At 34.2% G+C, this 72,089-nt stretch overlaps 1 protein-coding gene across 1 annotated transcript; it reads right to left on the bottom strand.

Annotated features, from left to right (window-relative positions):
* Positions 1-19,176: 19,176 nt before the first annotated feature.
* On the bottom strand, positions 19,177-58,301 carry LOC126824578 (arylsulfatase B). The gene is made up of 14 exons (XM_050553828.2): positions 58,141-58,301; positions 32,565-32,676; positions 32,177-32,228; positions 31,305-31,408; positions 30,207-30,304; positions 29,442-29,515; positions 28,976-29,077; positions 26,970-27,033; positions 25,952-26,049; positions 25,365-25,504; positions 24,153-24,211; positions 23,626-23,737; positions 22,034-22,236; positions 19,177-20,534 (listed from the first exon to the last, which is right to left on the bottom strand). Exons 1-14 carry the CDS (start codon positions 58,244-58,246, stop codon positions 20,362-20,364), a joined length of 1,497 nt encoding a protein of 498 aa, XP_050409785.1. The 5' UTR covers positions 58,247-58,301; the 3' UTR covers positions 19,177-20,361.
* Positions 58,302-72,089: the final 13,788 nt, after the last annotated feature.

The following is a 72,089-nucleotide window of genomic DNA, read 5'->3' as shown; positions in this document are numbered from 1 at the left end:
TATTAAAACAAAACTCTTTCAAATGCGACAGATTACAAAGTTCCTTTCGGATAAATTTCGTAAAATGTTTAACAATTCTCATTTTCAGTCGTACCATGAACATATCTATCATAAATACCTTAATCACAAGCTTTCTAACATTTTTACATTTAATGCTGCCCTATATACAAACCTTGACACCAGGTTTATTATTTCCAACCATAGACTAAGCCAGATGAAAACAAGTTTTAAATACAAGATTCTATGGAATAAGCTCCTTCCCAATATTAATATGATAATATCATGCAATTTTCAAATACAATGCTAATCCCAATTATCATTTTTATCATCAATGATATTGTGTATTTTGTAAATGAAATGTTTATACGTCGTATTTTCTAAGGGTTTTCATTCCTTGCTTCGTTTTGAATTCTGTTTCTTACAGTTACATCTTCTGTATGTGTTGTATTTTATATCCTTTATTCTCTGAATGTTTATGTAATTTAATTTATTTACTAAACGCAAAATGTAATAAACGCGCGAGTTCAAATTTTCAAGCCTTACAAGATATTATAATATAAGGTGTGCGTTCTTTGGTGGTTGGATGAGTTACATTTCGTGCAGTCGAGTTAACTTCAATGTTATAGACAGATTATATTTCATTTGTGGACTTCTTAGCCGACCTCAAAGTTTAAACTTGTAAATAGTAATTCCAGTGAGTGAATAAAGGGCCATAATTCAGCTAAACTTTATTGACTAAATCGAAACGCGAACTTGACCTGTAACTATTTACGCCCAAACAAAAATACCTAAAATAATTTCGAAAAAATGAAATTACATAGATTTCAAGTCAACATAAGACAGAGAAAATATTTAAAGTAATCTGTAATTATGCTAAATTCCAGTGTGAAAAGCTTTTAAAAAATCGGAAAATAAAGTCCATGAAGAGCCATAATCTAAAAATAAAAGAATTTTCAGAAAGTACGAACTTCATCTGTAACTCTGCTACTTTCAGCAGTATACTGCATTCAAATCAAATGTCTCAAAGATAATTTTTAAAATTTCAGGAAAAATATAACTTTGAAACCTAAATTCATAAACCAATCTGTCATTGTCAAGTCTTTAAATTATCAAGTCGTTAACACGCTTAAATCAAAGTTATTAAAACAATGGGCTCAGATTGTGAAGTGATTAACTAATTAAAACGAGGAATAGATTAAGACGCGATTACCTAATTAACTAAAACAAGATGGATTATGACGTGATTAACTAGCAAGTAAATATTGTCTATTTCAATTAACATCGACTCCCATAACAACAACAAACATATGATAAAAACATGTCACTGTTACCTATATAAATATAGAACAGAATTATCAACATCAGTAACACACAGTATAGCTTGGTAAATAGTTCATTTAAAGACGCAAAATTGGGGTAAGTTTAAATATCCAAATAACCTTTAAAAATATGACCACTTTCTTTCGATAAAAGAACTCGAGGGCATAAAAAGATTGGATAACAATGATCTGAAAACAATGCTGAAAGTATAAGTAAGTTTCATAAACCAAATATGCAGTGTTTACTTATAATTATTTTCTAATAAATATTAAAATGCAGTATTTGCTGGGATCTTATGTGTGCTTATTACAAGTAAATATTAGCACTATAAGATGCTAGGAGAAATTGTTTTGAAGTCAGTTCTAAGGCAGATAATATACTATGAAAATGTAGTATTTGTTGGCATCTTATTTGTGGTTATTACACGATAATAGTAGCACTATAAGATGTTAGGGGAAACTGTGTCATAATACTTCTAAGCTGGCAATAAGGAAAATAATGCTCCGCTATTAACACTAAATTCAGTCACTTTATTTATTGTGAATATTTTAACTATAATATGAAAATTTAAATTGTAAATATCGTCTAGAATAAGATTACTTTATATTTAAAATTTCAATTTTGTTGAGATAAGTCTTACTTTCGTCAACTAAAAAGCAACTTAGAACTATATTTGAACATTAGAGATTACTTGTATTGTATGTGTACTGTAGGATGTTACCTTATAGTTATAAATAAACTATTTGTTTGTTTGAAATAATATAATTATGAAACTGCAGTATCTGCTGGTATCTTATTTGTGCTTGTTACACGAGAAGATTAGCACCATAAGATGCTAGGGGAAACTGCGTTAAAATCTTCTAAAACACATGCAATATACTTATGAAAATGCCGTATTAGCTGGATAAGATTCTAGGGAAAACTGTGTTGAAACACTTCTAAGATAAAGATAATAAAAGGTACGAAAATACGACACATATGATCCATAAAATTATGGACATTTAGTATTTGTTGGAATCTTATTGTTGCTTTGTGCTCAAAACAAACATAATAAAAGTATGAAAATGCAGTGTTCACTATTTTCTAGTATGTGCTTATTACAAAGAATATTAGCACTATAAGATGCCAGGCGAAACTGCGTTGAAGACACTTCTATAACACATATAATATGATTACAAGAAAAGATTAGCGCGTCATAAGATAATAGATGAAACTGTGTTAGATAACACTTCTACGACATATGTGCTATAATTATAAAAATTCAGTATTTGCTGGTATCTTATTTGTGCTTATTACATAACCATATAGCACTATACGATGCTAGGGGAAACTGTGTTGAAAACACTTCTACAACAAATAAAATATAATTATGAAAATTCAGTATTTGCTGGTATCTTATTTGTGCTTATTATATGACCATATTAGCACTATAAGATGCTAGGTGAATGTGTTGAAAACACTTCTAAGATAAAGATAATAAAAGTGTGAAAATGCAGTGTTCACTAGTATCTACTATGTGCTCATTACAAAAAATATTAGCACTATAAGATGCCAGGGGAAACTGCATTGAAAATACTTCTAAAACACATTTACATGTAATATAATTACAAGAAAAGATTAGCGCGCTATAACATAATAGATGAAACTGTGTTAGATAACACTTCTACGACAAATGTGGTGGTTATAAAAATTCAGTATTTGCTGGTATCTTATTTGTGCTTATTACATAACTATATTAGCACTATACGATGCTAGGGGAAACTGTGTTGAAAACACTTCTAAGATAAATATAATAAAAGTATGAAAATGCAGTGTTCACTAGTATCTAATATGTGCTCATTACAAAAAATATTAGCACTATAAGATGCCAGGGGAAACTGCGTTGAAGATACTTCTAAAACACATATAATATAATTACAAGAAAAGATTGCGCGCTATAAGATAATAGATGAAACTGTGTTAGATAACACTTCTACGACATATATGATATAATTATAAAAATTCAGTATTTGCTGGTATCTTATTTGTGCTTATTACATAACCATATAGCACTATACGATGCTAGGGGAAACTGTGTTGAAAACACTTCTAAGATAAAGATAATAAAAGTATGGAAATGCAGTGTTCACTAGTATCTAATATGTGCTTATTATAAGACAAATTATTAGCACTAGAGAGATGCTGGGGGAAATGGCATTGAAAATTCTTCTAAGAAACGTATGTTATAATTACAAAACGAGATAAGCACAGTTCGATTATAGGGGAAACTGTGTTAAAACACTTCTGCGGGGAAATATAATAAATTATGAAAATTCAGTAATTGCGGGTTTCTTATTTGTGCTTATTACATGAAAAGATTAACATAATAAGATGCTTGGGGAAACTATTAAAACACTTCTAAGATACAGATAATTATAATTATGGAAATGTAGTATTTGGTGGTGTCTTATCTGTGCTTCTAACAAAAAAGTATTAGCACTATAAGAAGTTAGGTCAAACTCCTAAAATACTTCTGAGACATATAAGATAAATTACGGAAATTTTGTATTTGTTTGTATCTTATTTTACAAAACATCTATTAGTACTACGATATGATAGGGGAAAGTGAGTCAACCACTTCACGATACATATGATACAATTATGGAAATTTAATATTTGTTGGAATCTTATTTTTGCTTTGTGCTCAATACAAAGATAATAAAAGTATGAAATTGCAGTATTCACTACTATCTAATATGTGCTTATTAAAAGACAAAATTAGCACTATAAGATGCTAGGGGAAACGGCATTGAAGACACTTCTAAGAGACATAATATAATTAAAAGAAGAGACTAGCACAATAAGATGATAGAGGAAATTGTGTTACACAACACTTCTACAACAAATAAAATATAATTATGAAAATTCAGTATTTGCTGGTATCTTATTTGTGCTTATTATATGACCATATTAGCACTATAAGATGCTAGGTGAATGTGTTGAAAACACTTGTAAGATAAAGATAATAAAAGTATGAAAATGCAGTGTTCACTAGTATCTACTATGTGCTCATTACAAAAAATATTAGCACTATAAGATGCCAGGGGAAACTGCATTGAAAATACTTCTAAAACATATTTACATGTAATATAATTACAAGACAAGATTAGCGCGCTATAACATAATAGATGAAACTGTGTTAGATAACACTTCTACGACAAATGTGATAGTTATATAAATTCAGTATTTGCTGGTATCTTATTTGTGCTTATTACATAACTATATTAGCACTATACGATGCTAGGGGAAACTGTGTTGAAAACACTTCTAAGATAAATATAATAAAAGTATGAAAATGCAGTGTTCACTAGTATCTAATATGTGCTCATTACAAAAAATATTAGCACTATAAGATGCCAGGGGAAACTGCGTTGAAGATACTTCTAAAACACATATAATATAATTACAAGAAAAGATTGCGCGCTATAAGACAATAGATGAAACTGTGTTAGATAACACTTCTACGACATATGTGCTATAATTATAAAAATTCAGTATTTGCTGGTATCTTATTTGTGCTTATTACATAACCATATAGCACTATACGATGCTAGGGGAAACTGTGTTGAAAACACTTCTACAACAAATAAAATATAATTATGAAAATTCAGTATTTGCTGGTATCTTATTTGTGCTTATTATATGACCATATTAGCACTATAAGATGCTAGGTGAATGTGTTGAAAACACTTCTAAGATAAAGATAATAAAAGTGTGAAAATGCAGTGTTCACTAGTATCTACTATGTGCTCATTACAAAAAATATTAGCACTATAAGATGCCAGGGGAAACTGCATTGAAAATACTTCTAAAACACATTTACATGTAATATAATTACAAGAAAAGATTAGCGCGCTATAACATAATAGATGAAACTGTGTTAGATAACACTTCTACGACAAATGTGGTGGTTATAAAAATTCAGTATTTGCTGGTATCTTATTTGTGCTTATTACATAACTATATTAGCACTATACGATGCTAGGGGAAACTGTGTTGAAAACACTTCTAAGATAAATATAATAAAAGTATCAAAATGCAGTGTTCACTAGTATCTAATATGTGCTCATTACAAAAAATATTAGCACTATAAGATGCCAGGGGAAACTGCGTTGACGATACTTCTAAAACACATATAATATAATTACAAGAAAAGATTGCGCGCTATAAGATAATAGATGAAACTGTGTTAGATAACACTTCTACGACATATATGATATAATTATAAAAATTCAGTATTTGCTGGTATCTTATTTGTGCTTATTACATAACCATATAGCACTATACGATGCTAGGGGAAACTGTGTTGAAAACACTTCTAAGATAAAGATAATAAAAGTATGGAAATGCAGTGTTCACTAGTATCTAATATGTGCTTATTATAAGACAAATTATTAGCACTATAAGATGCTGGGGGAAATGGCATTGAAGACATTTCTAAGACATATATAATATATTACAAGAAGAGAATAGCACATTAGGGTTATAGGGGAAACTATGTTAAAACAATTCTACGGAGAAATATAATAGAATTATTAAAATTCAGTAATTGCTGGTATCTCATTTGTGCTTATTAAATGACAAAATTAGCACTATAATAAGATGCTTGGGGAAACTATTAGAACACTTCTAAGATACAGATAATTATAATTAGGGAAGTGAAGTATTTGCTGTTGTCTTATGTGTGCTTGTTACAAGAAAGTATTAGTACTATAAGATGCTAGTGGAAACTCCTAAAATACTTCGAAGACATATAAAATAAAATTACGGAAATTTTGTATTTGTTTGTAACTTATTTTACAGAACATCTATTAGTACTACGATATGATAGGGGAAAGTGAGTCAAACACTTCCACGATACATATGATACAATTATGGAAATTTAATATTTGTTGGAATCTTCTTTTTGCTTTGTACCCAAGACAAAGATAATAAAAGTATGAAATTGCAGTGTTCACTACTATCTAATATGTGCTTATTAAAAGACAAATTATTAGCACTATAAGATGCTAGGGGAAACTGCATTGAAGACACTTCTAAGAGACATAATATAATTAAAAGAAGAGAACAGCACAATAAGATGATAGAGGAAATTGTGTTACACAACACTTCTACAACAAATAAAATATAATTATGAAAATTCAGTAGTTGCTGGTATATTATTTGTGCTTATTATATGACCATATTAGCACTATAAGATGCTAGATGAATGTGTTGAAAACACTTGTAAGATAAAGATAATAAAAGTATGAAAATGCAGTGTTCACTATGTGCTCATTACAAAAAAATATTAGCACTATAAGATGCCAGGGGAAACTGCATTGAAAATACTTCTAAAACATATATACATGTAATATAATTACAAGAAAAGATTAGCGCGCTATAACATAATAGATGAAACTGTGTTAGATAACACTTCTACGACAAATGTGATAGTTATAAAAATTTAGTATTTGCTGGTATCTTATTTGTGCTTATTACATAACTATATTAGCACTATACGATGCTAGGGGAAACTGTGTTGAAAACACTTCTAAGGTAAATATAATAAAAGTATCAAAATGCAGTGTTCACTAGTATCTAATATGTGCTCATTACAAAAAATATTAGCACTATAAGATGCCAGGGGAAACTGCGTTGAAGATACTTCTAAAACACATATAATATAATTACAAGAAAAGATTGCGCGCTATAAGATAATAGATGAAACTGTGTTAGATAACACTTCTACGACATATATGATATAATTATAAAAATTCAGTATTTGCTGGTATCTTATTTGTGCTTATTACATAACCATATAGCACTATACGATGCTAGGGGAAACTGTGTTGAAAACACTTCTAAGATAAAGATAATAAAAGTATGGAAATGCAGTGTTCACTAGTATCTAATATGTGCTTATTATAAGACAAATTATTAGCACTATAAGATGCTGGGGGAAATGGCATTGAAGACATTTCTAAGACACATACATTTGTATAATATATTACAAGAAGAGAATAGCACATTAGGGTTATAGGGGAAACTATGTTAAAACAATTCTACGGAGAAATATAATAGAATTATTAAAATTCAGTAATTGCTGGTATCTCATTTGTGCTTATTAAATGACAAAATTAGCACTATAATAAGATGCTTGGGGAAACTATTAGAACACTTCTAAGATAATTATAATTAGGGAAGTGAAGTATTTGCTGTTGTCTTATGTGTGCTTGTTACAAGAAAGTATTAGTACTATAAGATGCTAGTGGAAACTCCTAAAATACTTCTAAGACATATAAAATAAAATTACGGAAATTTTGTATTTGTTTGTAACTTATTTTACAGAACATCTATTAGTACTACGATATGATAGGGGAAAGTGAGTCAAACACTTCCACGATACATATGATACAATTATGGAAATTTAATATTTGTTGGAATCTTATTTTTGCTTTGTGCTCAAGACAAAGATAATAAAAGTATGAAATTGCAGTGTTCACTACTATCTAATATGTGCTTATTAAAAGACAAATTATTAGCACTATAAGATGCTAGGGGAAACTGCATTGAAGACACTTCTAAGAGACATAATATAATTAAAAGAAGAGAACAGCACAATAAGATGATAGAGGAAATTGTGTTACACAACACTTCTACAACAAATAAAATATAATTATGAAAATTCAGTATTTGCTGGTATATTATTTGTGCTTATTATATGACCATATTAGCACTATAAGATGCTAGATGAATGTGTTGAAAACACTTGTAAGATAAAGATAAAAAAGTATGAAAATGCAGTGTTCACTAGTATCTACTATGTGCTCATTACAAAACAATATTAGCACTATAAGATGCCAGGGGAAACTGCATTGAAAATACTTCTAAAACACATATACATGTAATATAATTACAAGAAAAGATTAGCGCGCTATAACATAATAGATGAAACTGTGTTAGATAACACTTCTACGACAAATGTGATAGTTATAAAAATTTAGTATTTGCTGGTATCTTATTTGTGCTTATTACATAACTATATTAGCACTATACGATGCTAGGGGAAACTGTGTTGAAAACACTTCTAAGGTAAATATAATAAAAGTATGAAAATGCAGTGTTCACTAGTATCTAATATGTGCTCATTACAAAAAATATTAGCACTATAAGATGCCAGGGGAAACTGCGTTGAAGATACTTCTAAAACACATATAATATAATTACAAGAAAAGATTGCGCGCTATAAGATAATAGATGAAACTGTGTTAGATAACACTTCTACGACATATATGATATAATTATAAAAATTCAGTATTTGCTGGTATCTTATTTGTGCTTATTACATAACCATATAGCACTATACGATGCTAGGGGAAACTGTGTTGAAAACACTTCTAAGATAAAGATAATAAAAGTATGGAAATGCAGTGTTCACTAGTATCTAATATGTGCTTTATATAAGACAAATTATTAGCACTATAAGATACTGGGGGAAATGGCATTGAAGATATTTCTAAGACATATATAATATATTACAAGAAGAGAATAGCACGTTAGGGTTATAGGGGAAACTATGTTAAAACAATTCTACGGAGAAATATAATAGAATTATTAAAATTCAGTAATTGCTGGTATCTCATTTGTGCTTATTAAATGACAAAATTAGCACTATAATAAGATGCTTGGGGAAACTATTAGAACACTTCTAAGATACAGATAATTAAAATTAGGGAAGTGAAGTATTTGCTGTTGTCTTATGTGTGCTTGTTACAAGAAAGTATTAGTACTATAAGATGCTAGTGGAAACTCCTAAAATACTTCTAAGACATATAAAATAAAATTACGGAAATTTTGTATTTGTTTGTAACTTATTTTACAGAACATCTATTAGTACTACGATATGATAGGGGAAAGTGAGTCAAACACTTCCACGATACATATGATACAATTATGGAAATTTAATATTTGTTGGAATCTTATTTTTGCTTTGTGCTCAAGACAAAGATAATAAAAGTATGAAATTGCAGTGTTCACTACTATCTAATATGTGCTTATTAAAAGACAAATTATTAGCACTATAAGATGCTAGGGGAAACGGCATTGAAGACACTTCTAAGAGACATAATATAATTAAAAGAAGAGACTAGCACAATAAGATGATAGAGGAAATTGTGTTACACAACACTTCTACAACAAATAAAATATAATTATGAAAATTCAGTATTTGCTGGTATCTTATTTGTACTTATTATATGACCACATTAGCACGATAAGATGCTAGGTGAATGTGTTGAAAACACTTGTAAGATAAAGATAATAAAAGTATGAAAATGCAGTGTTCACTAGTATCTACTATGTGCTCATTACAAAAAAATATTAGCACTATAAGATGCCAGGGGAAACTGCATTGAAAATACTTCTAAAACACATTTACATGTAATATAATTACAAGACAAGATTAGCGCGCTATAACATAATAGATGAAACTGTGTTAGATAACACTTCTACGACAAATGTGATAGTTATAAAAGTCAGTATTTGCTGGTATCTTATTTGTGCTTATTACATAACTATATTAGCACTATACGATGCTAGGGGAAACTGTGTTGAAAACACTTCTAAGATAAATATAATAAAAGTATGAAAATGCAGTGTTCACTAGTATCTAATATGTGCTCATTACAAAAAATATTAGCACTATAAGATGCCAGGGGAAACTGCGTTGAAGATACTTCTAAAACACATATAATATAATTACAAGAAAAGATTGCGCGCTATAAGATAATAGATGAAACTGTGTTAGATAACACTTCTACGACATATATGATATAATTATAAACATTCAGTATTTGCTGGTATCTTATTTGTGCTTATTACATAACCATATAGCACTATACGATGCTAGGGGAAACTGTGTTGAAAACACTTCTAAGATAAAGATAATAAAAGTATGGAAATGCAGTGTTCACTAGTATCTAATATGTGCTTATTATAAGACAAATTATTAGCACTATAAGATACTGGGGGAAATGGCATTGAAGACATTTCTAAGACATATATAATATATTACAAGAAGAGAATAGCACATTAGGGTTATAGGGGAAACTATGTTAAAACAATTCTACGGAGAAATATAATAGAATTATTAAAATTCAGTAATTGCTGGTATCTCATTTGTGCTTATTAAATGACAAAATTAGCACTATAATAAGATGCTTGGGGAAACTATTAGAACACTTCTAAGATACAGATAATTATAATTAGGGAAGTGAAGTATTTGCTGTTGTCTTATGTGTGCTTGTTACAAGAAAGTATTAGTACTATAAGATGCTAGTGGAAACTCCTAAAATACTTCTAAGACATATAAAATAAAATTACGGAAATTTTGTATTTGTTTGTAACTTATTTTACAGAACATCTATTAGTACTACGATATGATAGGGGAAAGTGAGTCAAACACTTCCACGATACATATGATACAATTATGGAAATTTAATATTTGTTGGAATCTTATTTTTGCTTTGTGCTCAAGACAAAGATAATAAAAGTATGAAATTGCAGTGTTCACTACTATCTAATATGTGCTTATTAAAAGACAAATTATTAGCACTATAAGATGCTAGGGGAAACGGCATTGAAGACACTTCTAAGAGACATAATATAATTAAAAGAAGAGACTAGCACAATAAGATGATAGAGGAAATTGTGTTACACAACACTTCTACAACAAATAAAATATAATTATGAAAATTCAGTATTTGCTGGTATCTTATTTGTACTTATTATATGACCACATTAGCACGATAAGATGCTAGGTGAATGTGTTGAAAACACTTGTAAGATAAAGATAATAAAAGTATGAAAATGCAGTGTTCACTAGTATCTACTATGTGCTCATTACAAAAAAATATTAGCACTATAAGATGCCAGGGGAAACTGCATTGAAAATACTTCTAAAACACATTTACATGTAATATAATTACAAGACAAGATTAGCGCGCTATAACATAATAGATGAAACTGTGTTAGATAACACTTCTACGACAAATGTGATAGTTATAAAAGTCAGTATTTGCTGGTATCTTATTTGTGCTTATTACATAACTATATTAGCACTATACGATGCTAGGGGAAACTGTGTTGAAAACACTTCTAAGATAAATATAATAAAAGTATGAAAATGCAGTGTTCACTAGTATCTAATATGTGCTCATTACAAAAAATATTAGCACTATAAGATGCCAGGGGAAACTGCGTTGAAGATACTTCTAAAACACATATAATATAATTACAAGAAAAGATTGCGCGCTATAAGATAATAGATGAAACTGTGTTAGATAACACTTCTACGACATATATGATATAATTATAAACATTCAGTATTTGCTGGTATCTTATTTGTGCTTATTACATAACCATATAGCACTATACGATGCTAGGGGAAACTGTGTTGAAAACACTTCTAAGATAAAGATAATAAAAGTATGGAAATGCAGTGTTCACTAGTATCTAATATGTGCTTATTATAAGACAAATTATTAGCACTATAAGATACTGGGGGAAATGGCATTGAAGACATTTCTAAGACATATATAATATATTACAAGAAGAGAATAGCACATTAGGGTTATAGGGGAAACTATGTTAAAACAATTCTACGGAGAAATATAATAGAATTATTAAAATTCAGTAATTGCTGGTATCTCATTTGTGCTTATTAAATGACAAAATTAGCACTATAATAAGATGCTTGGGGAAACTATTAGAACACTTCTAAGATACAGATAATTATAATTAGGGAAGTGAAGTATTTGCTGTTGTCTTATGTGTGCTTGTTACAAGAAAGTATTAGTACTATAAGATGCTAGTGGAAACTCCTAAAATACTTCTAAGACATATAAAATAAAATTACGGAAATTTTGTATTTGTTTGTAACTTATTTTACAGAACATCTATTAGTACTACGATATGATAGGGGAAAGTGAGTCAAACACTTCCACGATACATATGATACAATTATGGAAATTTAATATTTGTTGGAATCTTATTTTTGCTTTGTGCTCAAGACAAAGATAATAAAATTATGAAATTGCAGTGTTCACTACTATCTAATATGTGCTTATTAAAAGACAAATTATTAGCACTATAAGATGCTAGGGGAAACTGCATTGAAGACACTTCTAAGAGACATAATATAATTAAAAGAAGAGACTAGCACAATGAGATGATAGAGGAAATTGTGTTACACAACACTTTTTATCTCCATCCCATTTATAGGACCAGCTAGCCACCAAATAAAAAGAATTTTAACAGAGCAAATCGGTGCAGAGGTAGTGTTCAGTAGCGGAACCACACTTAAAACTATGTTAAAAGCTGATGGTAGAATACTAAAACCAAAAGAGGACCCAAAGGGAGTCATATACAAAATAAATTGTGAGTGTAATGTGGCCTATGTGGGCGAAACATCCCGTCCAATTTCAATCAGAACTAAAGAGCATCAGGCAGCAGTTAAAAAACAAGAACAAAACAAATCAGCGCTAGCAGAACATATCCACCAAAACCCACAACACCAAATCAAATGGGAAAGTACAGAAATACTAGCTAGAAACCTATCAACATGGAAAAGCAGAGTTCTTCGCGAGGCTTTGGAAATTCAAAAACATAAGCCAAAATTAAACAGAGACTCAGGACATTTCCTCCCAAATCTTTGGGTTGATTTATTTAATTCTTAATCAGTGTGTGTTAGTGATAATCAGTGTGTGTTAGTGATGAGAAGTGTCTGTGGTCATAAGTGTATGACCCCCCCCCCCTTTATTTCATCTTGTAGTTAAGGTTTCACTTGTGATGATTGTTTCTATCTCTGACTTTCATCTCATCTTATAGTTATGGTTTCATATAGTTAATTAGCGTCTTGATGTTACGGTTTCATGTAGTCAATTATCCTCTAATCTCTTCCTTTTGTATTATTAGTAGTCAATTATCCTCTAATCTCTTCCTTTTGTATTATTAGTGTTATTCTTTCATCATGTTAATTTATATAACTTCTTTGATCTTGATAATGCGTTGTTGATAGTATTGATTATTCTGTTAAATGGTTTCCACTTGTTACCTATATATTGTACCACATTTATTGTTGATTATCATTATTTGCTTGAAAACGATATCTGTATGTGTATCGAAACGTAGCATGTTAATAAATTCAGAAGTAGTATATCCATATAAGTGTGTTTTATAATTTTAACACTTCTACAACAAATAAAATATAATTATGAAAATTCAGTATTTGCTGGTATCTTATTTGTGCTTATTATATGACCATATTAGCACTATAAGATGCTAGATGAATGTGTTGAAAACACTTCTAAGATAAAGATAATAAAAGTATGAAAATGCAGTGTTCACTAGTATCTACTATGTGCTCATTACAAAAAATATTAGCACTATAAGATGCCAGGGGAAACTGCATTGAAAATACTTCTAAAACACATATACATGTATTATAATTACAAGAAAAGATTAGCGCGCTATAACATAATAGATGAAACTGTGTTAGATAACACTTCTACGACAAATGTGATAGTTATAAAAATTCAGTATTTGCTGGTATCTTATTTGTGCTTATTACATAACCATATTAGCACTATACGATGCTAGGGGAAACTGTGTTGAAAACACTTCTAAGATAAATATAATAAAAGTATGAAAATGCAGTGTTCACTAGTATCTAATATGTGCTCATTACAAAAAATATTAGCACTATAAGATGCCAGGGGAAACTGCGTTGAAGATACTTCTAAAACACATATAATATAATTACAAGAAAAGATTGCGCGCTATAAGATAATAGATGAAACTGTGTTAGATAACACTTCTACGACATATATGATATAATTATAAAGATTCAGTATTTGCTGGTATCTTATTTGTGCTTATTACATAACCATATAGCACTATACGATGCTAGGGGAAACTGTGTTGAAAACACTTCTAAGATAAAGATAATAAAAGTATGGAAATGCAGTGTTCACTAGCATCTAATATGTGCTTATTATTTATAAGACAAATTATTAGCACTATAAGATGCTGGGGGAAATGGCATTGAAGACATTTCTAAGACACATACATTTGTATAATATATTACAAGAAGAGAATAGCACATTAGGGTTATAGGGGAAACTATGTTAAAACAATTCTACGGAGAAATATAATAGAATTATGAAAATTCAGTAATTGCTGGTATCTTATTTGTGCTTATTAAATGACAAAATTAGCACTATAATAAGATGCTTGGGGAAACTATTAGAACACTTCTAAGATACAGATAATTATAATTAGGGAAGTGAAGTATTTGCTGTTGTCTTATGTGTGCTTGTTACAAGAAAGTATTAGCACTATAAGATGCTAGGGGAAACTGTGATGAAAACACTTCTAAGATAAAGATAATAAAAGTATGAACATGCAGTGTTCACTTGTATCTAATATGTGCTTATTAAAAGACAAATTATTAGCACTATAAAATGCTGGGGGAAACTGCATTGAAAATCCCTCTAAGAAACGTATGTTATAATTACAAAAAGAGATAAGCACAGTTCGATTATAGTGGAAACTGTGTTAAAACACTTCTACGGGGAAATATAATAGAATTATGAAAATTCAGTAATTGCGGGTTTCTTATTTCTGCTTATTACATGAAAAGATTAGCATAATAAGATCCATGGGGAAACTATTAAAACACTTCTAAGATACAGATAATTATAATCATGGAAATGTAGTATTTGGTGTTGTCTTATCTGTGCTTGTTACAAAAAAGTATTAGCACTATAAGATGTTAGGTCAAACTCCTAAAATACTTCTGAGACATATAAAATAAAATTACGGAATTTTTGTATTTGTTTGTATCTTATTTTACCAAAAATCTATTAGTACTACTATATGATAGGGGAAAGTGAGTCAAACACTTCCACGATACATATGATACAATTATGGAAATTTAATATTTGTTGGAATCTTATTTTTGCTTTGTGCTCAAGACAAAGATAATAAAAGTATGGGATTGCAGTGTTCACTACTATCTAATATGTGCTTATTAAAAGACAAATTATTAGCACTATAAGATGCTAGGGGAAACTGCATTGAGAACACTTCTAAGAGACATAATATAATTACAATAAAAGTATGAAATTGCAGTGTTCACTACTATCTAATATGTGCGTATTAAAAGACAAATTATTAGCACTATAAGATGCTAGGGGAAACTGCATTGAAGACACTTCTAAGAGACATAATATAATTAAAAGAAGAGACTAGCACAATCAGATGATAGAGGAAATTGTGTTAAACAACACTTCTACAACAAATAAAATATAATTATGAAAATACAGTATTTGCTGGTAGCTTATTTGTGCTTATTACATGACCATATTAGCACTATGGGATGCTAGGCGAAACTGTTGCAAACACATCTAAGATAATAAAAGTATGAAAATGCAATTTTCACTAGAATCTAATATGTGCTCATTACAAAAAATATTAGCACTATAAGATGGCAGGGGAAACTGCGTGGAAGATACTTCTAAAACACCTATAATATAATTACAAGAAAAGATTAGCGCGCCATAAGATAATAGATGAAACTGTGTTAGATAACACTTCTACGACAAATATGATATAATTATAAAATTTGCTTAAACAACACTTCTACAACAAATACAATATGAAAATTCAGTATTTGCTGGTATCTTATTTGTGCTTATTATATGACCATATTAGCACTATAAGATGCTAGGCGAAACTGTTGAAAACACTTCTAAGATAAAGATAATAAAATTATGAAAATGCAGTGTTCACTAGTATCTAATATGTGCTTATTATAAGACAAATTATTAGCACTATAAGATGCTGGTGGAAATGGCATTGAAGACATTTCTAAGACACATATAATATATTACAAGAAGCACATTAAGGTTATAGGGGGAAACTGCGTTAAAACGCTTCTACGGTGAAATATAATAGAATTATGAAAATTCAGTAATTGCTGGTATCTTATTTGTGCTTATTACATGACAAACGTAGCACTATAATATATAATTTTTAGAAGGCCATGAGACCTACAAATGATCATTTTTAAATCAACCTCTAAAATACTCTTTTATTTGGATGTTTGGCTGCTTATTTTATAAAATGAATTTATTTTAATGCATTTTTAAATCTTTGTTAATTTCTTTTAAAACTCTTTTTATTTTATGGTATGTTATATATTGATATGCCTTTAACGTGTAATATTGTATGAATAAACTATAGCGTTGGCAAAGCCAAAGAAGATGACTGATCTGAGTAGCAATCTAAAAATCTATTTATCGGTTGTAAAGGGAGATAACTTTGTAAACATTTCAATTGTCTGCGAATATTCGTTGCAGTAACTATACTGATGTACTGCTAATTGACGATATTAGGTTTGTATTTGATAATATTGAGTAGTATTTGGTAGTATTTGATAAGTATTTGGTAGTATTAGGTTATTATTTACTTGATTTGGGTGTTATAGGGATGCAAATGGAACAGCCAGACATCGTTAATCACATTTGAAGTACAATTCCCACGCGATATATCTCACTATTTTTTTTTAAAAAATCAAGTAATATGGTAAGTTTGCACCATTATGTTGTAGTATTGGGTAGTATGTGGCGACATTGGAGTGGTATTCGGGTGGTATTCGGTAGTATTGGGTAGTATTGGGTAAATCGTCCCGTCGGAAATAATATGATTATGGAAATGCCGCCTTTTGCTGGTGTCTTATAAGATGCTAGGGGAAACTGCGTTAAACACTACTATGACACATACAATACAATTACGAAAATACAGTATTTGCCGGTGTCGTATTTCTGCTTATTACAAGAGAAGATTAGCAGCTTAAGATGCTAGGGAAAACTGTGTTAAAGACAATTCTAAGATATGGAAATGTTAGGACTATAGGATTTCGGGGGAACGGCTTAGAAAACACAAATGATAACCTAATCAAAATGCAGTATTTGCTGTTATCTTATTTGTGCTTATTTCAAGAAAATATTAGCACAAGATGCTAGGAAACACGTTGTTGAAGACACTTCCGCTATACAGTTTGGATAACTTTGAAGATGCAGTATTTGTTGATATCTTATCTGTGCTTATTACAAGAAAGTATTAGCACTATAAGATGCTAGGGGAAACTGCGTTGAAGAAACTTCAACGACACATATGATATAATTATTATGCTGGTATCTAATATGTGCTTAATACAAGAAAATATTATCACTTTTGGATGCTTGGGGAAAACTGTATCAAAACACTTCTAAGATACAAATAGTATAATTCTGAAAATGCAGTATTTGCTAATTGCTAATATCTTATTCGTGCGTATTACAATACAGGATTACCGCCATAATCTGCTAGGAGAACATGTTTTGAAGTCACTCCTAGAGCGCATATAATATAACTACGCAGTGTATGCATCTTCCATCTTAATTGTGCTTTTTGTAAGATAGTATTAGCACTATAAGTAAGATATTAGGGGAAATTGAAAGCAGTTCTAAGACATAGATATTATAATATAGTTAATGAAATGCAGTATTTGCTGGTATCTTATTTGTGCTTATAATGAAAATATTAGCACTAGAAGATGCTAGGAGAATCTATGGTAAAGATACCTTTAAGATTTAAATATTATTAATATGCAGTATCTGCTGATATCTGGTTTGTGCTTTTTGCAAGAAAATATTAACACTATAAGATGCTATGGGGAAACTGTGTTGAAGGCACTTCTAAGACACAAATAATTTAATTATAAAAATACATTTTCTGTATTTGCTTGGGTCTTTTTCGCGCTTATTACAAGAACGTATTAGCACTATAAGATGCTAGGGAAAACTATGTGGAATATACTTCTAAGACAGAGATATATAACTATGAAAGCAGTAAGAGCCTTTGAGAAAAAATGGTATATATGGTTGAGAGAGAGAGAAATGGGGTTTAACGTCCACTCGACACAAACTAGGTCATTTCGGGACAAACATATGGTTTAATTTTATTTACATAATTCGCTTGCGCGTAGGATTAGGGGTCTTTAGCAGTGGGAGGAAACCGGAGGACCCGGAGAAAACCCACGAGGTTGGACAGGCGACCCTACTCCTTGCCACGTACAACCGGGGATTCGAAACCACGCCAGTTGACTCAATGACAGACTTTATGATACAGCGCGCGCACGCTAACCATTCAGCCATTCAACCCCCCCCGGTATATATGCTTGAGAATCTGAGACAATTTTATGAGAAAACTTAATGTGCTATAAGCGCCATCTGCAATCATTGTAATATTATCATCCATCACGTCGTTGTGCTTGGCCCCCCGTCTTTTCAGTTCGTTTCCTTTTCGCTTATTGTTGCAAAGATACAGGTGACGCACCACCAGATCTGGGTCGCCAGATACGAGTTACAGTTAACCCTCGCTTTTGAATCTATTTTGAACGTTTCTTTGAACTGTCAAAGATACTAGGGCGCAGTTTTAAATACGAATCTGTGCCCACATGTGTAACAAGATTTGTGTGCTTTCTAGTTTAATGAATTATTAACATGTGAGTATGAAGCCTATTTTGGTTAGTTCCCCTTTGTGGAAAGCCTTGTGAACACGATAGCGGCTACATTGTTTTTCACATTTGGTGTGAAGCACTGGGTTCAAGAGATGACGAAACCTATCGATATTCAATGTTCCACTACGTTCCTTTCTGGATATGGAAATAAACAATCAACGCTACATCTTCAAACACTGATAACTTTGCCTAGAATAAATTTCAAAACACTATGCTGTAAATAATTTTATTCACATTTTATTGCAAAAATAAAGCTAAACATGATATTCCATTTATCCTACAATACCGTGTATTATTTTGATAACTTTCTTAAAGTAATAAATAAAACTATATACTAAACAGTATTCTCCAATTTGTCATGACAGTAATTCTTAATTGTCTTGATGAATAATGACCATTTGTGTAATTTAAAGTGATAAATACGACGGTCAAGTCGTCTTTAAAAATATTGACAATGAATTTCATATTAGTGATCAGCTAGAGGGGTAATAAACATTTTTCGTATTTCAATTTTACAAAATAACACTTCAAATGTGTTCTTCCGATAGTATAACGTTCATTTTCAGTTGTATGTATGTGTGGTGAATTAATATTTTGGTTCTCAGATACCACCACAAGACCACTTTCTCATTTACCATTACACTTTTATACAAATATCTTGCGCACCGCACTATTGCCACAGAAATACAATCTGCATACCATAAGAATTTTGCCAACACTGACTACTAAAACTTAGAGGAAACAGTGGATAGTAAAATATATGCGATTGTAAGCCAAATAAATATAGCTTAGATACCATTTTAGCCTTGATTTTCAGGAGTTATGGTTTAGTACGTGTATAAAAACAAGGATGGCGACTGAAATTAATAGCTATAACTAAAGTTATGATTATTCGATGTTAATAATATTTGATCAATATGTTAATATGTATGGCCTGAACGTCTATATTTATTTACTGTCTGGTCTGGAATGTTAGGGCCTTAACTTGAAAATTGATTTGCTTATACCCCCGTCAGACCGGGGTGGCGACCTTACTGCGCTGCTGCGACCGTACGTCGACCAGAAATTGCACAAGGTAGCCGGCAAACGTGAACACAACGCGAGAAAATGTCCCCCAAAATTTACAAACTTGAAAAAAGTCGTGTTCTCATAGCTTTCCAGTTCAGATCGCAGAACCGTGGCGTTTGTTTTGAACATCGGCGACCATGGTGACCACAGCACGATAGCTGGTGTTTCCACCACGCTTATGGCGATTTTAACGCGCTCTAAAACCATTTTCCGTTGCCGTAGCAGCGAAGTAAGGACTCCACCCCGGTCTGACGGGGTATAAGCAATTTCCAGTATATCAGTATAATAAATTCTTGTGAAATTTATCATTCATACACTTTTTACATATTTTAGCACCATCCAGGTGTCCAAACACCATCATAGAAGATAGGTAAAGATTTGGGTGAAAAACTAGGGTTAAAGGCTGGAACCAACGATTTCTTATATTCTTCGAGTTTATTTCTTAGTTTGGTCACCAGATCCGGAAACTGGTCAGCAATATCAAAATGTTCAGTTGGATCAGCTGAAAGAAAATTTACATAATTTAGTCACTAAAATCATCCATATTGTATACTACATTATATCCTTATCGTATATTGTGACTAGGTGAGTAAGACCCTTGCTCACTAACCAGGAGGTCCGGTGTTCGATCCCGGCGTTGGTCAAGAAGGTTTCCCGCATGAACAGTGTCGTTCAAGTATTGTGTTGATGGGACATTATTATTAGAATGCAATTTATCGATACATAAAAATCAACAAAAACCCATGGACGACATAATATAACAACTTGACTTAGAGATGAAGTGTAGGCACATTGGGTAAAATTCAAACGTCATTAACGTGTGCGTCCACCTGTATCATGTCTCCACATCGCAGAGATAAGGCCTGGATGGTTGCTTGTGGAATACGTCTCATTAAAATGTTGCTTCCAGTTAACGGAGATTTTGCAGTTGGGTACCCTGAGTGAGATGATAGATTAGCGAGTGATCATTCGAGATCTGCCACGTTGTTTGTGGTTCCTAAAGTCCATGCAGACACCTGTTATATGCTCTCGAGCACTATTAAAGGACAATATTGGTGTCAGCCATTATCCCATATGTGATAGAACTGATTAAACACGTTTCAGATATAATTTTAACACAGAGATGATTGCTACGATAGATGAGTAATGAAGATTTTAAGAAACGGAAGTGACGAAAGCAAAACGATATCACGAGTTATCCTTATATATAACTGACTGAAGTAACAATCGATAACATCTGTCAGTTATGTAGAAGGATAAGTCGTGTTTTCCTTTTGTTTTCGTCACTTCCGTTTTTTTTAATTTTGGTTACGCGTCTTATATCATAGCATTCATCTCTGTGTTAAAATTATATTTGGAACGTGTTCCGGCGTGGTTCTCCCTTGTCAGTGATGCAGGACGGAGGGGCTGACAAGGAAAGCTGTCTAGTCGTTCGGATGGGACGAAAAACCGAGGTCCCGTGTACACATTGGCGTGCACGTAAAAGATCCCTTGGCAGTTGGAATTCGATATAAGAGTAGGCCGTAGTGCCGCTGTCCGGGCAAAATTTCCCTCATAGCACACTGTATGGCGTATGCCCGTCTTCATTAGCCCAGGTTAGGAGCAGAACAGTAGGACGTTAAACCCCATTTCATTTCATTTCATTTGGAACGTGTTCAACCAGTTCTATCACATATGTGATAATGGCTGACACCAATATTGCCCTTTAAGTTGAAATATTGGATGGTAGTTGATGCACCCCAAAGCCCAGCAAATATTTTACCCGAACGATGCCTTTGCATAATGCAGTCATATCTGTACATTTCACCACAGCGACGCCAAACCCCTTGTCATCCTTTCTCAGGTGGAATCTGAAACATTGTAACACTTATATTCTAAGTGCGCCAAGATATTTTTACCGGTTCAAAATGTGTCGTGTGCAAAAGGAAACTCGGGAACACTGTTTTAGTCTCAATGACTATTTGGGTACTGTTTAATACGCCATGACGGTCAACTACATACCAGTAATATTAAATAATCGGTATTGTGGTTCAGCCGACTCGGCAATATTCTCTATTTCAAAATGTTCAACCCATAAATCTGTTTTTGTATTCAACCCATCCAGAGGATCAGCTGTCTTAATGTTTTCTAAATTAGATGTCGGCACAGAATACCAGTCATTGAATCTTCCGGCACTACCTTCAATTAATTTCAAATCACCATACCTGCAAAGTATTTAATGTAATTGCAACTCTATTTGAACAACCTGCCGCTATCAATATTTACAATTCTACTAAATGTTAAACGCCACTCTGACGCCAAACCCCAAAAATGGAGAAGATGCCACTGCGGGAAATGTTAGAACTACCACAGACAATACCATTGAGGATTAGTAATAAAACAAAACTTTTTAAGCACTTGATAGGTATTCACATGTATACCAGTTGATCTTAAGTCAGTTGGAACGAAGTTCAGTTACAGTCAGAAAGATTTTAAACACCCTCTCGAGACAGAGATTAAAGATACCACTGTTACCAAAAGCTAGATTACTATATAAATTAGATTCGGAATAATGGGGAGTCACGGTGGCTCAGTGAAAAAGAAGTTGGTTCTCTAACTTGGAGATCCTATGTTCGATTCTTGAGAAAGTTCATTGGGATTTTTCGGCGTGGTTCCTCCTTGTCAGTGGACAGGACCGAAGGCCTGGCAAGAGACAATGTATAGTAGTTCGAATGGTATGCAAAAACAAAGACCCGTGTATACATTGGCGTGCACGTAAAAGATCCATTGGCAGTTGGAATTTGATATAAAAGTAGGTCATAGTGCCGCTGCCCGGGCAAAATTTCCCTCATAGCACACTGTATAGCGTTTGAACGTCTTCAGTAGTAGCGTCGGAGCAGAACAGTAGGACGTTAAGTCCCATTTCATTTCATTTCCCGTGTACACATTGGCGTGCACGTTAAAGATCCCTTGGCAGGTGAAATATGATATACGGGTAGGCCATAGCGCCGCTGTACCGGTAAAATTTATCTCATAGCACACTGTATGGCGTATGCCCAGTCGGAGCAGAACAGTAAGTGGTTAAACCCATTTTATTTCATTTTAGTTCGGAATATTGACGAACGGAATGCGTTTAGTATTTACGTCTTTAATTTAACGTTCATCAGGAAATTGTTGATAAATGTCAAATGCCTCTGTCATTCATCCCCCTTATGCTGTTTTGTTTCTGCATTTACCATTTTTATATTATTATAGAAGTGGTGGATGTGGTACACACGGCAGAGTATGTAATATGTTACTCCGTTGATTCATGCTTCTCCCTTGCACAGTAGCATAGATTGATGGACTTCAATCTATATATGAATCTATAATTACAAGATGGCCGCGATGATGTTATAGTCAGTTCCAAGAACAGCGGGAGTTGATTTTTGGAATTTTAAGCCAACGCTCCACCATATGAATATGTATAACTCTGAAAAAATACCAACAAATTAAATCTAACCCCCCCCCCCCCTACATTTTACTAATTACAAGATGGCCGCGATGATATTATGTACATGTAATCGACCACTATGTATACAATGTATTATCATGTTCAATAAAAAAATTATAACCTGATAGCAGCATTCTTATCAACCTCATCGATATTATAGATAAATTCAGTTCTTTTACTGGATGAACCTGTTCTCAACATGTCCCACTGGGTAATACCATCAACACCTTTCTCTGAAAAATAATAAAACCTTTAATAGCATTCTCGAAATGTATCATGTTCTGTCATAATCTTCCATAAGCTTACTTCATTACATTGTATTACAAGATTCGTGAGTTTATAGGGATGATCTAACGTATGTGCTGTAGATCTTGAAATTTGTCATCAAGTGTTGAGGTTTTGATATCAGGCTTATATGGTACAATGAGTATGATTGCCAGTCGTGTGTCTGAGTCCACTGGTTCCCTCACTGTTTTTTAGATCCCTACGCACACGTGCATTATGAAAATAAATATATACAACGCTAGAACCCAAATGACCAGTTTATATTAATGATCGATGTTGCTCCTGGTGATAAACATTTCGATGATGATGATGATGATGACGATGATGGTTTGGGCAATCCATATGCTGTATGAAATCGCATACCTGGTTGTCCACCAGCAACATCTAAGAAAGTAGCAAACCAATCAGTAGCATGCATCATTCTAGATTTAAAAACAATTATACAAGAAATAGAGACGTAACAAGTACGAACGATTATCACGAAACATTACAATATAAAATATATAAAATAATAATACAATGCAGGGCTGGCTAGTGGTAGTGGAGTGTATAGTCCTTTGCAAGGACCTCCATTCTGTCCCTCTGGCATGGCGGCGGGGGGGGGGGGGGGGGCACGAAGGTAAATCCCGAGGAACTTTCCCGGCAAACACCAGGATGTGAGATCACTAGGTTAGCGAGTCAGCGTTTTACTCACTGAGCCCCCGGGGGCTTGTGACGTCAGGGACAATGCACATGCAGTGGTGCATGTCTGTTCTATCGTCTTTATATTACCATATATATTGTGTATATGATTAAAGTAATTATATTATAATCTAAGATGTTTTGTTCTGATCACTCGGTTACTGTCTAAAGGTGAGCCACGGTGACTCAGCGAGTAAGACGTTGACTAGCTTATTTGGAGATCTCGTGTTCGATCCCGTTGTTGACCGAGAAAATTCATCGGTATTTTCCGGGGTGGTTCCCCCTTGTCAGTGGTGCAGCGAAAGGGACATTACATAGTCGTTCAGATTGGACGAAAACCGAAGTCCCGTGTAGAACCTTTGGCAGTTGGAATTCGATATAAATGAAATTAAATGAAATTTGGTTTAACGTCCTACTGTTCTGCTCCGAACTGGGCTAATAAAACTGGCATACGCCATTCAGTGTGCTATGAGGGAAATTTTGCCCGGACAGCGGCACTACGGCCTACTCTTATATCGAATTCCAACTGTCAAGGGATCTTTTACGTGCACGCTAATGTATACACGGGACCTCGATTTATCGTCCCATCCGAACGACTAGACAGCTGTCCTTGTCAGGCCCTCCGTCCTGCATCACTTACTGGCGATGGAATACGTCCTTTTTTGTTAAACAGTGAAAATAACTTTCGGCTTTCTGGCACCTTTAAAAATATAAAGGTATTAATCTTATACTAAAACTTATCTTTCTAAGTAAAACTATGTCGAATGTCATGTTTGATAACAAAAGCCCTCGTGACAAACCCATAAATAAAAAATGATATGACAGGAAAGGTGTGGATAAAGCGCTCTAATAATTATCTGAAATAAACAAATAATATTGATGATATAAACTTACTGTGTGTTTGTATATCCCGTCTTATTCAATAAAGTAGGGCTGTAAACAAAGGCTGCCCCCTTCGTTCCACCTTCCCATAAAGTAGACTTTGCACCACGTAACGGTAAATTATTACCCCCGTAGGTTGGAATTCCACCATTCTAAAAAAGGGCAATGTAAATAATATGCTTCATAATTATAAAAAAGTAGAAATAAATTGTGAGTTGAGCTGACAAACAACAGTATCCTGGTCGGATTGAAATTACAAACAATTGCTTTGCATCAGTTGTTTTAAGGATTTATATTTCAAATTAAATCTCTTTGTGCAGTCTATAATTTGATTCGTCCTGCATAGTCAGAGTACTACAGACTAAATATTTATCCGTTTTGTGTCTGTAGTAAAATCTGCAATTTCCAGACAAGTTCTGTCTTGAACTTTCTTCTGTCTTCAGCTTCAGTCAAATGTATGCCGATGATGTTCATCAGCGCTATCGTCAGGATTTGCAGATATGTCAGGTTATCTACAAAAGATGTCTTTTTTTCTTTAGAATTAAAAAGATGTATACGGTTGTTATTTTCCCTTAAACACCATTAATGTGTTAACTTACATCAGCTGTAAATACTATTAAAATGTTATCCATAAAACCATTTTGTTGCAAAGATTTAGTGATATTACCCACGGCTTCATCTAAAGCAGATACCATTCCTGGAAGAAATATGTTATTCCAGTGAATGGAGCCAATCATGAGATATTTCCATAACGAATTCCTTAAGGTTAGTGTAGATAAGCTAAATCTCTAACACAGTTTTATAGGGCATTTCACAGAAATCATCTCTATGATTTGTGAGTTACAAAGTCACGAAAGGCTTTTAGAAAGATATAGGTGTGAGAGGGAGGGGATTAACGTCAACAATTCCCTAAAAATGGGAAAGGGCAACCACGGATATTGATTTGTGACCAGGGCCGTATCTAGCGGGGTGCAGGGGGCACATTGCACCCCCAGAGAAATAAGGCGCCCGAGAAATGGCGCCCCCTCAAAAAAATTGGCAACCTTTCAATTATAAAATAATACACTTGATTATGATCACACAGTGATGCTCTTAAGGCACTGATGAGTCGGTCGGTTTTAATGGCACCCACACGCCAATAGGTACCTGATTCGTTTGCCCTGATGCAAACTTTCTTATATCACTTATGTGGAGGCTATGGGGCGTCACGCGTTTGGGAAACGCGTTTGCGGCAGCCTAATTTTCAAAATTTTTGTGGGGACACACACACACACACGCTCAGTAACTCGGGCATTATATTGGCGCCCCCAACCATTCTGCTGCACCCCCACTTTTAAAATCCTACATACGGCTCTGTTTGTGATAGTATTATAATCATTTTAATAACGGATCATTTATACCCAAACTCCCACCAAATTCAGTTAACGTTCATGATTTCTTTTTCGGTCTTTCGGGTTACTTTTTAAGCTTGTTTGAATGAAGACCAACTGTCTCGTCTCGAGAGGAAATACTCTTTTTCAATACAGTAGACCAAAAGTATCCTCCCCCTTACAAAATAATGAAATGCTGGTCAGGACTGGTCACGGTATTGCGAATGATATTTTAAAGATTACTTACCGCTGTATATACGCCTATCTTTGTTATTAATATTACTGTACATATCTTCAAATCGTTTAGGTACCTATACAGATAATCAAGCCATTAACAGCCATTAAATATACTATTCAAAAAAAGTAGGGGATATTTGATTTTGGGGGCATAATACTAAAATATGCAAATGACTACGAAAAAAGTCACTATAGAACCTAACAGAAGAAACATTTCCAGTTACATGTGACGCCCAAACGCACCAATAGCTACCGCATGGAATGCAGGTGATGCTTGGGATCATCATGGGGGTCCAACCCAAGATTTGCACGACTCTGACTTTGAATGTTACAGTCATTGTGGCATTGAATTCCAGGGTGGAAACATCAGTTTAATTGTTTTAGTGACCAGAAAACAAATTTTGATATGCGTCGGCTTACGCAAAATGAAAGGTTACGTGCCCTTGGCATGCCACAGATCGGCACAACACAGGCGGTTGTGGCGCGGACGATGAATGTTTCTCAGTCTGTCATAAGCAGGCTATGGTCCAGATACACAATCTGTACAGGACAGACCACGCTCAGGTCGACCAAGGGCGACAACTCAAGCCCAGGATCGATTTATCCGTACCTTGGCCTTGAGAAATCGTGTCATCACAGCAAATCAGATCAGCGCTCGTCTTCAAACAGACACTGGTGTGAGAGCGAGTGGCCAGACGATTCGGAATCGACTGCATAGGGGTCACCTTCGTGCCCGACGTCCTCGCGTGATCCCTTGTTTGAGAGATCATCACATTCAGGCAAGACGTCGTTGGTGTAGGGATCGTCAACACTGGGATAATCGACGCTGGAGCAATGTGATGTTTTCAGATGAGTCAAGGTTCACTGTTGATTTTTTGGACAGACGTAGGAGGGTGTGGCGTCGTCGAAACGAGCGCTTCCAAGACGTTAACGTCATCAGACATGATCGATTTGGGGGTGGTTCTGTGATAGTGTGGGGAGGCGTCACTGTTGCTGGAAGAACGGCTTTACATGTTGTTGCAGGGCGTGTTACAGGCCAGTACTACCGGGACAACATCTTGGCTGTCCATGTTGTGCCGTTCGCACGACGTCATGGCCGCCGTTTCATCTTCCAGGATGACAACGCAAGATGTCACAGGGCCAGGATCGTTACAAGTTACCTCCAACAACAGAACATCACCACATTACCTTGGCCAGCACTGAGTCCCGACCTCTCCCCCATCGAGCATGTCTGGGACATGCTTGGACAGAGGTTACGTCAACGTCAACAACGTCCTGCCAATGTCCAAGAACTTGCTGCTGCGTTGCAACAGGAATGGGACAATCTGGACCAAAATGACCTTAGACGTCTCATTAGGAGTATGCCACGTCGGATCAATGCTTGTTTGGCAAACAGAGGAGGATTTACCCGTTACTGACTTGGTTGTGATGCTGTGGTAACTTTGCTGTTTGACCCTGGGTATCATTTTACCCTTATAATGGTCAGTCTGTGCCTTACTTAGTCTAACGATCATTTGGAATAAATCGATGAATGTGAACTTCATTTCATTTTGTCATTTGTTTCTTCGTCAGTTTCATTAGGTGACTTCAATAACACTTAAAAATCAAATATCCCCTACTTTTTTTGAATAGTATATTAACGTCAAATTTTCTTAACTTGGGAGTTTTAATTGTTTGGGATTTTCATTTGCTGTGTGGTTTGGATGGAAAGGTAGCTGCCAGTAGTAATAATTTATGTGTTATGGTGATTTATGTTGCTAAACATAACGCAAATTGCGTGGGGTAAGGTTTAAAAGATATTGGTGTGACGAATCATATAATTTATATATAGCTAAGGAACGTTTACCACACCCTGTGGTGTCGTCCAATTTCAGCTAATTAATAAACAAATTATTTCATCCATCATCCACCAAAAAATTCAGTCTCGTTTCCATCACAACCCCACGTGTTCATTAGTCCAGTCGTTGCAGAACAGTAGGATAAATCAAATATATAGTTATTTAAATTAGCACTTGCCTGAAGTGGAGCATGTACATCCTGGAAAGCCAAATAAAGAAACATGGGATTGGATGTGTTGTGTGACTCGATAATTTCTGTGGCACGTTCCGTATACCTGAACTGAAAGTATTAATATAAAATAGAAGAAAAATTCGAGAAGTGCGACACGACGCAGTAAAACGATAATTTTAAAGATTATGATATCCAGATCACGTAATCAACCATGGCGTGACCAGCACGCGACCACAATAACTGGTGACAAAAACGTTTACGTTTTCGTGTTTGTTCTAGTGCAAGACCGTTCGGCACTGAGATGCCATTTCAAACTTCTATGCCTTATAGAACAGAACACTACCCCAAGAGATAAACAGAACGGATGTTCATATTCGATACTTTTATATTGTTTACTCAGGAAAGTAAAACAAGATCTTTTATTCACATAAATATGCAAATCAGCTGTACATATGAGTCGGTCTATACTTACAGCAGAATATACGCCCTCTTGATCTTCTACAACTTTTTCATCATCTCGATAGTCTAAACCAAACAATACCTTATCTAAAATACATTGATATTTAGACATCGGTTAGTGTGTTTGTGTGATTGATGTTTGAACACAAACTATATGGGGGTGTCCCGACTGTCTAAAGCCCTAGCTCTATTTCGATTAATCTTTCATTCCTCCACCTGCTGCTTCTATTTTTACAGCTAAAATACTTTCGACCTTTCTGACAATTCAGTATTATTTGAAAACAATTTGAAGTAGTTCAAAAAGGAAAATACGATATAAAGCAGAATACAAAAGTACAGCCATGTGAACCCGTCCCTATTCCTAAATTTCTTACATATTTTTATCGTCAATATATTCTGGTGAATAAAATAGGTTGTTAATACCGTGTGAAATGAGACTTGGAATGCTTTATCCTAGTCCTGTTTATCTGGGGTTGGCCATAAGTCCCGAAATCTCAACCTGGCCAAGTGTCTGGATAACCCTGTCTATATAGATGCGGACGTTACAGTGGTAAGGATCGTCACTATTATCTAGTCACCAGGAAGAATATTTCCATGAATGAGTTACGTAACCCCGGTAAGCAAATCCAGCGATCATTTCCGAACGGCTCAATGCTTTGATATAAACTTTTCTGACAAGTAAATAGACTATATTATCATACTTGAACCTACTTTAATTACAATGTCCTATGAAATCTGGGATTGCTCCTTTATATTAAAATATAAGGGGTTTACTTACGAGAATAATAATCTTCCTGGCCATTATAATATCCATAGAAACTATCAAATCCACGATATGTTGGTGTATAGTTCCAGTTGCAAAACCCCAGATGCCATCTATAAAAATATCAATATTCTTACTTTAAAATAAAACACCTTTTAGGAAACCCCAGATGCCATCTATAAAAATATCTTTAGTTTAAAATTTACAAAACAGTTACAAAACCCCAGGCTTTCAAACAGTTAGGAAACCCCAGATACCATCAATAAAAATATCAATATTCTTAGTTTAAAATTTACACAACAGTTAAAAAAACCCAGGTGTCCTTTATATATTAATAATCTTAAAGTTGCAATTTCATATTTTCTAAGAAAGTCAAAAAATAATTATTTCTATGTCTTTTGCTCAGTAGGTTGTCAACTCACTATTATACGATCATAGGTGTCATTCTCACACTTAAAACTCGTTTACACCGGAAATAATAACACAATTACCTCCCTTGTTTTCTATTCTCCGCCATGGAGTAGTTATCTTCAAACGTTGGAATTTGAAGATGAAAATGATATTTTTGCCAATTTCTCAACTGGCAATAGTGAATTATAGGATTAATAGGATTATTCGTTAACAAGGTAGGACTGTTAATAGATACCATCTATTTTAAGGCTTTATTTCAATAAATTTTAAAATTATAACTTAAAAATATGAAATTGCAACTTAAAGCTTTAATATTATGTCTCAATAAACAATCACAAGTTACCATGGATCCGGACAAAAATGGGGGGATAACTCCACAATATTCTGAATTTGAATAGGGTTTTTCTTTTTTATGATTCAATTAAAGAACTCTAACACTTCGAAAAAATCGAAAAAAAAAACCTGTAGCATGTAGATTATTTACATGTGTCCCTATAGTCTATTCCTGTGCGTCATTTGCATTTTCGGAGGTTGCAGAATGTTCACAAATTTACAATTCATCATGTCTTTGTCATTCTGAGAGGAAGTGGACCATTGTTGGGCTGATATTCCTTTTGGTAGATACTCAGCCCTCACAATATTGAAGTTTGCAAGCGATCCCTTTATCACACAAATGGTGTTCAGAGACCATGTTTTACCTACTTTCCAATCATATGTGTATTATATCCCAAGTCCTTCAATTTTTCGGGCAACAAAGTATAGTTTGTTCTTAGGTAAGCTGGACTAAACGGTAATATAACAAGGTGCTGAAAAGAGTAAGAAATATGACACCGGGTTAATAATATCGGGTCAAACAGTATAAATCTTACAGGCCAGATTAAAAGTTGCACATAGAATCAAGATCATAGCAGCTTAATTACTAAAAACAAAAGTGTTCCAAATAATGCAATTATTAAAATTGTTCAATTGTTACTTAAACATACATTATTCAAGAGATAAATTTGTCTATTTGCACGTCTTGTCTTTCTTTAAGGCTTAAATGTGATATAATAAATTATTAATTAGACATTCATTAACATGACAAGACCATAATCAATTATCGAGATGGTATCGGATGCTCGATATTTTAACTAGATTAGAACGGTTCGGCCATTTAATGATTTAATTTAAAAATGGAGAAACGAGGCTAAGACTCCAATATACTAGTGCTGTGGTTACGATAATAAACAATTTATGCACACATCTTGTCAAAACTACAAACAGTGATAACTTGGTTCAGGATAAAATAATTTGAATGAAACTTTCAATACTATAATTATATTTATTCTGCATTATCTATTTTGGAACTATTATAGCAAGAACGGTTATAATGAATCTTTACGTTTTGGTCATCTGAAATTATCGGTACTGGTCTTGTTCATGCAGTAATATGGCACATATATTTCTAAACGTCGGAATTCAAATTAGATCGAATTATGTTTCAGTAAAATGGCAGATATCTTTGACTTTTAACCAAGTAGTAATTAACATCATTATCATTAATTGTATTAAAACTGACAGGTATTGGTACTTACCTGTAACCCTGTACGATATGGATAATAACCAGACATAAAAGCAGTTCTTGATCTGGAATTGAACACAGACAGAAAAGAAGTAAAATTTACACAAGTGTTAAATTATGTTTTGGTAATTCGCATGATGTGAAACATACGTACATGGCAATATACATATTATATTATGCAACATGGGTTTGAAGTAGTCATTTGTAACCCTAAAAAGCCCTTCGATTTTTATTTTACCATTACCTTATACATATTTTATTTAGGTCTTTGTTTTTTGCATGAAACTGTAGAAAGGCTAAAACTAAGTACGTGTACCCATGTTAGTAAGCAAAGATTTTATATCATTTTCGATCTTTATAGTCTTTGCTTAATACACATCCAGGGAATTAAATTTACTTACGGTGTGCATAGTGGCTGAACGTAGGATGAATTAAGTATCACACCTTGATTCGCTAGCTTATCTAGATTTGGTGTTATCATAGCTGGGTTGTGCCACCCGACGTCGTTCCATCCTGTAATATAAAAATAAACAAATTGTGTCTAAATTTGATATTGTCCATTCTATAATACAGATGTAAACAAATTGTGTCTACACTGTAGATTACTCATTATGATAGTTGTAGTCAGAATTATAATTTAATAAATACTCTCAGATCAATTAAAGCTGTGTAATTCTGAATTAAAGTAATAAATCCTGTGAATTTCTGAATAAAGTAACACGCTATGTGTAATTCTGAACAAAAGCAGCAAGTTATGTTTAATTCTGAATAAAAGTAGCAAATTCTGCGTAATTATGTGGTAGAGAAAATGAATAGTTTAATACCAAATGCGTAAATTAACATTTTAATGGTATTTTGTTTGTTTCGATCAAAGCTACTAACACAATGTAACCAGATTATGTCGGGAATATTAGGTATTTTTACACAAAGATTGGAGCAAGACTCGAGTGTTGAAACACAATACGTATATAAGAACAAATTGTTTCTGACCAGGTGGAAAACAAATGGTTTAATCCTGAATTCATAAATCAATCCATCATGGCTTTAAAAAAAGAATCACCTCATAAACACGTTTAATCAAAGCTAATAAAACAACGGACTCAGATTATGAAGTGATTGACTAATTAAAATCAGGTATAGATTAAGACGCGATTAACTAATTAACTGAGACATGACGGATTATGACGTGATTAACTAGTAAGTAAATATTGCTTATTTCAATTTACATCAACTCCCATAACAACAACAAACATATGATAAAAACATGTCACTGTTACCTATATAAGTATAGAAGAGAATTATCAACATCAGTAACTCACAGTATTTCATGGTGTCTGGTTCGATTGCAGAAACTTACATTTTTGCAGTGTTGATAAAAAATGCTTTAAATTGAGGTAAGTTTTAATACCCAAAATACCTTAAAAGATATGATCACTTTCTTTTCAAGAAAAAATTGAAATATTTATAGTGCGTAATTAGTAATGAAATTTACATGCAACCTATGCTTTTATAATGACATGCTGGTGGTGAGGGCGTAAATTAACAAATTCTGAAAAAGTAAGTTTTGCGGGTATCGCTTATTACAGACAAATAATATTAGCCCGATAAGACGATAGAAAACATGCACTGAAGACGAACCAAGATATAGACAATCCCTAAAAGTGCAGGGTTTACTGGTATTTAAAATGTGCTGATAATAAAAAGAATATTCACATGTACCATACCAAATGTGTACTTATTAAAAGGAAATCATTCTGAAAATGCATCACTTATTGGTGATGCCAGGGGAGACTGTGTCAAAGAATATTCAAGGAAACAAGTAAACCAATTCAGAAAACGAACGCTAAAAGGAACAAGTAAACCAATTCTGAAAACACAGCGTTTACTAGTATCTAATATGTGCTTATTATGAGAAACTATTAGCACTATAAGATGCTAGTGGAGACTGTGTTAAAGACCCGTCCAAGAAACAAGTAAAGGAATTCCGAAAAAGACCCTTCAAAGTAACAAGTAAACCAATTCTGAAAACACAGCGTTTACTGGTATCTAATATGTGCTTATTAAAAGAATATATTAGCACTATAAGATTCTAGGGATGACCGTCTTAAAGAATCTTCAAACGAACAAGAAAACCAATTCTGTAAACGCAGCCTTCACTGGTATCTAATTTGTGCTTATCATACGAAAAACATAGCACTATAAGAGACTGTGTTAATAACTCTTCAAATGAACAAGTAAACCAATTCTGAAAACGCACCGTTTACTGCTACATGTATTTAATATGTGCTTATTATGAGAACAAAATAGCACTATAAGATGCACTATAAGAGCCTTCAAAGGAACAAGAAATCAATTCTAAAAACGCGGCGTTTACTGGTATTTAATATGTGCTTATTATGAGAAAATATTAGCACTATAAGATGCTAGGGGAGGCTGTGTTAAAGAGTATTCCAGGAAATAAGTAAACTAATTCTGAAAACGACCACTAATAGAAACAGGTAAACCAATTCTAAAAACACAGTGTTTACTGGTATCTAATATGTGCTTATTATAAGAAAATATTAGCACTATAAGATGCTAGGGGAGGCTGTGTTAAAGAGTATTCCAGGAAATAAGTAAAGGAATTCTGAAAAAGATCATTCAAAGTAACAAGTAAACTAATTCTGAAAACGCAGCTTTTACTGGTATCTAATATATGCTTATTGTAAGAGAATATTAGAACCATAAGATGCAAGGGGAGACAGTGTTAATGACTCTTCAAAGGCACAAGTCAACCAATTCTGAAAACGCAACGTTTACTGGTATTTAATATGTGCTTATTATGAGAACAAAATAGCACTTTAATATGCTAGGGGAGACTACGTTAAAGACCCTTCAAAGTAACAAGAAATCAATTCTAAAAACGCAGCGTTTACTGGTTTTTAATATGTGCTTATTACGAGAAAATATTAGCACTATAAGATGCCAGGGGAGACTGTGTTAAAGAGTATTCCAGGAAACAAGTAAACTAATTCTGAAAACGACCGCTAAAAGAAACAAGTAAACCAATTCTGAAAACACAGCGTTTACTGATATCGAATATGTGCTTATTATGAGAAAATATTAGCACTATAAGATGCTAGGGGAGGCTGTGTTAAAGAGTATTCCAGGAAATAAGTAAACTAATTCTGAAAACGACCGCTAAAAGAAACAAGTAAACCAATTCTGAAAACACAGCGTTTACTGGAATCTAAAATGTGCTTATTATGAGAAAATATTAGCACTATAAGATGCTAGGGGAAGCTGTGTTAAAGGCTCTTCCAGGAAACAAGTAAACTAAAGGAACATGTAAACCAATTCCGAAAACGCAGCTTTTACTGGTATCTAATATGTGCTTAGTATGAGAAAATATTAGCACTATAAGATGCTAGGGGAGGTTGTGTTTAAGGCTCTTCCAGGAAACACGTAAACTAATTCCAAATAAGAGCCTTCAAAGGAACATGTAAACCAATTCCGAAAAAGCAGCTTTTACTGGTATCTAATATGTGCTTATTATGAGAAACTATTAGCACTATGAGATGAGCTTATTACAATTTTTTTTAGCAGTATAAGATGCTAGGGAGGCTGCGGTGAAGACACATCCAAAACATAATCAGACAAATACGAAAATATTAGTCCAATAAGAGGCTGTATTAAAAACACTTCCAAGTCACAATTAAATAAATTTTGAAAACGCAATGTCCACTGGAATCTAATATGTGCTTATTGTAAGAGAATATTAGCACTATAAGATGCTAGGGGAGACTGTGTTAAAGACTCTTCGATAAAACATGTAAACGAATTCTGCAAAAGACTCCTCAAAGGAACAAGTAAACCAATTCTGAAAACGCACCGTCTACTAGTATTTAATATGTGTTTATTATGAGAACAAAATAGCACTATAAGATGCTAGGGGAGACTGCGTTAAAGAGCCTTCAAAGGAACAAGAAATCAATTCTAAAAACGCAGTGTTTACTGGTATTTAATATGTGCTTATTATCAGAAAATATTAGCACTATAAGATGCTAGGGGAGGCTGTGTTAAAGAGTATTCCAGGAAATAAGTAAACTAATTCTGAAAACGACCGCTAAAAGAAACAAGTAAACCAATTCTGAAAACACAGCGTTTACTGGTATCTAATATGTGCTTATTATGAGAAAATATTAGCACTATAAGATGCTAGGGGAGGCTGTGTTAAAGGCTCTTCCAGGAAACAAGTAAACTAATTCCAAATAAGACCCTTCAAAGGAACGTGTAAACCAATTCCGAAAACGCAGCTTTTACTGGTATCTAATATGTGCTTAGTATGAGAAAATATTAGCACTATAAGATGCTAGGGGAGGCTGTGTTAAAGGGTATTCCAGGAAATAAGTAAACTAATTCTGAAAACGACCGCTAAAAGAAACAAGTAAACCAATTCTGAAAACACAGCGTTTACTGGAATCTAATATGTGTTTATTATGAGAAAATATTAGCACTATAAGATGCTAGGGGAAGCTGTGTTAAAGGCTCTTCCAGGAAACAAGTAAACTAAAGGAACATGTAAACCAATTCGGAAAACGCAGCTTTTACTGGTATCTAATATGTGCTTAGTATGAGAAAATATTAGCACTATAAGATGCTAGGGGAGGCTGTGTTAAAGGCTCTTCCAGGAAACAAGTAAACTAATTCCAAATAAGACACTTCAAAGGAACATGTAAACCAATTCCGAAATCGCAGCTTTTACTGGTATCTAATATGTGCTTATTATGAGAAACTATTAGCACTATGAGATGAGCTTATTACAATTTTTTTTAGCAGTATAAGATGCTAGGGAGGCTGCGGTGAAGACACATCCAAAACATAATCAGACAAATACGAAAATATTAGTCCAATAAGAGGCTGTATTAAAAACACTTCCAAGTCACAATTAAATAAATTTTGAAAACGCAATGTCCACTGGAATCTAATATATGCTTATTGTAAGAGAATATTAGCACTATAAGATGCTAGGGGAGACTGTGTTAAAGACTCTTCGATAAAACATGTAAACGAATTCTGCAAAAGACTCCTCAAAGGAACAAGTAAACCAATTCTGAAAACGCACCGTCTACTAGTATTTAATATGTGTTTATTATGAGAACAAAATAGCACTATAAGATGCTAGGGGAGACTGCGTTAAAGTGCCTTCAAAGGAACAAGAAATCAATTCTAAAAACGCAGTGTTTACTGGTATTTAATATGTGCTTATTATCAGAAAATATTAGCACTATAAGATGCTAGGGGAGGCTGTGTTAAAGAGTATTCCAGGAAATAAGTAAACTAATTCTGAAAACGACCGCTAAAAGAAACAAGTAAACCAATTCTGAAAACACAGCGTTTACTGGTATCTAATATGTGCTTATTATGAGAAAATATTAGCACTATAAGATGCTAGGGGAGGCTGTGTTAAAGGCTCTTCCAGGAAACAAGTAAACTAATTCCAAATAAGACCCTTCAAAGGAACGTGTAAACCAATTCCGAAAACGCAGCTTTTACTGGTATCTAATATGTGCTTAGTATGAGAAAATATTAGCACTATAAGATGCTAGGGGAGGCTGTGTTAAAGGCTCTTCCAGGAAACAAATAAATTAATTCCAAATAAGACCCTTCAAACGAACATGTAAACCAATTCCGAAAACGCAGCTTTTACTGGTATCTAATATGTGCTTATTATGAGAAACTGTGTTAATGACTCGTCAAAGGAACGAGTAAACCAATTCTGAAAGCGCACCGTTTACTGGTATTTAATATGTGCTTATTATGAGAATAAAATAGCACTATAAGATGCTAGGGGAGGCTGTGTTAAAGGCTCTTCCAGGAAACAAGTAAACTAATTCCAAATAAGACCCTTCAAAAGAACATGTAAACCAATTCCGAAAACGCAGCTTTTACTGGTATCTAATATGTGCTTAGTATGAGAAAATATTAGCACTATAAGATGCTAGGGGAGGCTGTGTTAAAGGCTCTTCCAGGAAACAAGTAAACTAATTCTAAATAAGACCCTTCAAAGGAACATGTAAACCAATTCCGAAAACGCAGCTTTTACTGGTATCTAATATGTGCTTATTATGAGAAACTATTAGCACTATGAGATGAGCTTATTACAATTTTCTTTTAGCAGTATAAGATGCTAGGGAGGCTGCGGTGAAGACACATCCAAAACATAATCAGATAAATACGAAAATATTAGTCCAATAAGAGGCTGTATTAAAAACACTTCCAAGTCACAATTAAATAAATTTTGAAAACGCAATGTCCACTGGAATCTAATATGTGCTTATTGTAAGAGAATATTAGCACTATAAGATGCTAGTGGAGACTGTGTTAAAGACTCTTCGATAAAACATGTAAACGAATTCTGAAAAAGACTCCTCAAAGGAACAAGTAAACCAATTCTGAAAACGCACCGTCTACTGGTATTTAATATGTGCTTATTATGAGAACAAAATAGCACTATAAGATGCTAGGGGAGACTGCGTTAAAGAGCCTTCAAAGGAACAAGAAATCAATTCTAAAAACGCAGCGTTTACTGGTATTTAATATGTGCTTATTATCAGAAAATATTAGCACTATAAGATGCCAGGGGAGACTGTGTTAAAGAGTATTCCAGGAAATAAGTAAACTAATTCTGAAAACGACCGCTAAAACAAACAGGTAAACCAATTCTGAAAACACAGCGTTAACTTGTATCTAATATGTGCTTTTTATGAGAAAATATTAGCACTATAAGATGCTAGGGGAAGCTGTGTTAAAGGCTCTTCCAGGAAACAAGTAAACTAAAGGAACATGTAAACCAATTCCGAAAACGCAGCTTTTACTGGTATCTAATATGTGCTTAGTATGAGAAAATATTAGCACTATAAGATGCTAGGGGAGGCTGTGTTATAGGCTCTTCCAGGAAAGAAGTAAACTAATTCCAAATAAGACACTTCAAAGGAACATGTAAACCAATTCCGAAATCGCAGCTTTTACTGGTATCTAATATGTGCTTATTATGAGAAACTATTAGCACTATGAGATGAGCTTATTACAATTTTTTTTAGCAGTATAAGATGCTAGGGAGGCTGCGGTGAAGACACATCCAAAACATAATCAGACAAATACGAAAATATTAGTCCAATAAGAGGCTGTATTAAAAACACTTCCAAGTCACAATTAAATAAATTTTGAAAACGCAATGTCCACTGGAATCTAATATGTGCTTATTGTAAGAGAATATTAGCACTATAAGATGCTAGTGGAGACTGTGTTAAAGACTCTTCGATAAAACATGTAAACGAATTCTGAAAAAGACTCCTCAAAGGAACAAGTAAACCAATTCTGAAAACGCACCGTCTACTGGTATTTAATATGTGCTTATTATGAGAACAAAATAGCACTATAAGATGCTAGGGGAGACTGCGTTAAAGAGCCTTCAAAGGAACAAGAAATCAATTCTAAAAACGCAGCGTTTACTGGTATTTAATATGTGCTTATTATGAGAAAATATTAGCACTATAAGATGCCAGGGGAGACTGTGTTAAAGAGTATTCCAGGAAATAAGTAAACTAATTCTGAAAACGACCGCTAAAACAAACAGGTAAACCAATTCTGAAAACACAGCGTTAACTTGTATCTAATATGTGCTTTTTATGAGAAAATATTAGCACTATAAGATGCTAGGGGAAGCTGTGTTAAAGGCTCTTCCAGGAAACAAGTAAACTAAAGGAACATGTAAACCAATTCCGAAAACGCAGCTTTTACTGGTATCTAATATGTGCTTAGTATGAGAAAATATTAGCACTATAAGATGCTAGGGGAGGCTGTGTTATAGGCTCTTCCAGGAAAGAAGTAAACTAATTCCAAATAAGACACTTCAAAGGAACATGTAAACCAATTCCGAAATCGCAGCTTTTACTGGTATCTAATATGTGCTTATTATGAGAAACTATTAGCACTATGAGATGAGCTTATTACAATTTTTTTTAGCAGTATAAGATGCTAGGGAGGCTGCGGTGAAGACACATCCAAAACATAATCAGACAAATACGAAAATATTAGTCCAATAAGAGGCTGTATTAAAAACACTTCCAAGTCACAATTAAATAAATTTTGAAAACGCAATGTCCACTGGAATCTAATATGTGCTTATTGTAAGAGAATATTAGCACTATAAGATGCTAGGGGAGACTGTGTTAAAGACTCTTCGATAAAACATGTAAACGAATTCTGCAAAAGACTCCTCAAAGGAACAAGTAAACCAATTCTGAAAACGCACCGTCTACTAGTATTTAATATATGTTTATTATGAGAACAAAATAGCACTATAAGATGCTAGGGGAGACTGCGTTAAAGAGCCTTCAAAGGAACAAGAAATCAATTCTAAAAACGCAGTATTTACTGGTATTTAATATGTGCTTATTATCAGAAAATATTAGCACTATAAGATGCTAGGGGAGGCTGTGTTAAAGAGTATTCCAGGAAATAAGTAAACTAATTCTGAAAACGACCGCTAAAAGAAACAAGTAAACCAATTCTGAAAACACAGCGTTTACTGGTATCTAATATGTGCTTATTATGAGAAAATATTAGCACTATAAGATGCTAGGGGAGGCTGTGTTAAAGGCTCTTCCAGGAAACAAGTAAACTAATTCCAAATAAGACCCTTCAAAGGAACGTGTAAACCAATTCCGAAAACGCAGCTTTTACTGGTATCTAATATGTGCTTAGTATGAGAAAATATTAGCACTATAAGATGCTAGGGGAGGCTGTGTTAAAGGCTCTTCCAGGAAACAAATAAATTAATTCCAAATAAGACCCTTCAAACGAACATGTAAACCAATTCCGAAAACGCAGCTTTTACTGGTATCTAATATGTGCTTATTATGAGAAACTGTGTTAATGACTCGTCAAAGGAACGAGTAAACCAATTCTGAAAGCGCACCGTTTACTGGTATTTAATATGTGCTTATTATGAGAACAAAATAGCACTATAAGATGCTAGGGGAGGCTGTGTTAAAGGCTCTTCCAGGAAACAAGTAAACTAATTCCAAATAAGACCCTTCAAAAGAACATGTAAACCAATTCCGAAAACGCAGCTTTTACTGGTATCTAATATGTGCTTAGTATGAGAAAATATTAGCACTATAAGATGCTAGGGGAGGCTGTGTTAAAGGCTCTTCCAGGAAAGAAGTAAACTAATTCTAAATAAGACCCTTCAAAGGAACATGTAAACCAATTCCGAAAACGCAGCTTTTACTGGTATCTAATATGTGCTTATTATGAGAAACTATTAGCACTATGAGATGAGCTTATTACAATTTTCTTTTAGCAGTATAAGATGCTAGGGAGGCTGCGGTGAAGACACATCCAAAACATAATCAGACAAATACGAAAATATTAGTCCAATAAGAGGCTGTATTAAAAACACTTCAAAGTCACAATTAAATAAATTTTGAAAACGCAATGTCCACTGGAATCTAATATGTGCTTATTGTAAGAGAATATTAGCACTATAAGATGCTAGTGGAGACTGTGTTAAAGACTCTTCGATAAAACATGTAAACGAATTCTGAAAAAGACTCCTCAAAGGAACAAGTAAACCAATTCTAAAAACGAACCGTCTACTGGTATTTAATATGTGCTTATTATGAGAACAAAATAGCACTATAAGATGCTAGGGGAGAATGCGTTAAAGAGCCTTCAAAGGAACAAGAAATCAATTCTAAAAACGCAGCGTTTACTGGTATTTAATATGTGCTTATTATCAGAAAATATTAGCACTATAAGATGCCAGGGGAGACTGTGTTAAAGAGTATTCCAGGAAATAAGTAAACTAATTCTGAAAACGACCGCTAAAAGAAACAAGTAAACCAATTCTGAAAACACAGCGTTTACTGATATCGAATATGTGCTTATTATGAGGCTGTATTAAAAACACTTCAAAGTCACAATTAAATAAATTTTGAAAACGCAATGTCCACTGGAATCTAATATGTGCTTATTGTAAGAGAATATTAGCACTATAAGATGCTAGTGGAGACTGTGTTAAAGACTCTTCGATAAAACATGTAAACGAATTCTGAAAAAGACTCCTCAAAGGAACAAGTAAACCAATTCTGAAAACGCACCGTCTACTGGTATTTAATATGTGCTTATTATGAGAACAAAATAGCACTATCAGATGCTAGGGGAGAATGCGTTAAAGAGCCTTCAAAGGAACAAGAAATCAATTCTAAAAACGCAGCGTTTACTGGTATTTAATATGTGCTTATTATCAGAAAATATTAGCACTATAAGATGCCAGGGGAGACTGTGTTAAAGAGTATTCCAGGAAACAAGTAAACTAATTCTGAAAACGACCGCTAAAAGAAACAAGTAAACCAATTCTGAAAACACAGCGTTTACTGATATCGAATATGTGCTTATTATGAGAAAATATTAGCACTATAAGATGCTAGGGGAGGCTGTGTTAAAGGGTATTCCAGGAAATAAGTAAACTAATTCTGAAAACGACCGCTAAAAGAAACAAGTAAACCAATTCTGAAAACACAGCGTTTACTGGAATCTAATATGTGTTTATTATGAGAAAATATTAGCACTATAAGATGCTAGGGGAAGCTGTGTTAAAGGCTCTTCCAGGAAACAAGTAAACTAAAGGAACATGTAAACCAATTCGGAAAACGCAGCTTTTACTGGTATCTAATATGTGCTTAGTATGAGAAAATATTAGCACTATAAGATGCTAGGGGAGGCTGTATTAAAGGCTCTTCCAGGAAACAAGTAAACTAATTCCAAATAAGACACTTCAAAGGAACATGTAAACCAATTCCGAAATCGCAGCTTTTACTGGTATCTAATATGTGCTTATTATGAGAAACTATTAGCACTATGAGATGAGCTTATTACAATTTTTTTTAGCAGTATAAGATGCTAGGGAGGCTGCGGTGAAGACACATCCAAAACATAATCAGACAAATACGAAAATATTAGTCCAATAAGAGGCTGTATTAAAAACACTTCCAAGTCACAATTAAATAAATTTTGAAAACGCAATGTCCACTGGAATCTAATATGTGCTTATTGTAAGAGAATATTAGCACTATAAGATGCTAGGGGAGACTGTGTTAAAGACTCTTCGATAAAACATGTAAACGAATTCTGCAAAAGACTCCTCAAAGGAACAAGTAAACCAATTCTGAAAACGCACCGTCTACTAGTATTTAATATGTGTTTATTATGAGAACAAAATAGCACTATAAGATGCTAGGGGAGACTGCGTTAAAGAGCCTTCAAAGGAACAAGAAATCAATTCTAAAAACGCAGTGTTTACTGGTATTTAATATGTGCTTATTATCAGAAAATATTAGCACTATAAGATGCTAGGGGAGGCTGTGTTAAAGAGTATTCCAGGAAATAAGTAAACTAATTCTGAAAACGACCGCTAAAAGAAACAAGTAAACCAATTCTGAAAACACAGCGTTTACTGGTATCTAATATGTGCTTATTATGAGAAAATATTAGCACTATAAGATGCTAGGGGAGGCTGTGTTAAAGGCTCTTCCAGGAAACAAGTAAACTAATTCCAAATAAGACCCTTCAAAGGAACGTGTAAACCAATTCCGAAAACGCAGCTTTTACTGGTATCTAATATGTGCTTAGTATGAGAAAATATTAGCACTATAAGATGCTAGGGGAGGCTGTGTTAAAGGCTCTTCCAGGAAACAAATAAATTAATTCCAAATAAGACCCTTCAAACGAACATGTAAACCAATTCCGAAAACGCAGCTTTTACTGGTATCTAATATGTGCTTATTATGAGAAACTGTGTTAATGACTCGTCAAAGGAACGAGTAAACCAATTCTGAAAGCGCACCGTTTACTGGTATTTAATATGTGCTTATTATGAGAACAAAATAGCACTATAAGATGCTAGGGGAGGCTGTGTTAAAGGCTCTTCCAGGAAACAAGTAAACTAATTCCAAATAAGACCCTTCAAAAGAACATGTAAACCAATTCCGAAAACGCAGCTTTTACTGGTATCTAATATGTGCTTAGTATGAGAAAATATTAGCACTATAAGATGCTAGGGGAGGCTGTGTTAAAGGCTCTTCCAGGAAACAAGTAAACTAATTCCAAATAAGACACTTCAAAGGAACATGTAAACCAATTCCGAAATCGCAGCTTTTACTGGTATCTAATATGTGCTTATTATGAGAAACTATTAGCACTATGAGATGAGCTTATTACAATTTTTTTTAGCAGTATAAGATGCTAGGGAGGCTGCGGTGAAGACACATCCAAAACATAATCAGACAAATACGAAAATATTAGTCCAATAAGAGGCTGTATTAAAAACACTTCCAAGTCACAATTAAATAAATTTTGAAAACGCAATGTCCACTGGAATCTAATATGTGCTTATTGTAAGAGAATATTAGCACTATAAGATGCTAGGGGAGACTGTGTTAAAGACTCTTCGATAAAACATGTAAACGAATTCTGCAAAAGACTCCTCAAAGGAACAAGTAAACCAATTCTGAAAACGCACCGTCTACTAGTATTTAATATGTGTTTATTATGAGAACAAAATAGCACTATAAGATGCTAGGGGAGACTGCGTTAAAGAGCCTTCAAAGGAACAAGAAATCAATTCCAAAAACGCAGTGTTTACTGGTATTTAATATGTGCTTATTATCAGAAAATATTAGCACTATAAGATGCTAGGGGAGGCTGTGTTAAAGAGTATTCCAGGAAATAAGTAAACTAATTCTGAAAACGACCGCTAAAAGAAACAAGTAAACCAATTCTGAAAACACAGCGTTTACTGGTATCTAATATGTGCTTATTATGAGAAAATATTAGCACTATAAGATGCTAGGGGAGGCTGTGTTAAAGGCTCTTCCAGGAAACAAGTAAACTAATTCCAAATAAGACCCTTCAAAGGAACGTGTAAACCAATTCCGAAAACGCAGCTTTTACTGGTATCTAATATGTGCTTAGTATGAGAAAATATTAGCACTATAAGATGCTAGGGGAGGCTGTGTTAAAGGCTCTTCCAGGAAACAAATAAATTAATTCCAAATAAGACCCTCAAACGAACATGTAAACCAATTCCGAAAACGCAGCTTTTACTGGTATCTAATATGTGCTTATTATGAGAAACTGTGTTAATGACTCGTCAAAGGAACGAGTAAACCAATTCTGAAAGCGCACCGTTTACTGGTATTTAATATGTGCTTATTATGAGAACAAAATAGCACTATAAGATGCTAGGGGAGGCTGTGTTAAAGGCTCTTCCAGGAAACAAGTAAACTAATTCCAAATAAGACCCTTCAAAAGAACATGTAAACCAATTCCGAAAACGCAGCTTTTACTGGTATCTAATATGTGCTTAGTATGAGAAAATATTAGCACTATAAGATGCTAGGGGAGGCTGTGTTAAAGGCTCTTCCAGGAAACAAGTAAACTAATTCCAAATAAGACACTTCAAAGGAACATGTAAACCAATTCCGAAATCGCAGCTTTTACTGGTATCTAATATGTGCTTATTATGAGAAACTATTAGCACTATGAGATGAGCTTATTACAATTTTTTTTAGCAGTATAAGATGCTAGGGAGGCTGCGGTGAAGACACATCCAAAACATAATCAGACAAATACGAAAATATTAGTCCAATAAGAGGCTGTATTAAAAACACTTCCAAGTCACAATTAAATAAATTTTGAAAACGCAATGTCCACTGGAATCTAATATGTGCTTATTGTAAGAGAATATTAGCACTATAAGATGCTAGGGGAGACTGTGTTAAAGACTCTTCGATAAAACATGTAAACGAATTCTGCAAAAGACTCCTCAAAGGAACAAGTAAACCAATTCTGAAAACGCACCGTCTACTAGTATTTAATATGTGTTTATTATGAGAACAAAATAGCACTATAAGATGCTAGGGGAGACTGCGTTAAAGAGCCTTCAAAGGAACAAGAAATCAATTCTAAAAACGCAGTGTTTACTGGTATTTAATATGTGCTTATTATCAGAAAATATTAGCACTATAAGATGCTAGGGGAGGCTGTGTTAAAGAGTATTCCAGGAAATAAGTAAACTAATTCTGAAAACGACCGCTAAAAGAAACAAGTAAACCAATTCTGAAAACACAGCGTTTACTGGTATCTAATATGTGCTTATTATGAGAAAATATTAGCACTATAAGATGCTAGGGGAGGCTGTGTTAAAGGCTCTTCCAGGAAACAAGTAAACTAATTCCAAATAAGACCCTTCAAAGGAACGTGTAAACCAATTCCGAAAACGCAGCTTTTACTGGTATCTAATATGTGCTTAGTATGAGAAAATATTAGCACTATAAGATGCTAGGGGAGGCTGTGTTAAAGGCTCTTCCAGGAAACAAATAAATTAATTCCAAATAAGACCCTCAAACGAACATGTAAACCAATTCCGAAAACGCAGCTTTTACTGGTATCTAATATGTGCTTATTATGAGAAACTGTGTTAATGACTCGTCAAAGGAACGAGTAAACCAATTCTGAAAGCGCACCGTTTACTGGTATTTAATATGTGCTTATTATGAGAACAAAATAGCACTATAAGATGCTAGGGGAGGCTGTGTTAAAGGCTCTTCCAGGAAACAAGTAAACTAATTCCAAATAAGACCCTTCAAAAGAACATGTAAACCAATTCCGAAAACGCAGCTTTTACTGGTATCTAATATGTGCTTAGTATGAGAAAATATTAGCACTATAAGATGCTAGGGGAGGCTGTGTTAAAGGCTCTTCCAGGAAACAAGTAAACTAATTCTAAATAAGACCCTTCAAAGGAACATGTAAACCAATTCCGAAAACGCATCTTTTACTGGTATCTAATATGTGCTTATTATGAGAAACTATTAGCACTATGAGATGAGCTTATTACAATTTTCTTTTAGCAGTATAAGATGCTAGGGAGGCTGCGGTGAAGACACATCCAAAACATAATCAGACAAATACGAAAATATTAGTCCAATAAGAGGCTGTATTAAAAACACTTCCAAGTCACAATTAAATAAATTTTGAAAACGCAATGTCCACTGGAATCTAATATGTGCTTATTGTAAGAGAATATTAGCACTATAAGATGCTAGTGGAGACTGTGTTAAAGACTCTTCGATAAAACATGTAAACGAATTCTGAAAAAGACTCCTCAAAGGAACAAGTAAACCAATTCTGAAAACGCACCGTCTACTGGTATTTAATATGTGCTTATTATGAGAACAAAATAGCACTATAAGATGCTAGGGGAGACTGCGTTAAAGAGCCTTCAAAGGAACAAGTAATCAATTCTAAAAACGCAGCGTTTACTGGTATTTAATATGTGCTTATTATCAGAAACTATTAGCACTATAAGATGCCAGGGGAGACTGTGTTAAAGAGTATTCCAGGAAATAAGTAAACTAATTCTGAAAACGACCGCTAAAACAAACAGGTAAACCAATTCTGAAAACACAGCGTTAACTTGTATCTAATATGTGCTTATTATGAGAAAATATTAGCACTATAAGATGCTAGGGGAAGCTGTGTTAAAGGCTCTTCCAGGAAACAAGTAAACTAAAGGAACAAGTAAACCAATTCCGAAAACGCAGCTTTTACTGGTATCTAATATGTGCTTATTATGAGAAAATATTAGCACTAAAAGATGCTAGGGGAGACTGCGTTAAAGGCTCTTTCAGGAAATACGTAAACTAATTCTAAATGAGACCCCTCAAAGGAACATGTAATCCAATTCCGAAAACGCAGCTTTTACTGGTATCTAATATGTGCTTATTATGAGAAACTATTAGCACTATAAGATGCTAGTGGAGACTGTGTTAAAGACTCGTCCAAGAAACAAGTAAAGGAATTCTGAAAAAGACCCTTCAAAGTAACAAGTAAACCATTTCTGAACATGCAGCGTTTACTAGTATTTCATATGTGCTTATTATACGACAATATTAGCACTATAAGATGCTAGGAGAGATTGTGTTAAAGACTCGTCCAAGAAAGAAGTAAATGGAATATGAAAAAGACCATTCAAAGTTACAAGTAAACTAATTCTGAAAACGCAGTGTATACTGGTATCTAATATGTGCTTATTGTAAGAGAATATTAGCACTATAAGATGCTAGTGGAGACTGTGTTAAAGACCCGTCCAAGAAACAAGTAAAGGAATTCCGAAAAAGGCCCTTCAAAGTAACAAGTAAACCAATTCTGAAAACGCAGCGTTTACTGGTATCTAACATGTGCTTATTATAAGAATATATTAGCACTATAAGATTCTAGGGATGACCGTGTTAAAGAATCTTCAAAGGAACAAGAAAACCAATTCTGTAAACGCAGCCTTCACTGGTATCTAATTTGTGCTTATCATACGAAAAACATAGCACTATAAGAGACTGTGTTAATAACTCTTCAAATGAACAAGTAAACCAATTCTGAAAACGCACCGTTGCCTGCTACATGTATTTAATATGTGCTTATTATGAGAAAATATTAGCACTATAAGATGCCGGGGGAGACTGTGTTAAAGAGTATTCCAGGAAACAAGTAAACCAATTCTGTAAACGAACTCTAAAACGAACAACTAAACCAATTCTGAAAACACAGCGTTTACTGGTATCTAATATGTGCTTATTATGAGAAAATATTAGCACTATAAGATGCTAGGGGAGACTGTGTTAAAGGCTCTTTCAGGAAATATGTAAACTAATTCTAAATGAGATCCTTCAAAGGAACATGTAAACCAATTCCGAAAAGGCAGCTTTTACTGGTGTCTAATATGTGTTTATTATGAGAAACTATTAGCACTATAAGATGCCAGGGGAGACTGTGTTAAAGACTTTTCGATAAAACATGTAAACGAATTCTGAGCAGCGTTTACTAGTATTTCATATGTGCTTATTATACGACAATATTAGCACTATAAGATGCTAGTGGAGATTGTGTTAAAGACGCGTCCAAGAAACAAGTAAATTGGTTCTGAAAAAGACCATTCAAAGTTACAAGTAAACTACTTCTGAAAACGCAGTGTGTACTGGTATCTAATATGTGCTTATTGTAAGAGAATATTAGCACTATAAGATGCTAGTGGAGACTGTGTTAAAGACTCTTCGATAAAACATGTAAAAGAATTCTGCAAAGGACTCCTCAAAGGTAAAAGTATAAACAAATTCTGAACACACAGCGTTTACAGGTATTTCATATGTGCTTGTTATGCGAAAATATTAGCACTATAAGATGCTAGTGGAGATTGTGTTAAAGGCTATTTTAAGAAACAAGTAACTCAATTCTGTAAACGCAACGTTAGTGGCGTCTAATATGTGCTTATTATAAGGAGGGTGGGTGGGGGGTGAAAGTCACACCAAGTTCATAATCATACAAATTTTGAAAACAAAGGGTCTAGTAGTATAATTGGAGAATTTTTAAAACTCAGTATATTCTATTATCTAAAATGAGCTTATTACAAAAAAATAGCAGTTTAAGATGCCAAGGAGGCTGCGGTGAAGACACATCCAAAGCATAATCAGACAAATACGAAAATATTAGCCCAATAAGAGGCTGTATTAAAAACACTTCCAAGTCACAATTAAATAAATTTTGAAAACGCAGTGTCTACTGGAATCTAATATGTGCTTATTGTAAGAGAATATTAGCACTATAAGGTACTAGGGGAGACTGTGTTAATGACTCGTCAAAGGAACAAGTAAACCAATTCTGAAAACGCACCGTTTACTGGTATTTAATATGTGCTTATTATGAGAACAAAATAGCACTATAAGATGCTAGGGGAGACTGCGTTAAAGAGCCTTCAAAGGAACAAGAAATCAATTCTAAAAACCCAGCGTTTACTGGTATTTAATATGTGCTTATTATAAGAAAATATTAGCACTATAAGATGCCGGGGGAGACTGTGTTAAAGAGTATTCCAGGAAACAAGTAAACTAATTCTGAAAACGAACGCTAAAACAAATAGGTAAACCAATTCTGAAAACACAGCGTTTACTGGTATCTAATATGTGCTTATTATGAGAAAATGTTAGCACTATAAGATGCTAGGGGAGACTGTGTTAAAGGCTCTTTCAGGAAATACGTACACTAATTCTAAATGAGACCCTTTAAAGGAACATGTAAACCAATTCCGAAAACGCAGCTTTTCCTGGTATCTAATATGTGCTTATTATGAGAAAACGAACGCTAAAACAAACAGGTAAACCAATTCTGAAAACACAGCGTTTACTGGTACCTAATATGTGCTTATTATGAGAAAATGTTAGCACTATAAGATGCTAGGGGGGACTGTGTTAAAGGCTCTTTCAGAAAATACGTAAACTAATTCTAAATGAGACCCTTTAAAGGAACATGTAAACCAATTCCGAAAACGCAGCTTTTCCTGGTATCTAATATGTGCTTATTATGAGAAACTATTAGCACTATAAGATGCTAGGGGAGACTGTGTTAAAGACTCTTCTATAAAACATGTAAACGAATTCTGAAAAAGACTCGTCAAAGAAACAAGTAAACCATTTCTGAACGAGCAGCGTTTACTAGTATTTCATATGTGCTTATTATACAACAATATTAGCACTATAAGATGCTAGTGGAGATTGTGTTAAAGACTCGTCCAAGAATCAAGTAAATGGATTCTGAAAAAGACCATTCAAAGTTACAAGTAAACTAATTCTGAAAACGCAGTGTGTATTGGTATCTAATATGTGCTTATTGTAAGAGAATATTAGCACTATAAGATGCTAGTGGAGACTGTGTTAAAGACTCTTCGATAAATCATGTAAAAAAATTATGCAAAAGACTCCTTAAAGGTAAAGTAAACCAATTCTGAACACGCAGTGTTTACTGGTATTTCATATGTGCTTATTATGCGAAAATATTAGCACTATAAGATGCTAGTGGATATTGTGTTAAAGACTATTTTATGAAACAAGTAACTAAATTCTGTAAACGCGGCGTTAGTGGCGTCTAATATGAACTTATTATAAGGTGGGTGTGGGGGGGCGTGAAAGTCACACCCATTTCATAATTATACAAATTTTGAAAACAAAGGGTCTAGTAGTATAATTGGAGAATTTTTAAAACACAGTATATTCTAGTATCTGAAATGAGCTTATTACAACAAAAATAGCAGTATAAGATGCTAAGGAGGCTGCGGTGAAGACACATCCAAAGCATAATCAGACAAATACGAAAATATTAGTCCAATATTAAAAACACTTCCAAGTCACAATTAAATAAATTTTGAAAACGCAGTGTCTACTGGAATCTAATATGTGCTTATTGTAAGAGAATATTAGCACAGGAGAGACTGTGTTAATGACTCTTCAAAGGAACAATTAAACCAATTCTGAAAACGCACCGTTTACTGGTATTTAATATGTGCTTATTATGAGAACAAAATAGCACTATCAGTTGCTTGGGGAGACTGCGTTGAAGGGCCTTCAAGAAATCAATTCTAAAAACGCAGCGTTTACTGGTATTTAATATGTGCTTATTACGAGAAAATATTAACACTATAAGATGCCAGGGGAGACTGTGTTAAAGAGTATTCCTGGAAACAAGTAAACTAATTATGAAAACGACCGCTAAAAGGAACAAGTAAACCAATTCTGAAAACATAGCGTTTACTGGTATCCAATATGTGCTTATTATGAGAAAATATTAGCACTATAAGAAACAAGTAAAGGAATTCTGAAAAAGATCATTTAAAGTAACAAGTAAACTAATTCTGAAAACGCAGCGTTTACTGGTATCTAATAAATAAAATAAAACCAAGTACGAACAATCCAAACCATTAGACAAAATTCGAAGTCCTAAAAAAACGGTATAGGCAAAATAGTGTAATAAGGCAAAATAGTGTAATCAGCATATGGACTGTTCACCGTGTACAAAATACACGACAAACAGTGGTAACAGGTGTCCGGAAGAGTAAGCTTACCCTGCCTGGCGCCACACCCGCCATAGCTGCATCCAAACTATTAGGCGAAATCTCGGTAAAATAGCGTGATTGGCCAATGGACTATCAATGACAGCCTACAGCGGTTGTGTTCCCAAAACAAACGGTATAGGCAAAATAGTGTAATCAGGCAAAATAGTGTAATCAGCAAATGGACTGCTCACCGTGTACAAAATACACGACAAACAGTGGTAACAGGTGTCCGGAAGAGTAAGCTTACCCTGCCTGGCGCCACACCCGCCATAGCTGCATCCAAACTATTAGGCGAAATCTCGGTAAAATAGCGTGATTGGCCAATAGACTATTGGTATGCAAAATGCACGTGATGAACAGTGTTAACGATGTAGTAGACAGACATAATCAGGGAGATTGTATACGCGTCAATTAAATATATCTAGAATAATAGCCGAGAGAGACATGTTATATTTACCAATCAAGTCAATATAAGTTTAGTTCGCAAGTATATCTGTAGTTGAAGCTTAGATGACAAATGCCTCGATCTACTTAAAAAATCAGAATAAAATGAACAAGCTCTCGCGTAACGGATAAGTTGAGACACAAACACTCCATAAGCTGGTGATATTGGAATGTTACTACTAATAAATGGAAAGTTAACAATCGGAAAGTCAAAGTCATCACGTTTATCGTACAATTTAACACTAAGTTTATGGCAATTGTCAAAATCGAGACGCAGATCCAAGTAGGAAGCGTAATTGTCACTGTCAGTAGTGTTTTTAATTTCGAGCTCATCAGGGTATATGAATTCTACATAATCACTAAATTTTGGATTATTCAGTGATAGAACATCATCGATATATCGATAAGTGAAATTAAAATGTCTGACTAATCGTTTATTTGATTTTACGAGTGCCTGTATGTAATCGGCTTCGTAGGAATAGAGAAACAAATCAGCAAGCAAAGGTGCACATTTGGTGCCCATGGGGATACCGACCACTTGCTGATAAATTTCCCCTCCAAATTCAACAAAGATATTATCAATTAAAAAATCCAACATCTGAATTATCTTGTTGGCGGTGAATTTATTTTTGGAATCACTATGGTTCTTAACAAAATATGTGGAGTTATAATTAACAACTAAATATTGATATCTAACATTTCCCGATTTAGATGAAAAGACACTGTGAATAATGTCTTTTAACCGGGCTTTTAATTTACTATGGGGAATTTTAGTGTACAAAGTAGAAAAGTCAAACGTTTGTATAGATGAGATTGAAGCAAGTGATCTAGATTGTAAACCATCAAGTAATTCTTTGGAATACTTATTGTAAGAGAATATTAGCACTATAAGATGCTAGGGGAGACTTGTGTTAATGACTCTTCAAAGGAAGAAGTGAACCAATTCTAAAAACGCAGCGTTTACTGGTATTTAATGTGTGCTTTTTATGAGAAAATATTAGCACTATAAGATGCCAGGGGAGACTCCTGAAAACAAGTAAACGAATTCTGAAAAAGACTCGTCAAGGGAACAAGTAAACCATTTCTGAACGCGCAGCGTTTACTGGTATTTCATATGTGCTTATTATACGAAAATATTAGCACTATAAGATGCTAGGGGAGACTAGTTAAAGTAATTCCAAGTCATATTTAAACAGACTTTGAATTCACGGTACGGTGTCTACTGGTATCTAATGTGTGTTTATTGCAAAAAAAATATTAGTACTATATGATGCTAGGGGAGACTGTGTTAAAGACACTTCCAAAGAATAATTAAACCAATTATGAAAACGCAACGTTTACTCGTATCTAATATGTGCTTATGATAAGAAAATATTAGCACTGGAAGATGCCAGAGGAAATTGTGTTAAAGTAGATAAGTATCTAACACAATATCACTGACATTGAAAACACGAAGTATTTGTCAATTTAAATCAACATTGATGTGATTGTACCGTGTAAGGATGGGCTTCTGATATCCAATATTTAAGACAAGATAATATAATCGTGTACCATAATGCGTTTCCGCGCCATTTGTAACAAGAGACTCGAAGAACGATGCTAGACATATTCCTGAAGTCTTGTCAAACTGTGACGTCATATTCTTATCTGTAGAGCATGCGCAATATATACTAACGGTGTAGACTGGAATAACCAGACGCTAGAGATTACTATTCGATTGCGACTTCTGACGCATTTCGCTGAACATAAATATTTTGAAATTAGAGTAAAAGTAAAAACGGAAACGATTGAATGTAAATCAGTTTATATACATTCATATTCCACTATTATATGCATTGTGACCCATTTGTGTCAATTTCTAGGTTCAAAATATTAGCGATTTGGCTCCTTTAAATAAACTTCCGATGCATAATTAGACATACTTTGAAACCATACCTAAGATGCTAGGAGAGATTGTATTAAAGCTTCTTCCAGGAAACAAGTAAACTAATTCTGAATAAGACCCTTCAAAAGAACAAGTAAACCAATTCCGAAAACGCAGCTTTTACTGGTATCTAATGTGTGCTTACTATGAGAAAATATTAGCACTATAAGATGCTAGGGGATACTGTGTTAAAGAATCTACCAAAAAAACAAGTAAACGAATGCTGAAAAAGACCCTTCAAACTGAAGGCAGCCATTACTGGTATCTAAAATGTGCTTATTACAAACATATATTATATAAGATGCTAGGGGAGAGTGTGTTAAATATCTTCAAAGGTTGAAATGATATGAAATGAAATGGGGTTTAACGTCCTACTGTTCTGGTCTGACTGGGCTAATGCTGACTAGCATACGCCATACAGTGTGATATGAGAGAAATTTTGCCCCGGCAGCGGCACTATATGACCTATTTTTATATAGAATTTCAACTACCAAAGGATCTTTTACGTGCACGCCAATGTATACACGAGACCTCGTTTTCGTCCCATCGGAATGACTAGACAGCTGTTTCTGTCAGGCCCTCCGTTCTGCAAAACTGACAAGGGGAAATCACGCCGGTAAATCCAGATGAATTTTCTCGGCCAATGCAGGGATCGAACACGCGATCCCCGGGTTGGCGAGCCCTTCAAAGAAACAAGTAACTCAATTCGGAAAACGCAGCGTTTACTGGTATCTAATATGTGCTTATTATAAGACAATACGTATTAGCACTATAAGATGCTAGAGAGGAGTGTGTTAAAGGCTCATCAAAGGAACAAGTAAACTAATTCAGAAAACGCAAGATTTTACTGGTATTTAATATGTGCTTATTATGAGAACAAAATAGCACCATTTTGAAAAAGACTCGCCAAAGGAACAAGTATACCAATTCTGAACACGTAGCGTTTAATGGTATTTACTGTGTGCTTATTATAAGAAAATATTAGCACACAATTAGGAACAAGAAAACCAATTCTGAAAACGCAGCGCTTACTGGTATTTAATATGTGCTTATTATGAGAAAAAAATAGCACTATAAGATGATAAGAGAGACTCAGACTCGTCCAAGAAACAAGTAAACGAATTCTAAAAAAGACTCGCCAAAGGAACAAGTATACCGATTCTGAACACGCAGCGTTTACTGGTATTCAATATGTGCTTATTATAAGAAAATATTAGCACTATAAGATGCTAGCAGAGATTGTGTTAAAGACTCTTCCAAGAAACAAGTAACCCAATTCTGAAAACATCGCGTTGAGTGGTATCTAATATGTGTTTATTATGAGAAAAAATAGCACTATAAGATGCTAGGGGAGACTGTGTTAAAGTCTCTTCAAACAAACATGTGAACGAATTCTGAAAAAAGACTCGTCAAAGGAACAAGTATGCCGAATCTGAACACGCGGCGTTTACTGGTATCTAATAATATGTACTTATTATGAGAAAATATTAGCAATATATAATAATATGCATGGGGAGACTGTGTTAAAGATTCTTCCAAGAAATAAGTAAACGAATCCTGAAGGAACAAGTAAACCAATTCGTAAAACTCGGCGTTTACTGGTATCTAATACGTGCTTATTAAAAGAATATATTAGCTTTATAACAGGCCCGTAACTAGGGGGGCGCAGGGGTGGAAGCCTCCCCCCCCCCCTCCTGTGAAAAGTTTCGCCCCGCCCCCCCGTGAAAAATTTTCGACCATAAAAAAAATAGATATACATTGTCCGTCAATATTACAGCACCCCTGAGAACACTTACCGCCCCCCCCCCCCCCTCGTTGCTCTGGGCTAGTTACGGCCCTGCTTTATAAGATGCTATAATAGTAATGTATTAAATTAAAGAAACTTCCAGTGGGAGGAAACCGGAGGACTCGGAGAAAACCCACGAGATTGGACAAGCGACCCTACTCCTTGTCACGTACACCGGGGAATCGACTAGATAGCTGTCTTTGTCAGGACCTCCGCCCTTCATCACTGACAGGGGGGAAACAACGTTGGAAATATTTTGGAATAACCCCAATAGGCGGTTTGCTGCAGCTCATAATAATTCGCTGAAGATGTCAATAATGTTGTGCAGGACCCTGTTTCTCGAAATCTTAATTAAAGATAAAATCCAAATTTCAGTAGATACTTCAATTTTGATTGGCTAACTACTAAACTCAATCTAATATATATTATCCAATTAAATTACTAAAATTTGGATTTTATCTTAGTTAAAATTTCGTGAAACGGGCCCCAGAATCTTGACAATTGACCAAGTGGTATCGTTGTCAAACAATTATGGATTTCATCGAAAAGGGTTATTGAATCTGATGACCCACCCGGAACTATACCATACATATATGAGTGATATAATAGCGAGAGCGAGAGAGAGAGAGAGAGTGAAAGAAGAGGGAGAGAGAGAGAGGGGGTAACGTCCAATCGACACAAACTAAGTAATTTCGGGACGAACATATTATGGTTCACGTACTCCTTGTCACGTACAACCGGGAATCGAAACCGCGCCAGTTGACTCAATGACAGACCTTATGATACAGCGCGCACGAGTTAACCATTCCGCCATCCACCCACCCCCCTCCTCCCTATATATTGGCGCCAATCCACGCTTTTTTAAATATGTAATTGTATATAGCAATAAGGCGTAGTTATAAGCACAGTTTTAAGCACTGTCAGTAGTAGCTGGCGGTTTAACGTCTGCTTCGTCATTGCAGGAGAAGCTGAAGCTTGTTCCTATATGGGCTATATTAGAATGGGATTTTGCAATCCTCCCATTTGGGGCCACAGCGGCACTGGTCATGGCTTGGTTTGGTGAGTATGTCTTCCCTTTCTCATTAATAATGAGTTCAGTCCCAAATGGCAGTGAATAGATCTATTTATAGATATTGACACGGTTATAAACGATCACGTGCCTGCGGTTGACCATATTGGACTGTCAGCAGGTTTTTCACGATATTTAGTAGACGCCGGTATATATGTTAGTAACAAAGCATGGTTATACACACAGGTGTTGGTAGAGGTGGCGTAAGGTATAAACAAAATATAAGGTTATAAATGGTCACGTGTCTGCGGTTCACAATATAGGACTGTTTTCATGTACTTTAATGTACTTTATTTTAATATCGTGATCAGTTCGAGGTTGTCTATTGATTATGTGGTGGCAACTAAAATGTGGTTTAACGCCCTAATTTCCCGCCCCAAACGTGCAAATTAAGACGAGAATACGCCATGTAGTGTGCTATGAGGGAAATTTTGCCCGGACAGCGTCGCTACGGCCTATATACTCTTATACCTATCTTTTTTTACATGCATGTCAGTGTACACGGGACCTCGTTTTTTTCGTCTCGGTCTACTCTTAATTCGAATTCCAACTATCAAGGGGTTTTATACGTGCACGCCACCTTGTATACGGGACTTAAGTTTTTCGTCTCATCCAAAACACTAGACAATTTTATTTTCCACTGTAATTACATTATACTGTCTACGAACTAGACCTACATTGTTTGCTGACAAATCTGCGCGATACTTTATGATTATCGAAGAAATTGCAAATCAGCCAAAATAAACAGAATACATATTATATATACTTACCTAGATCATCAGCCACAATAAATACGATGTGGGGAGGTTTAGATTCTGTTAATATTATATTATAACATACTATTAAACTTATTATCACAGATAACATATTGTACATATCTTATAACAGTTCAACTAAATCTCATGCAGGAAAGAAAATAAATAATGCTCGATAGAATTAAAATCACTTGATTGCGCATGTGTGTATATGCCAAAAATAGTGTTGAGGTCAAAAACTAGAACAGGGATAGAAATATATCAACGTGTGTGAAAATTGGGTATTGTATACTCTCCAAAAAAAGTAGGGGATATTGAAATGCAAATACCTATGCAGGTTGTGATATGATAAATAGTCATGGACACTTGACATGTTCACAGATGAAGAACTTATCGCTCCAACAGAACCACTGTCGTGCTGCATGTGCGACACGCAATAGCCCCATACACGTGGGAGGGGTTCATTGTCAATTTGACACTTCAAGGACGGGTTGGTGAAAACTGCCGCTTGCTGGTTTATCCAATCCATGTTTGATTTCCTATCGGTTCTTGCATAAGATTTACTGTTTAGCGTATCTTTGCTTTAGTGTGCTACGTTTAATTTGATCGGGAGACCTGTTCGTCGACCTCAACCGACAACACTGCGAGAATTGGCCGTGACACTGCAAGAGGAGTGGGTCAGATTGCCCCAAATCGTGATTGGACGGTTGATTGGGAGCATGCCAACACTGGTTGCCTCTAATAAAAACAGCAGTTCATTTCCGCAGTTTTGTATTGTTTCTGAATATCCCCTATTTTTTTTAAGAGTATATAAAAAAAATATATACATTAATGTTAGAAGGCATTCCTTTGAACTTGAGAACAACTTTTCATACAAGCAAGTCTAGTTTGAGTAGGACTGAACACACATTTCTAACAATATTTTGTTATACATGTGAGATACGGCGGATCGGTCATGGGTGAGACGTTGACTCCCGTGTTCGATCGCGGTGTTGGACGAGAAGATGCAGCAAGGAAAACCCGGCATTTGGAATTCAACAAAAAAAAATATAGGCAGTTGTGCCACTGTCCGATAAAAATTTCTCTCACAGCACGTGTGCCCGTCTTCATTATCCCGGTCGGTGCAGTACGTTAAACTCCATTTAAGTTTTGTAATACTTGATGTCATAATACCTAAACACGGAACATCACATCAACTATTACCAAACGACACAAAATAAACCCAATTTAACTATAAAAAGTAACGAGTGTAGTAAGTATATTTGTGTATTGGAAGTATCTCTTAACACAGTTCCTATTAGATAGTGCTAATATTTTTTTTATAATAAGCATTTATTTCATATTAGTAAACATTACATTTTAACTATTTGCATATTTATATCCCCGAAATATATTTGTCCCCAGACTCCAATATGGTACTTATAACGTAAATGTTTTTTTGTGAACCAGTAAAGCCAATTATTTTAAGAGTTCGTCTATTTCTGTCACGGAAGTCTAGTATCTTATATATAATGTTAATATTTTCTTATAATAAGCCCATGTTAGATACCTATAGACATTTTCATAGTTGTATGGTGACTTATTGTATGCCAGGTTGATTTCCGCTTATGTCGTCATAATGTTCCGGTTCGATGAATATCGAGAAATGTTTTTGGAGAAATGTTTTGTAAGATTTGTATTTGGAGATTTGTATTTAGAAATTTGTTTTTCCAGATTTGTTTTTCGTATGTAAGCGTATACATAGAGAATCTCCTACCAGTCTTTTTTGATATCAAAAAATATGAACACTATCACGTAATCCCTTCTTACATGCACAAATAGATAAATATAATTCTTTGCTGTAGATTTCACTTTTACTGAACATTACGGCATAGTGATACATCATTTTTTGACAGCAATTCAACCATTGCAAAGTCCTTTATATTGACCCAGTGTTTCCATCAAGGTCAATTGAATAATAATAGTTCATTTTTAATAAAAAGAAAAGTTACTTTTAATAATAAATGAACTGTTCTTTGAAAATAAAAAAAAAGTAGTTCCTTTTCAACTGACCAATCAAATTCGCAGTAGATTATGAAATATATCACACAAGCGATATCTACTGTAGAATGTATTATTGGGTGATAAAACACCATAGCGTCACATAGGGGAATGTTTTCTTGTAATACACACGCACAATAGGAACGGTTTGCTTATGTGACGAAAGACTAGGTAATGTGAGTGGATACGGATAAATCTTCTGTATAAACGGTAGCCTAAATAACCGTCACACTAATATGTACGGTGGCCTGTTAGTGCCATACACTGATTTAAACCTTTTTCTTGAAATTTACCTCATATGAGAAATCGAAGTGAAAACTGTGATAAATAAAAAAATATTTACACCGCGGAGAAAATATTTACACCGCGGTGGAAAGGTTTTTCGTGTTTTTTTTATTTATCACAGTTTTCACTTCGATTTCTCATATGAAGTAAATTTCAAGAAAAAGGTATAAATCAGTGTATGGCACTAACAGGCCACCGTAAATATGGACATAGATAAAAGTAATCATTGTATTTTTTTAGAATTTATTGTGTCTTTGCAGTACAGCTTAGATACCAGTAAACAGTGTGTTCAGGATAGACTTACTTGTTCCTGTGAAAAGTCTTTAACACAGTCTCCCCTAGCATCTTAAAGTGCTAATATTTTCTCATGATAAGCACATATTAGATACCAGTAGACCTTACGGATTCACACTTTGTCTAATTATGACTTGTAGTGTTTTTAATAATCTCCCCTGGCATCTTAGGGGACACTGTCAATTGAAAGTCTGTCTAAATGTGACTTGGAATTGTCTTTAATACAGCCTTCACTCGCATCTTATAGTGCTAATATTTTATTAGAATAAGCACAATTAGATACTAGTACGCACTGCGGATTCAAACTTTGTATAATTATTCTTTGGAAGGGTCTTGAACCCGGCCTCCCCTAGCATCTTATAGTGCTAATATTAGATACCAGTGAACGATGTCGTTTTCGAATAGGTTTACTCTTATTCCTATGTGCTAATATTTTCTTATGATAAGTATCAGTGTACGCTGCGTTTTCAGAACGGGTTTAATTATTCCTTGAGCACAGTCTCCCCTAGAATCTTATAGTGCTAATATTCTCTTGCAATATGCACATATTAGATACCAGTAGAAACTGCATTTTCAAAATTTGTCTAATGATTCCTTGGAAGAGTCTTTAACTGGCGTCTTATAGTAGACACTGTGCCTTATTGTCTAATTATGCCTTGGAAGTACAGTTGTATATTTAAAACTCTAGCATCTTACAGTGCTAATATTTTCTTATCATATAAGCACATATTAAATACGAGTAAACGTTGCGTTTTCAGAATTGGTTAAAATATTTTCTGCGGATTTAAACTTTATCTAATTAAGACTTGGAATTAGTTTACTGGTTCCTTGGAAGAGTTTTTAACAGTCTCCCCTAGCATCTTATAGTGCTAATATTTTCTTCCAGTAAGCACGCATTAGATACCAGTAGACACTGTGGATTCAAAGTTTTGTCTAATTATGACCTGGAAGTGTCTTTAATACAGCCTCCCCTAGCATCTTATAGTGCTAACATTTTCTTGCAATCAGCACATATTAGATACCAGTAGACACTGCAGATTCAAACTTTGACTAAATATTCCTTGGAATGGTCTTTAGCTAAGTCTCACCTAACATCTTACAGTGCTAATATTTTCTAATATTAGTTACTAGTGAACGTTTTCAGGATTTTTTTACTTGTTCCTTGGAAGAGTTTTTAACAGTCTCCCCTATTATCTTATAGTGCTAATATTTACTTATGATAAGCACATATTAGATACCAGTGAACGCCGCGTTTTCAGAATTGGTTTGATTATACCGTGGAAGAGTCTTGAATTTAATCTCCCCTAGCATCTGATAGTACTAATATTTTTTGCATTAAGCACATATTAGATATCAGTAGATACAGCGTTTTCAAAGTTAAGTCTAATTATAACTTGGAAGTGTCTTTAACACGGTTTCCGCTAGCATATTATAGTACTAATACCTTCTTAATGTTATAGTGATAATATTTTTTTATGATAAGTATTAGATACCAGTAAACACTGTATTTTGAAAATATGTCTAATTATACCTAGTGAACGCTGCGTTTTCAGAATTTCTTTACTTGTTCCTTAGAAGACTTTTTAACATACTCTCCTCCAGCATCTTATAGTGCTAATATTTTCTTACGATAAGCACATATTAGATACCAGTGAACGCTGTGATTTCAGAATTCGTTTAATTATTCCCTGGAGGAGTCTTGCACTAAGTCTCCCCTAGCATCTTATAGTGCTAATATTTTCTTATAATAAGCCCTTATTAGATACTAGTGAACTCTGCGTTTTCAGAATTTCTTTACTTATTCCTTAGAAAAGTTTTTAACACAATGTCCCTAGCATTTTATAGTTCTAATATTTTTTTATGACAAGCACATTAGATACCAGTGAACGTTTTCAGAATTGGTTTACTGGTTCCTTGGAAGAGTCTTTAACAGTCTCCCCTAGCATCTTATAGTGCTAATATTTTCTTGCAATAAGCACGCATTAGATACCAGTAGACACTGTGGATTGATAGTTTGTCTAATTATGACTTAGAAGTGTCTTTAATACAGCTTCTACTAGCATCTTATAGTGGTAATATATTCTTGCAATAAGCGCATATTATAAGACACTACCGATTCAGACGTTGTCGAATTATTCCTTGGAATGGTCTTTAACTCAGTCTCTCCTAGCATCTTATAGTGCTAATATTTTCTTATAATAAGCCCACATTAGATACCAGTGAACTCTGCGTTTTCAGGATTATTTTACTTGTTCCTTGGAAGAGTTTTTAACACAGTCTACCATAGCATTTTATAGTGCTAATTTTTTTCTTATGATAAGCACATACTAGATACCAGTGAACGCTGCGTTTTCTGAATTGGTTTAATTATCCCTTGGAAGAGTCTTGAACACAGTCTCCCCTGGCATTTTATAGTGCTAATATTTTCTTGCAATAAGCACATATTAAATACCAGTAGACATTGTGGATTCAAACTTTGTCTAATTATTCCTTGTAAGAGTCTTTTACTTAGAGGGAGCCACGGTGGGTAAGTGAGTAAGACGCTGGCTCGCTAGACTGGGGGTCGCGTATTCGATCCCTGCATTGGCCGAGAAAGTTCATCGGAATTTACTGACGTGGTTTCCTCTTGTCGGTGGTGCAGGACAGAGGGCCTTTCAAGGGCAGCTGTCTAGTGGTTCGAATGGGACGAAAAACCGGGTCCCGTGTATACATTGACATGCACGTAAAAGATACCTTGACAATTGGAATTCGATGTAAAAGTAGACCTTAGTACCACTGTCTGGGCAACATTTCCCCCATAGCACACTGTATGGCGTATGTCCGTCTTCATTAGCCCAGTGTTAGCAGAAGTACGTTAAACCCCATTTCATTTCATTTCATTTCATTTCTTTTACTTAGTCTCCGCTAGCATCTTATAGTGCTAATATTTTCTTATAAAAAACACATACCACTGAACGATGTGTTTTTAGAATTGGTTTACTTATTCCTTTGAAGTCTTTAACACAGTTTCCCCTAACATCTTATAGTGCTAATATTTTCTTATAATAAGCACATATTAGATACTAGTGAACGCTGCGTTTTCAGAATTTCTTTACTTGTTCCTTAGAGGTTTTTTTTAACACAATCTCCACTAGCATCTGATAGTGCTAATATTGTCTTATGATAAGCACATATTAGATAACAGTAGACATTGTGTTTTCAAAATATATCTAATGTGAGTATCTTTATCACATCCCCTTTAACATCTTATACTGCTAATATTTTCTTATCTTAAGCACACACATGTATACTGTTACCTTATATTCATAAAAGCCCTTTCTATTGTCCGGATAAGCTGTTATAATCCCCAGGTACTGTGTGAAAGATGTGGTCAGATGTTTTCTTGTATTGTCGTTCACGCATTAATGTTCTGCAACTGGTTTGAAAACATAAGAAAGATATTCTTTTTAAAATTAGAATCACTATTAGCCCCAAATGACCTGTTCAATCTCATAAATTCTAATGAACTAGAATTTTTGTCTTTTATATTCAGTCTTGATTCTTACAAAACGATATTTAAATCAGACGCATATCTTCTTGTTCAGAAATGTATTTTACACTTTGTATTCGGTGCTTTACGGAAGGTTAGGTTGTCTCCTTTAAATAATGACCAGTATATTTTGTGATTCAAATTAATAATATGAATACATTATTAAATCATGTTTAACTTTTTTTTTTCAATTACAATCGTATCTAGAATCTTTTATATCTATAATCGTATGTATGAATTTATTATTTATTATGTATTTATTATGTAATTATTTTTGAAAATCTTCAGAATTGGAGGAAATAAAGATATATATTTGATACCAGTAAACACTGCATTTTCAGAATTGGTTTAATTATTCCCCGAGGGAGTGTTCAATAAAATTTCCCTTAACACCTTATAGTGCTTATATTATTATGCTCTTGCAATAAGCACATATTAGACACCAGTAGACACTGCGGATTCAAACCTTGTCTAATGATGTCTTTAACACAATCTCCCCTAACATCTTACAGTGCTAATATTTTTTTTATCATAGGCACATATTAGATACGAGTAAATGTTGCGTTTTGGAAAAGTCTTTAATACAGTCTCCCCTAGCATCTTATAGTGCTAATATTTTCTTGCAATGTGCACATATTAGATACCAGTAGAAACGGCATTTTCCAAATTTGTCAAATAATTCTTTGGACGAGTCTTTAACACAGTCTCTCCTAGCGTTTTATAGTGTTAATATTTTCTTATGATAAGCACATATTAGATATCAGTAGACACTGTGCCTAATTTCTAATTATGCCTTGGAAGTGTATTTAACATTCTAGCATCTTACAGTGCTAATATTTTCTTATCATATAAGCATATATTAGATATGAGTAAACGTTGCGTTTTCAGAATTAGTAAAATTATTCCTTGGATGTGTTTTTAACACAGTTTCCCCTTTGGACTTCTTATTTAAACTTTATCTTATTAAGACTTGGAAGTGTCTTCATCACAGTTTGCCCTAGCATCTTATAGTGCTAATATTATTTTTATAATAAGCACATATTAGATACCAGCGAACGCTGCGTTTTCGGAATTGGTTTACTGGTTCCCTGGAAGAGTCTTTAACAGTCTCCACTAGCATTTTATAGTGCTAATATTTTCTTGCAATAATCACGCATTAGATACCAGTAGACACTGTGGATTCAAAGTGTGTCTAATTATTCCTTGTAAGAGTCTTTTACTCAGTGGGGGCCACGGTGGCTAAGTGGGTAAGACGCTGCATTGGCCGAGAAAATTCATCGGAATTTTCCGACGCGGTTTCCACTTGTCAGTGGTGCAGGACAGAGGGCCTGACAAGGACATCTGTCTAGTCTTTCGGGTGGGACCACAAACCGAGGTACCGTGTATACATTAGCGTGCACGTAAAAGTTGGAATTCGATATAAGAATAGGCCCACTGTATGGCGTATGCCCGTCGTCATTAGCCCAGTTCGGAGGAGAACAGTAGGACGTTAATCCCCATATTTCATTTCATTTCATTTCTTTTACTCGGTCTCGCTTGCATCTTATAGTGCCAATATTTAAAAAAAACACATAACAGTGAGCGATGTTTTTAGAATTGGTTTACTTATTCCTATGAAGTCTTTAACACAGTCTCCCCTAGCATCTTATAGTGCTATCATTTTCTTATAATAAGCACATAATAGATACTAGTGAACGCTGCGTTTTCAGAATGTTTTTACTTGTTACTTGGAAGAGTTTTTAACACAGTCTCTCCTAGCATCTTATAGTGCTAATATTTTCTTATGATAAGCATATATTAGATACTAGTAGACGCTGTGTTTTCAAAATATCTCTAATTATGCCTAGTGAGTGTTTTTAACACATCTCCCTTATCATCTTATACTGCTAATATTTTCTTATAAGCACATACCAGTAAACACTGCGTTTTCTACATTGGTTTAATTATTCCCCGGCGGAGTCTTTAATACAGTCTCACTTACCATCTTATAGTGCTAATATGCTCTTGCAATAAGCACATATTTGATACCAGTAAACAATGCGGATTCAACCCTTATGTCTTTAACACAATCTCTCCTAACATCTTACAGTGCTAATATTTTAATCATAAGATACATATTAGATACGAGTAAATGTTGCGTTTTCGGAAATGTTTTTGTTATTCCTTCGAAAAGTCTTTAATAAAGTCTCCCCTAACATCTTATAGTGCTAATATTTTCTTGCAATATGCATATATTAGATACGAGTAGAAACGGCATTTTCCAAATTTGTCAAATAATTCTCTGGAAGAGTCTTTAACACAGTTAATATTTTCTTATGATAAGCACATATTAGATATCAGTAGACACTGTGCCTAATTTCTAATTATGCCTTGGAAGTGTATTTAACATTCTAGCATCTTACAGTGCTAATATTTTCTGATCATATAAGCACGTTGGATGTGTTTTTAACACAGTTTCCCCTTGAGGCTTATACTTTTAATATTTCCTGCTTATTTAAACTTTATCTAATTAAGACCTGGAAGTGTCTTCATCACAGTTTGCCCTAGCATCTTATAGTGCTAATATTATTTTTATAATAAGCACATATTAGATACCAGCGAACGCTGCGTTTTCGGAATTGGTTTACTGGTTCCCTGGAAGAGTCTTTAACAGTCTCCACTAGCATTTTATAGTACTAATATTTTCTTGCAATACGCACGCATTAAATACCAGTAGACACTGTGGATTCAAAGTTTGTCTAATTATTCCTTGTAAGAGTCTTTTACTCAGTTGGGGGGCACGGTGGCTAAGTGGGTAAGATGCTGCATTGGCCGAAATAATTCATCGGAATTTTCCGACGCGGTTTCCACTTGTTAGTGGTGAAGGACAGAGGGCCTGACAAGGACAGCTGTCTAGTCGTTCGGATGGGATCACATATTAGATATGAGTAAATGTTGCGTTTTCAGAATTGGTTTAGTCATTCCTTGGAAAAGTCGTTACTTCAGTCTTCCCTAGCATCTTATTGTGATAATATTTTCTTGCAATATGCACATATTATGTACCAGTAGAAATTGCATTTTCAAGATTTGTCTAATGATTCGTTGGAAGAGTCTTTAACACAGTCTCTCCTAGCATTCTATAGTTCTAATATGCTCTTATAATAAGCATATTAGATACTAAGTGAATTGATTTAATTATTCCCTGGGAGTGTGTTTAATACAGGCTCCCCTAGCCCTAGCATCTTATAGTGCTAATATTTTCTGATGATAAGCGCAGATTAGAAACCAGTAGACACTGCGTTTTCAGTTATTCCTTGGGAAAGTCTTGAACAGTCTGCCCTAGTATCTTATAGTGCTATATTCTACCAGTGAAGGCTGAGTTTTCAGAATTGCTTTTCTTGTTCCTTTAACACGGTCCTCCCTAGCATCTTATAGACACTGCGTTTTCAGTTATTCCTTGGGAAAGTCTTGAACAGTCTCCCCTAGCATCTTATAGTGCTATATTCTTCTTATAATAAGCACAAATTAGCTACCAGTGAAGGCTGCGTTTTCAGAATTGCTTTTCTTGTTCCTTTAACACGGTCCTCCCTAGCATCTTATAGTGCTAATATATTCTTATAATAAGCACATATTAGATACCAGTAAACGCTGCGTTTTCAGAATTGGTTTACTTGTTACTGTGAAGGGTCTTTTTCAGAATTCCTTTACTTGTTTCTTGGACGAGTCTTTAACACAGTCTCCCCTAGCATCTTATAGTGCTAATAGTTTCTCATAATAAGCACATATTAGATACCAGTAGAAGCTACGTTTTCGAAATTAGTTTACTTGTTCCTTTGAAGGGTCTTATTTGAAACTAGTATACTTGTTTCCTGGAAGAGCCTTTAACACAGTCTCCCCTAGAATCTTATAGTGCTAATATTTTCTCATAATAAGAACATATTAGATACCAGTAGAAACTGTGTTTTCAGAATTGGTTTACTTCTTCTTTTTAGAAGTCGTTTTCAGAATTAGTTTACTTGTTTCCTGTAAAACTCTTTAACACAGTCTCCTCTGGCATCTTATAGTGCTAATATTTTCTCGTAATAAGCACATATTAAATACCAGTAAACGCTGCGTTTTAAGAATTGATTCACTTGTTCCTTTGAAGGCTCTTTAACGCAGTCTCCCCTAGCATCTTATAGTGCTATTTTGTTCTCATAATAAGCACATATTAAATACCAGTAAACGGTGCGTTTTCAGAATTCGTTTACTTGTTCCTTTGAACAGTTATTAACACAGTCTCCCCTAGCATCTTATAGTGCTAATATTCTCTTACAATAAGCACATATTAGATTCCAGTAGACACTGCGTTTTCAAAATTTATTTAATTGTGACTTGGAAGTGTTTTTAATACAGCCTCATATTGGACTAATATTTTCGTATTTGTCTGATTATGTTTTGGATGTGTCTTCACCGCAGCCTCCCTAGCATCTTATACTGATAAATAAAATTTGTAATAAGCTCATCTTATAATAAGCACATATTAGATACCAGTAAAAGCTGCGTTTTCGGAATTGGTTTACATGTTCCTTTAAAGAGTCTTATTTGAAATTAATTTACATGTACTTGTTTCCTGGAAGAGCCTTTAACACAGTCTCCGCTTGCATCTTATAGTGCTAATATTTTCTCATAATAAGCACATATTAGATACCAGTAAACGCTGCGTTTTTAGAATTGATTTCTTGTTCCTTTGAAGGCTCTTTAACGCAGTCTCCCCTAGCATCTTATAGTGCTATTTTGTTCTCATAATAAGCACATATTAAATACCAGTAAACAGTGCGTTTTCAGAATTGGTTTACTTGTTCCTTTGAAGAGTCATTAACACAGCCTCCCCTTGCATCTTATAGTGCTAATAGTCTCTTACAATAAGCATATATTAGATACCAGTAAAAGCTGCGTTTTCAGAATTAGTTTTCAAAATTTATTTAATTGTGACTTGGAAGTGTTTTTAATACAGCCTCTTATTGGACTAATATTTTCGTATTTGTCTGATTATGTTTTGGATGTGTCTTCACCGCAGCCTCCCTAGCATCTTATACTGATAAAATAAAATTTGTAATAAGCTCATCTTATAATAAGCACATATTAGATACCAGTAAAAGCTGCGTTTTCGGAATTGGTTTACATGTTCCTTTAAAGAGTCTTATTTGAAATTAATTTACATGTACTTGTTTCCTGGAAGAGCCTTTAACACAGTCTCCGCTAGCATCTTATAGTGCTAATATTTTCTCATAATAAGCACATATAAGATACCAGTAAACGCTGCGTTTTTAGAATTGATTTCTTGTTTCTTTGAAGGCTCTTTAACGCAGTCTCCCCTAGCATCTTATAGTGCTATTTTGTTCTCATAATAAGCACATATTAAATACCAGTAAACAGTGCGTTTTCAGAATTGGTTTACTTGTTCCTTTGAAGAGTCATTAACACAGCCTCCCCTTGCATCTTATAGTGCTAATAGTCTCTTACAATAAGCATATATTAGATACCAGTAAAAACTGCGTTTTCAGAATTAGTTTACTTGTTACTTTGAATGATCTTTTTTAGAATTCGTTTACTTGTTTCTTGGACGAGTCTTTAACACAGCCTCCCCTAGCATCTTATAGTGCTAATATTTTATCATAATCAGCACATATTAGATACCAGTAAACGCTGTGTTTTCAGAATTGGTTTACTTGTTTCTTTTAGCGGTCGTTTTCAGAATTAGTTTACTTGTTTCCTGAAATACTCTTTAACACAGTCTCCCCTGGCATCTTATAGTGCTAATGTTTTCTCGTAATAAGCACATATTAAATACCAGCAAACGCTGCGTTTTTAGAATTGATTTCTTGTTCCTTTGAAGGGTCTTTAACGCAGTCTCCCCTAGCATCTTATAGTGCTATTTTGTTCTCATAATAAGCACATATTAAATACCAGTAAACGTTGCGTTTTCAGAATTGATTTACCTGTTCCTTTGAAGAGTTATTAACAGTCTCCCCTAGCATCTTATAGTGCTAATATTCTCTTACAATAAGCACATATTAGATTCCAGTAGACACTGCGTTTTCAAAATTTATTTAATTGTGACTTGGAAGTGTTTTAATACAGCCTCGTATTGGGCTAATATTTTCGTATTTGTCTGATTATTCTTTGGATGTGTTTTCACCGCAGCCTCCTTGGCATCTTAAACTGCTATTTTTTTTTCTAATAAGCTCATTTTAGATACTAGAATATACTGCGTTTTAAAAATTGTCCAATTATACTATAGACCCTTTGTTTTCAAAATTTGTATAATTATGAACTGGGTGTGACTTTCACACCCCCCCCCCCCACCACCTTATAATAAGCAGATATTAGACGCCACCAACGCTGCGTTTAAAGAATTGGGTTACTTGTTTCTTAAAATAGTCTTTAACACAATCTCCACAAGCATCTTATAGTGCTAATATTTTCGTATAATAAGCACATATGAAATACCAGTAAACGCTGCGTGTTAAGAATTGGTTTACTTTTTCCTTTGAGGAGTCTTTTGCAGAATTCGTTTACCTTTTTTATCGAAGAGTCTTTAACACAGTCTCCACTAGCATCTTATAGTGCTAATATTCTCTTACAATAAACACATATAAGATACCAGTACCCATTGCGTTTGTAGAATTAGTTTACTTGTTACTTTGAATTGTCTTTTTCAGAATCCCTTTACTTGTTTCTTGGACGAGTCTTTAACACAATCTCCTCTAGCATCTTATAGTGCTAATATTTTCGTATAATAAGCACATATGAAATACCAGTAAACGCTGCGTCTTCAGAATTGGTTTATTTGTTTCTTTGACGAGTCTTTTTCAGAATTCGTTTGCATGTTTTATCGTAGAGTCTTTAACACAGTCTGCCCTAGCATCTTATAGTGCTAATAGTTGCTCATAATAAGCACATATTAGATACCATTAAAAGCTGCGTTTTCGGAATTGGTTTACATGTTCCTTTGAAGGGTCTCATTTAGAATTAGTTTACGTATTTCCTGAAAGAGCCTTTAACACAGTCTCCCCTAGCATCTTATAGTGCTAATATTTTCTCATAATAAGAACATATTAGATACCAGTAGAAACTGTGTTTTCAGAATTGGTTTACTTCTTCTTTTTAGAAGTCGTTTTCAGAATTAGTTTACTTGTTTCCTGTAAAACTCTTTAACACAGTCTCCTCTGGCATCTTATAGTGCTAATATTTTCTCGTAATAAACACATATTAAATACCAGTAAACGCTGCGTTTTAAGAATTGATTCACTTGTTCCTTTGAAGGCTCTTTAACGCAGTCTCCCCTAGCATCTTATAGTGCTATTTTGTTCTCATAATAAGCACATATTAAATACCAGTAAACGGTGCGTTTTCAGAATTCGTTTACTTGTTCCTTTGAACAGTTATTAACACAGTCTCCCCTAGCATCTTATAGTGCTAATATTCTCTTACAATAAGCACATATTAGATTCCAGTAGACACTGCGTTTTCAAAATTTATTTAATTGTGACTAATATTTTCGTATTTGTCTGATTATGTTTTGGATGTGTTTTCACCGCAGCCTCCCTAGCATCTTATACTGATAAAATAAAATTTGTAATAAGCTCATCTTATAATAAGCACATATTAGATACCAGTAAAAGCTGCGTTTTCGGAATTGGTTTACATGTTCCTTTAAAGAGTCTTATTTGAAATTAATTTACATGTACTTGTTTCCTGGAAGAGCCTTTAACACAGTCTCCGCTAGCATCTTATAGTGCTAATATTTTCTCATAATAAGCACATATTAGATACCAGTAAACGCTGCGTTTTT

This window comes from Patella vulgata, chromosome 6 (assembly GCF_932274485.2).
Source record: "Patella vulgata chromosome 6, xgPatVulg1.2, whole genome shotgun sequence".
Lineage (NCBI taxonomy): Eukaryota > Metazoa > Mollusca > Gastropoda > Patellidae > Patella > Patella vulgata.
Note: the sequence above shows the minus strand (reverse complement) of the source record. Positions and strands in the feature narration are given on the sequence as shown.

What these genes read in the sequence shown, in the direction of transcription:
- LOC126824578 (XM_050553828.2), bottom strand. Translation starts at nt 58,246, where the DNA reads ATGTACAATATGTTATCTGTGATAATAAGTTTAATAGTATGTTATAAT. An exon ending in ATGTACATGCTCCACTTCAG is followed by an intron (nt 27,034 to 28,975) that starts GCAAGTGCTAAT and finishes TTATCTGTATAG; the next exon opens with GTACCTAAACGATTTGAAGA. An exon ending in TAATAGTATTTACAGCTGAT is followed by an intron (nt 25,505 to 25,951) that starts GTAAGTTAACAC and finishes GCCCTTTTTTAG; the next exon opens with AATGGTGGAATTCCAACCTA.